General features: G+C 37.4%; 1 protein-coding gene and 1 long non-coding RNA gene across 12 annotated transcripts; both read left to right on the plus strand.

Moving 5' to 3' along the window:
* The first annotated feature begins 1620 nt into the window (after positions 1–1620).
* On the plus strand, positions 1621–7182 carry LOC135450469 (uncharacterized). The gene is made up of 4 exons (XR_010441074.1): positions 1621–1738; positions 3335–3451; positions 6604–6820; positions 6928–7182. It is a non-coding gene; the product is annotated as an uncharacterized LOC135450469 (long non-coding RNA).
* A 4349-nt stretch (positions 7183–11531) lies between these two features.
* On the plus strand, positions 11532–29257 carry LOC135450261 (dynein axonemal heavy chain 11-like). Of its 11 annotated transcripts, XR_010440993.1 has the most exons (10): positions 11620–11666; positions 12099–12223; positions 14936–15049; positions 17341–17472; positions 18353–18415; positions 20048–21063; positions 22220–22419; positions 25238–25323; positions 27422–27531; positions 27619–28592. XR_010440993.1 is itself a non-coding variant. In XM_064718272.1 (4 exons), the coding sequence occupies exons 1-4, from the start codon at positions 11622–11624 to the stop codon at positions 20060–20062; spliced, it is 255 nt and encodes an 84-aa protein (XP_064574342.1). In that variant the 5' UTR covers positions 11532–11621; the 3' UTR covers positions 20063–21320. The 11 variants fall into 11 exon arrangements, 2 of the variants coding, with proteins under 2 accessions (XP_064574342.1, XP_064574341.1); XR_010440991.1 differs by lacking the exon at positions 12099–12223 and having other exon boundaries at positions 11594–11666; positions 14864–15049; positions 27360–27531; XR_010440990.1 differs by lacking the exon at positions 12099–12223 and having other exon boundaries at positions 11594–11666; positions 14864–15049.
* Positions 29258–72089: the final 42832 nt, after the last annotated feature.

The raw sequence follows: 72089 nt of genomic DNA on the forward strand, positions 1-72089 counted from the left end.
GAAATCTGCAGCTGGATGGACTTTCTTCAAAGCTGGTTCAGGAATTTACCTTCTACTTTCACTTCTGCATTGTGTACAGGCAATCTTTGGCTTTACAGTGCCTGTTTTACTGAGCATTTGACGCCAATGTTTTACTAAGAATTTCATGTCAACTTCTACATATTTCAGGCTGGGCACTTGTCAAGAACTGCTGGTTTCTTTGTGATTATAGGTTGAATGTTTGCTTTCTTGGTTACTACTTCTCATCAGGACACCTGATACTATTTCTGCTCCCAGAGCTGCAAGAATAGCTGAGCTATGTATCAGCAATAATTTCCTTCTCTGTAAGCTCTGAGGTTGTGTCCACAGATAGCTGACAAAATTGTTTAGTGAATTACAGTGAAACAATTATGCTAGAAATTTAATGTTAATGCAAGTTTTTGTGCAAGAGTATTTTTGCCCGACTAGCAGGACCTGCAAAGTCTTTGTGTAATTTCTTCCTTTTGCAGGTTTTTCATATGTGGTGGAAAGAAATATCAATAAATAAATATATCAATAAATAAATATATCAAAATATCACGGTTTACACAGGCAAAAATAGATTAAAATTGGTTACACTGTACAATAGTGAAAAGGAACAAAGGAAAAAGTTGAACACAATATTGCATTTTTGGAGCTCTAATGGAAAGTGATACTGATGGCCATAAGGATCTGAATTGCAGTCCATCTCACTAGCAAGTGTTGTAAGTTAAATCAACAAGTTGGAGGATGTGAGTAATAACAAGTGTGCTGTTTTGTCTCTAGCTGATGACAGTGGTACTTTGAATTTTTGATGTCAGTGTGATGCATGAAATAGAAATTATAATACTTGAGAAACATTTATCCAAGCAGTCATTTCTTATTAAGTTGTTTCAGGGAGCAGACAGGAAACCTGCTGCTGACTGACAAGTTATAATTGTCATTGCCATCAGTGCAATATCTTGGGTCTTGGCATGTGACTTAGGTTTAAGGATGTCTTTTCTTTCTTGAATTTAATCTTTGTCTCTTCTGCTTTTCCACTTTTGGATGATTGTTTAGCATTATGTAGATCAGATAGATACCCTGGAAGAAATAAGTCAAGTAGATATGAGGAAGAGGGACTTGGCCAATGCGTCTGTTCTGGAACGACACTTTAACAAAGGCTGGTACTCAATGGATTGATGATGAAATTGTATGTGTGGAGCACTTTCTGCTCAGTGGACAATTTCTTAGTAGAGGGAAATTGGAATTTTATTGAAATTCTGAGGGTCCAAAATGTTCATGAGACTCACTGCATTTTTCCAGGTGATCTGAGCTAAAAAACTCACAGGAAGCATATGATTTTGATTTGGCAAACAAATATTGAAAATGTCTAAATTCACCCCTGCCTCAAAATTAAAAGGTTTTTCTGTACATAAACCTGAGGCAGGTTAAATCCCTTTACTGTAAAAATCTGCAGAGTAATCTTAACCTTGAAGGATTAGAGCACCCCTTTTGTGCAGGTGGGTCAGGTAATTAGCAGTTTAATCACTTTGCAGGAGTGCAAACTATCACTGTCCTGAGTGTCCTAATAATGGCCCTGAGCAGCTCCTCCTGGGGCTCCTCCCCACACCCAAGTGACTCCACAGAAGCTCATCCCTGTGGCCTCTCTTCCTCTGAGGTACAGGGTGTTCTGTCTTGCAGCCTCCCCTCAACCCTGTCCCTGGGGGTTCTTGGACCTGGCTCTGGACCTGTGCTCCAGGTGTGGAGGACCCCACTGTCTGTGTGCTCTTGCTTGCCCTTATCTCTGTCTCTCTTACCATCCTGGCTCTGCTTGCTGGTGGAACCCAGGATCTGTTTCACTGCTGACTCTGTCTAGGGCTGTTGATGTGCCCAGAATGAATGCCTGGCACTGCTGCCATGCTTAATGCCCTCTGGGACTGGGCCCTTGGTTGATGAGGGTGTTTCTGCTTGGAGCAGCCCTTGCTGCTCCATGATGAGCATGTGCCTGTTTGCACACCGAGGTACAGCAATGGTGCAGAGATGGTACATGTGAATTGAAGGCAATCCTCTTGAAAATTTGAACCATGCTCTTTAATGTAACTTTAATTAGAGAAGTGTTGGCTGACCAAAAATTGAGGCAGAAAAAATAGCACCATTGTAATGTTTGATTTTTTTCAGTGTTTAAAATACTGGTTCTTTATGAATCAGAGTTTTGCTACCAGCCTGATTTTTACAAGTGACTAAATGTGTTTCTGTCGTTATTTTTTCCCTACCATCACTTGCAGGAAATGTGAAGATGTACACTGCATATAAAAATGGGGACTCTTTCCCAATAATTTCTTTACTATTCATTTCTAATCTGTCATGCCTCTTAATGCAGCTGAAAAAATCAACTTCATGTGCATGGAAATATCCATTTTAATGTACAATTTATAGACAGGTATTTCATTGTGTTCCTCTTTACACATTGTCAGAGGATTGCTAGTGTTTATTAAACTTCTAGCCACTTTCTTCAAATAGTGATAGGAAACTTTTCTCAGCAATATAACTTGCAAGGAGGTAATGAGGTTCAGCTGTGTCACAGGATTGTGGAATTAAGTTGAATGAGATTCAGAGTAAACACAGATGTTTGCAAAAGCCTCATGTAACTTTCAAAACAACATCAAGGGAAAAAACCATTAATCTTTGTGTATCTCTTTGCCTTTTAATTACTGTGTCTAATTACACTGTTGTGAGTGAGTCCATGTCCATATTGAACTAGACTTGTGGCTGACCTTTCTGTCAGCAACAGGTATAGCTGGTAGAGCAGATGAGCCTTTGGGATGTCTAACAGGAATGTAAGGAATATGGCTTTATTTTTTTTGGATCAGACCGGGTTCAAGCACACCCTTGTTAAGAGCTAAGCAGGTTAAGCAAAATGACTAGACATGTTTGAGGCTTACTAATACATTCAGTTGTCACTATGTGTATTTTTCTTTCTTATGGATGGGTCAAAATAATGTATTTATCAAACTATTTTATCATGAGTTGCATCACTGAGGTATTTTGTGTGTTGCTGAGGTTGATTTCAAAATTTAATATATGTAAACATTTTCTAACTAGATAATATAGGATATTGTAAAGAATAATCTTTAATCTTTCCCATAAACTGCATTTAGCAAGTTCTTCTGTGTAGAGAGTCCATCTTTGTCACTGCATAAGAACAACAGGGAAGGAATTACACAAACTCAGCTAATATTTTTCAGAAAAAAGGAATAAGCAGGGAAAGTTGGGGAGAATGAAAATATATGTGTTTGTGTGGGGGGGATGTTGGCTCTGCAAACTGACAAACAATATCTACTTGTAATGTGGTTAGGAATTACCTGAAACATGGAAGAATCTTAAAAAGATTGACTTCACTGTAAAGCATGAAGCGGTACCTCTACAGTCCAAAGAAGTGTTGGTTATCAGAAGAAAATGTGTACTTTTGGAGGTGAGATCAGTTCTGTGCTCTGAACCAAATGATTTTTCATTTTTTGTTCTGATAACAAGCTGGAGGCAAGCTTCACTGAACTGAGAAATTGTAAACTCTTAGAAAAGGCTGTTGAAAGATAACAATTCTATGTTTCTGCGTAATGTATTCTGAATGAATCTGATAATTTAAAGCCCACTCCACCAAAATGGGAGTGATGCTTGTGTCCTCTTTATCTTCAATTATGTCTAATCTGTTTCTAATTTAAACATGATAATGCTGTTGTCAGATCAAATCTAGATTTTAAATGTTTTATTCCTTTTCATTGGCAATGTTTTAAATGTGGGCTCTTAAATGTCCGTGGGCAGTACTGGCTGAGTCTATAAAAGTTTTGGTAAATTTAAAGGAAATAAGAATGCTTAAAAGTGAAATGACTCATAGTTCATGAGATGGAAAATATTTAATGAATGGCAGCTAAGGAACGCTTAGGCAACAATCCCCAGGGATTACCTGCTTAACCTCTAAGGAATCCTAATTCAATAAGTAAGTTGTATCTTTCAGGTGAAACAGCATGGGTTTAGAAACAGATGTTTTAAAAACAAAAGTGTCCTTTAAGCTTGTTATTCAAGTAGTTTCCAGAATATAGATAAATTAAGAATAACCATGATTTTATGAACTGTTATGATATATCTGTCACTGTCAATATCTTGGAGTACCAATCAGAATTTCAGTCAGAATAAAAACTGCATCAACATGATTTATCAAGGTATATTCTCAAGTACTGACATTCTGACAACAAAAAATGTAACAAAAAGAGCTTTTCCAACTAGACATACATTTTTGAGAAAGTGAAACTAATCTGAGTACATTGCGTTTTGAATGTCCGTTCTCATGATCTCTGCATTAAGGAGTATTCACAAGTTTCAAATAAAACAGCTGATAAATTATTTAAAAGAGGAATTTTTTCTCCTCCATGATCAGGAACTAAATGAAGAATCCACCTGTATTTTTTGAAAGTTCAGTTAACGAAACATTGAAATCATTCTAAAATATATTCTGATTGCAGGCTGATTATGAAGTTTGGTCTCAAGTTAAAAGTAATTTCTTTGTTTGTGCTTTCTCCTCATCCTTAGAGTTGTCAGTAGAGTGTTGTTTGGGTATCTGGGGTTCAGTGACTGCCAAATTGATTAAAATAAGGGGAGAGATGGTGATATTTGTCGTGTGGTCCCGTTTTTTGTTTACTTGTTTTGGGGTTTTAGGGGGGTTGGGGTTGGTACAGAACAATCGTTCAGTTTTGTGTAATCTGCTAACTTGCCGAGGCTGTGCTCAATCTCACTGTCTGTGCCATTGGTAAAGATGCTAAAAACCACCAGTCCCAAGACAGAGCCCTGAGCGACACCACTCATCACCAGCCTCCACATGAATGTAGAGCCATTGACCATAACCCTCTGTGCCCACCCAGCCCATTCCTTACCCACTGAGTAGCCCACCCTTTGCTTCCATGTCCATTTCCAATTTGGATAAAAGGGTGTTCTGTGATACTGTGTTGTGGGCTTTACAGAAGGTTAGGTAGATGGCACAATTTGGTCTTCCCTCACAGAAAGCCAACATATTGGTCAGGCACAGTTTGTCATTAGTGAAGCTGTGCTGGCTGTCTCAGATCATGAACTTGTCTTGTACATGTTGTTTTATTGTAATATTCATCTTGGCTAGGCTTGCAAGAGCTGTAATAGAAACATATATGGAAGGAAACTCTTTATAAAAACAATCTTGATTTGCAGCATCATTCTTGTGATTTCTAAAAAATAATCCTAAATCCTGCTTGAAGAAGACTTTACTACCATTTGGCCTTGAAAAGCAATGCTATGAGAAAGTGTCAAATTATTCTGAATGACTTCCCATTTTCATATGGAAAACAGCAGTGCTGAAAAAGAAAAGTAAATGCCATTAGGATGCCAGTAGCTGGTAATCCAGGAGCCCGACTCCTTAGCTGTCAGATGTTTCCTCTGAATTCAGAGGGAATTGGTCATGGCCTGCCATTGCAGAACAGAGCCCTGGTCATTGTGTTATATAGTGATATGTCTAGATAAAAAAGAACTGTAATAGCTTAAATTGGGTCCAGAGTTCCCAAGAGCTGGGGTATGTCAAGGAGATGTGGCTATGCTGCTGTAACTTTTTCACGGAAAGAGTCCCCAGATTTCATAACGTTTAGCTAGAAATTTTCTGCTGAACATTAACTTATACATTCAATACAGATTTTGAATGTAGTTATTAACATTCATATAATGGACTATATCTGCAGTAAACTTACTTTAATCCCTTAGCTTATGCAAGAGTTTCATGCATTTGTGTGCCTAAGGATCCATCATGAACAAAAATAACTGAGAAAGGATGTTGCTTGTTCAAATTTGTGCATAGATAAATTTTGCAGCCTAATCTGGGTGCTTTTGAATGAAAAATTCAGGATATAAAATTATATATCAACAGTTAGAGAACAAAGGTGGTGTTTAGCTTTTTCTTTATAATAAAACAGCATAAAATTATATTAATTTGTATTATGGCTATAGTTGGTTTTTTTTGTATTGCTGCATTGTATCTGTCCTTCAGTGCTAAATATACAAACTGGTTTGCTCCTTTATTTAGCTGGAAAAAGCTCATTTGACTGGTTTGCTCAGTGGGTCTCATTCATTGCACTGTTAAGAGCAAAGTGGATACCTAAGTGTGGCACACTGAGGATAGCAATTAGCTATGTGGATAGGAATGAAAAATAATTATTATTCAAAAAGGAATAAATTTCTCAAATTTTGCCCTAATATATTGTGTAATTAAGTAGGTCCTAGAAGTTCATTTCTACAGGGCTAAATGCAGTTATTAATCTCTAATTAAACAAATGAACAACTGAAAACTCACTTGGGACCCCCAAAAGCAGAATTGTTTCAAACAAGTTTTGTAATGTTTATAATTCTCTCAACATGTCCTCCTCTTATCCCTTACTATATTTGAAATATTCTCAATTGTCTGCCACTTCTGTTGCTAGACTGGAGAGCAAGCTGTCCAGATGAGAGATTACCTGCTTTGCCTTGCTTTTATATTAATTTGCAGGCTTCATGGTTTTAGAAGTGTGTGTACAGGTATGTGTCTAAATACATATATGCTTATACATTTGTTTATAGCGGCCTAATTGACGAGTCCAGCAATTTTCTGTGAAGTGTTGACAGCGAGCAGACCTTTGTTTGCAGAGAAAAGGATGCGATCCTCGGTACATTGCAGAGGCCCGGCACTCACAGTCCCCTATTAGCTTTGTGCATTACTGACCTCCACAGGCATTTCAGGGGAAGACACAGCAGGAAGAGACGAAGGTCAGTGCAGAAAGTGCTGCTGCTTTTGCAGGCAAGTATTGTGTATTTAATCATTGTCTTACACCATTTTTGCATATAAGGCTGGGCTGTTCTTTCTGGTAAAATTATTGGTCTGTAATAATTTTTTTCTCATTTCAGTCTAAGGGTCAGTGATAAAGAGTGCTGTCACGTTCCACTGTCACACTCCATGTCACTGGCTCCACGTCACACCATCTATACTTCAAAACCCAAGTGAAGCTGTGATCACATCAGAGCTCTCTGGATGTCACTGCATCCAAATCAAGATACAATTGTGTGCATTATTCTTCCTTATTGGTTCACATCAAGTTTGTCTGTGTGTATGAAACCTAGATTTGAAGATGTGATGAAATGTGAGTAGAACCCCTTCCTGTCCCATTCCAACAGCTGGATTTAATGTTTATTTTCTGTTTGCATAGAATTTATTATTAGTTAAGCAAAGTGATGTGATAGTCATTAATGCAGGTGTGTTTATATTTTGAATACAGAAAGGCTCTTCCTTATCTACTCACACTTCTAAATGTAAAGAAGTCAATATTTCATCAGCATCCAGATGTAGACTACAGAAAATCCTTGAAGCAGAAGAGAACGTTTGAGTTTGAATAGGCATCCAGAAAATTTTTTAATGTGTAAAATTCTTTGATTATCTGAAAATGTACATTTATTGCCTAGGTAATTGAAAAAAAAATAGAGCAGGTCTAAAACCTTAGTGAATTTCCTGATACATCTTTAACAGCAAATACACTGCTTTCTAAATTTTAATATTTTTTGTATGTTAAGGATGATTTCATGGTATACCATGGCCACCAGGTATAGAATCCAGCTTACCATGGCAATTGGCCCTGGGCAGCACTTCTGTTGGGTCACAGGCTGTAGCAGGGACCAGAGGCACCTTTTTATACAGTGGAACCCTGAAGACTTGGCCTGTCTGTTGAAGGATTCCCACAAGTTTGTAAATGTATTATCGGAACTGTAGGCCATTTATACTAATACTGATTGAAAGCATGAAAATCTTGGTGGGGAAACACACAGATAAATCTTTAAAATTAAATTTTCAGGGCAGAATTGCTGGTTTTTATTGGACAAAATGAGGAAATCAACTTATTCATCTGACTCTATGCTCTGCATCTTTTATTCTAGAGAAATAAATACAATCCATGCCTGCATGGTTGCATGACCCTAGTTAAGCAAACTTTAGATGAGCTCTTAGTTGTTTATGGTACTAAAGCCACATAAGCATGCCTTATCAGCAGCAAAGTAATGCAGGCATAAGAAAAAAAAGTATAGATGGAATATTTTGTAGTAGGCTTTAAGTGACTGCAGAGTATTCAATTTTCCAGGGGCATGCTACTGTCATGTGTTGCTACAAATGTCTGGCTCGATTCCCAGGCCTGTGGCTCAGTTCTTGAATGGTCAGGATGAGGAAGCAGCACAGAGTTATGGGGATATGTTTTAAACAAAACAGGCTCTGAGTATGCCTCATGCTTAGCACATATGCAGAATGAATATTTGAGGAAGGAACTTTGAAATAATGCCTGTTTGGGTTTTTGCTCATGTTTTCTGAATCTATGAACTCTTCTCAAGTGGCCTAAGAAAATATATTAAATTATTTTTCTGTGAACTGAACGATATTACAAACTGAAGTCTTAGACTTCTGACTTAGTTTAATTTGCTTGCATAAAAAAAGCACTAGTAGTTCATTACCATAGCCCTCCTTTGGATGGAAATGCATTAGTGGTGTCTGCACGAATAAGCAATGAAGAGTAGTGAGAAGAAAAAGCCTCACACAGTACCATGTGAACCCACAGTGTCTGCCTCAATTTGTACCTTTTCAGTATCTGACAGTGAATGATAACATTATTGCAATGGTATTTACTGGCACTGCTGGAGTATGGGGGCTGTCATTTTTTTCTATTCTGAATTGTTGTGCATGGCTTTAAAAAGTGCCCAAGGCTGAAATGTGTTTCAGAGGTCGTCAAGGAGGAAACAAAGTGATTTTTTCACTACTTTTTATGAAATTCGGCAAAACAATTTGAAGCTGGAGGAGTTCCAAACCTAAATGCAGGTTATTATGGATTCAGATGGATAAGATGGTTCCTGGTGGGGATAAGTTTGTCATAGTGTCTTTCAGGAAATTATACAACTGTCTTTCGTTTTCTTCTATATTTCTTTAGCCTAAAGAAAGGAGGTTTCAAAATGGCCATTTAATAATCCCCAAGAAGAATAACCTTTGCAGCAGTCCTATTTTGTAACATAAGAACTATGAAAACCTGGCCTTGGATGGATTATAACAGAATCCTGTCTATTGACTTATATTTTATGATTAAGTCACTAATCTGGCATCCAGCTTTACTTGCATTTGTTCGGAATGACAGGAGTCCCTTTCAGTGGTCATCACAGATTTCTCTTTTCATCAGCTTTTCCTCAGAGGTAATTGCAGCTGTACACAAGCCATTCAGTCTCCAAAAGAGGACAAAATTTATTTTAATGTCCATGAGTGCACAGTTACCTCAGAGATGAAGTTATTGTTGTGGAAGAATAGGAAAAGCTCCTGCTCTGATGAAACAGAGTGCCTGACAAGATTATGAAGCAAAAGATCTTCCTTATTTTTTATTTATATATTTTTACATGAACAAAACATTGTTAATTTTTTTAAAATATAAATTCATTTGAGCTTGAACTTATTTTACAGAACCCAAATATTTTCTAAAGTTTATTTCTAATACATTCTATTGGTTTTAGTATCTTGTACCATAAAGATTTTGCCACTGCAATGGAATTGCTGTCACTGTAAAATGGGAGTATTGCAGCTAACTGGTTTTTGTTAATGAGATTTTTTGATAATCATGAGGTATTTGAAGTTTTGAATTCAATGGATCATTACTCCCAAAGCAAAAACATGTTTCTGCATGTTAGGTGGACTTTTTTTTGTTACATTCTAGTCTACTGATTTACATGTGGAAGATACTTATACTTGTGGTTACACATCATCTTCAAGTGTCTCCCAGAGCTGTCTGCATAGTGGAGTAATTTCTCAGGAATAAAGTCACTTCACACTGGTGTGGAGCACCCAGACAGTGAGTTATTTAGAGTAGCTGTAATGCAACCTTGTTTACTGAATACATATTCCAGGTGATTTTTTTCAAGAGAGAACTTTTGGGATTTTTTTCCCTATTAATATTAATTCCATTAAAAGATACAGTTTTATTTAGAGTCCTTGCTTATACTACAGCAGCTAAGTAATGTATGCTTTTCTTTCAGTTTCCCTGAATATCAAACATTTACCTAAATTGAATTTTCTTTGAGAATCTTGAGACAAATTCAGCCAATGCATTTTTTTTGTTGTAAGAGAGATATATCTGCTTATCTCTGGTTTGAAATTTAGTTTTTTCTATTTTGTTACTAGCACACCTCTCATCCATTAATGCTACTAAAATGATATTGAATAAGAAGTGAACTGATTCCTATATATGGAATTTTAATACTTTAGAAATGTGTTTTTACTTTGAAAACAAGCAAAAAACCAAACCATAAAGTTAAGGATTCCTTCCCTATAACAAACAGAATTCTAACACAAAGGATAAAAATCCTCTTAGATTACTTTTCAGCATCAGTAGGTTTTAAATGTTGAAACTCATATTGTTACATTTGTATACCATACATATTCATGAATATTCACCTGCTGATGAGTTGGAAACCATGGGCATTGCTGAGAATGTAGTAGAAGCTGTTTGTTTATTTTTTAAAATTTTATAGACAAGTATTAAAGATTGGATGAAAACCCCATGGAAACAAATAAATGATGAGCACATGGAGATGGAGCTCAGAAGATTTGCAAATGTGATCATTTCCCTAATGAACAGTGTTTCGCTACTTGAAATAATCTCTCGTGTTCTGAGTACTCTGCATTATGTAGGAGCCTGTAGCTTGTTAAATTCCCTTCATTAGAGAGTTTTTGAACTCAAAGGATTAAAAAAATTGGGGAAACGAGTATTACAGGATTGAACTCCCAAATCTCAAAGTACTTCTGAAAATATCTCTCTGAGTTTATTTTTTCTTCCATAACCAGCAAATTACCCAACTGGCTTTTACATAAGATTCAGAAGTCAAATTCCAAGATGCAGTCACTAACCTGCTTGCTTCTTTAGTGCTTCTGTCATTTTGTTCTCAAGGGTCTGCTGTGTAAGAAATGAAGACCTGTCAAAGCATTAGGACATGGGATATGCACTCTTCAGTCAAGGATTATGCATCTGAAAAGAGCTGAAGCTTAACAAATTAAAACTTCTTGTAATTCAGAAACCAGCATTTATGGGCACAAGAGTCTTTGTGTTCTACATTTGCAGAATTTTGGATAACTTTATTCCTGTAGTGTTTGTACCTTAATTCTAGAGCAAACTTTGTCAGCTGTGTAAGACATGGAGGACTTTTTCATTGTACAGCTGCACAGAGGAGCTGTGAGATAAACAGATATGTGTAGCTAAAGCAGTAGGGAAAATGGCAGTAAAAAGAGATAAGTGCACACAATGGTGAATGTAAATGAACATCCTAGGGGTGGCTTATATGAATTAAATATCCTCTGGACATGTAGGTACACAGTTTGTGGTAATTGGGAGTGGGGCTGTGGCTGAGCCTCATCCCTAATGGGCTACAGCTGTGAGAAGCAGGTGAGCAGCATTGAAAGCAATGAGCCATGGAGCACTGACCAATCACCAAAGGGAACAGAGGGCACACAGGTGCAATGCATCAACATGAGGAGTATGAAAGGTTGCGCTAAAGAACAAGAAGGGCAGATGCCTGAAGCCTTCTGAAGTGGTATGATGTTACTCTGTATGGACAGGCACCTGAAGTCTTCTGATGAGGTATGGTATTACAGTTTTTTTTTTGGTGTTGTATTGTGATACTCCTCGTATTGTGGTCATTTCAACTGTGACATGTGCTGTGGTGTATGATGCAATGTGGATGTGTAATAATCCGGAATCTGTGAGGTGTCTCTCTATTCATACCCTACTTTAAAAACTGAATTATTAAATGAACCTTCCCCCCTCCCCAATATTTTGGGGATATGAATGATCAGGAGGTGAAGGAACTGCTAACTTAGAACAAACAAGTGTAGAAGATAATAATTCTCATTCTTTCCTATCTTAAAAATTCTTGTGTGTGTTGGGGACTTTTATGAACTTAAACATACCATAGATCAGTTTGACAAGTGTTGCAAAGCAATTTGTATAGATGAAAATTTTACTTTGGTTTGGGGCAGAAGGATGAGGTCACCGAGTATTTGTACAATATAGGGTAACATCAAAGTGGAATTGAAGAATGTCTTAGTGCCTGGGGCACTTCTAAAGGCTGATGAGACAACGGCTGAGATCTCTTGGGGGAAAAACCTGAATGGTTTATCATTTGCTTTTGTTTGAATGTAAGTCTTTGAGTACCAACTATTTGAACAAAAACTGTCTGCTGAATTTTACACCAACTTTTTATAGGTTGTGGTTTCCAGGGAAAAGGCTTTCCTACTGTATATCTTGATATCTCCTAATTTTTCTAAATATAAGAAATGTATTCTCTCCTGTGGATAGGAAAGTGATACTAGCTCTACTTTACAGCTGGGAACTTGAAAGTTCTGTGATTCTTTAAATGACACCTTCAGAGCTTTTGTGAAAGCAAATCTCCTAAATCCTGGCCAGAGCTCTTAATGTTGGTATATCCTTTCTTGGAAACAAACACTCAATTTCTAATTACATGTCTGCTGTCACCAGCACAGTGAGTTAATTTCAAATCCTCTTTATAACCTTAATATCTTATTAAGACAATGTAATGTTCAAGGAACTTAGAAATTGGCAGACCAAAAACATTTTGCATAAGCGAGTTGGAAAATATTGTGATAAAAATAATATTAATCCATCTGGAGAAAAGATGTCCTCGCTGGTGAATCATTTATCAACAAAGTCACTTTGTTATGTGCATGCTTCAGATGTGCATGTAACAGAAGCAACTGTTCCTTATTTTGAAGGGTGACCGGATGTGTCTATGTGCTCAAATGGTTCAACTTGTATTTCAGCAAAACAGGAATCGTTCTGCTACACAGAGCTGTTTTGCAGACTAGAATTACAGGCTTATGATGCTTTAGAAATACCAATGAAAATTACCTTAAAACAATGGAAATACTTTTGTTTTTACAGCATCTTTTGTCTGATGTCAAACATCTATTTAGAGAGTAAGGTTGTATAGAAAGATTGCAGCATAGAAAATAGAAGAATGACTTGGCTCCATTTGGTTCCATTCATTTTGTTCTACTTTGGTTTAATTTCCTTCAATGACAACTAATATTTCTAACATGTCTACTCTAGTAGTTCTAAAAATAGTTCTAAAAAGAGCTATTACCAAAAGGATTCTATGATCCCTGGGGAAGGTGGGAGTTCCACTTCTTCTCCATGATGTCACTTCCTCTGCAGTTGTTTTACTGAAAATCATTTCTGAGGGTAACCATTTGGAGCAGGGGAACTTTTCATCCTAGGTAGTTGTGTTCTTTAGTCACTGTTTTTAGCCAAATGAAAATTATTCTAACTGTAGGTTTCTTCAACATCTATCAACAGATTGCAAAGTACTTAAGTTATTTGACAATGTTACCTTAAATTTGGTGACAATAAGAACCTGGTAGAATAAACAGTGGTTATGTGTACTCTTCAGTGCCCTGTGTTTTGCAAAGGACAGGTCAGATTACTGACTAGTGTATTTCCTTGCCTGATGTTCTGCTGAATTGAAAGAAAAGAAGCAAATAATTCTACAGACCTTAGTCTCCCTGTTCAGACCATGTTATCTGTTACATCTAATGGAGAAGCTCAGTGGATCCTGAGGTCATAGCCAATGAGGCAGCATTGAGGAGAATGCAAGGGAAAATGGCTGTCTTTGTTGTCCGTTCTGTTAGCCCAGAACCATTTGCTAATTGTACAAAGCACGGTTACTGTCTGTATTTTTTTTTTGTCTCCCCTTGAGGCTCACTGGAGTGTAATTTTATGTAAAGATGATGGAAAGATTGTTGAAGCCGAATTAGGAATCTCAGAATGTAAAGACTTATGTTTCTAACTAAAAGTATCCTTACACACTGGAAGTGAAATCATTTAGCCGATTTGAGGGGCCAGCATAACCATAGGCATCTAGGCTTAGGAGCCAGAACAAGTGTGTACTGAGGTTTAGACAGAATTGCCTGACATACAGCCTAGGCTCCCAAGAGGAGCAGGAAGTTTGGATGATGAAAAATAATTAGTGAAATTTTTCCCCTTAAAATACCCCCAAACAAACAAGTGAAAGAAACCCAAAAGACATTAACGTTTTCTGTGGGAAAATGATACTTTGGGTAAACTTCCTGTCAAGAAAATGAAATGAAACCATATATTTTCAACCAAAAATAGCAGCTGAGTCATTACTGTAGTGTGGCATAAGGCAGAGGTCCCAGTAACAAAGTACCTCCACAGTTCATGCTGTTGATTCCCTTGGGCCTATACTGGGAACTGCAGCTAGTTCTTTTTATTTCCCACTCCTCCCCAGTGGAACTTGAATTCTGCTGGGCTGTGTATCCCGTGACAAACCATGGGATAATACAACCAATAATGATTTGTAATGCAGTCACACAGCAACGTGCGGTCTGAAACATGGGCTGCCTGGAGAATGTGAGCCATGGAGGATCAGAACTTAACTTAGGACTGTGAAGATGGGTGCAGAGATTAATACTGACTCAAAAGCTGGAAATTAATATTAACTGAAAAGTTGAAAGATTGTCTTTTCAGACAACTATTTTAAAAATAATTTGTTCTGAAACAAGTTTTTTAATATAGCTATTAATTTTCATTCTGAAAAAACAGTGTCAGACTATTCTATGACATGGAGATTTCATATTTGATCTGCCCAATTTGGGGATAAAGAAGGAAAGAAAAATTAATAAAAAGACCACTGTTTTTCCTTGAGAAAAAGAAAGTTGTATTCTCTGAGAGACCCTAGTTTCCCTTTAGCACCTGCTGACCAACTTCTCTGTTCTCTTTGTCTTGCTAATGCACTCAAGTGCCTGATCTACAAGAGGAAACCAAGAAAAGTCTAACCTTGATTTCCTCCTGAACTTTGATTCCTACCTCAGCAAGTTCAGTCACTTAAAGCACTCATACTTCTGTCTGAACCCAAGGAGCAAAGTGAGCAGGGGAAGGACCGGTTGGATTTTACTTTATCCACAGAGATTTAAACATTTTCTACAGTAAGTAACTAATTTAATGTTTTCAGTAATATTCAGGTTGTCTGAGAATAATAAAGTCTTACCCATATGCAACTGCAGGTCAGTCAGCAATAGTGCCATCTTGCCTTTGCTGCTCAACTAGTGATTTTGACCTTGGTATGAATGGATCATTCACTCAAGTGATGAGAGTTAATTTAGCCTTCATAATAGCCCAGAGCTCAACCTTTTCAGAGCTGCGATTGTTTCAGTGATGCCAAATTATATGCAATCACTGAGTAATATGAACAGTGATCCACTGCTGTGTCTTTGGATGTAGGCCACCAAAATTGTTCTCTTCATACTGGTAGGAAGCAGGCTAAAAATTCATTCAGTGCTGCACGTTGTGGAGTGCATGAGCTGTGTTACTGCATAAACAGTATACTGGGAGAGAATTAAGTTTGGTGATTTTTATACCTTTTTTTTGTTCTATAGATCTTTTCTCCTTTGAGGGAACTATATGGGTTCCATTTAATGGAAATTCTTTCTCTTGGATTCACAAGCTTTTGTATCCTATTGTTAGAGCTTGGGGAGAAAGGCACAATTGAAGACAAGCATAAAAAATGAGTTATTTTCATCTGTCTCTGTAAATTCACATAAGGTGTGAAGTAGGGCTTTTTATTCAAAGGAGACTGGGTGAAAAGAGCAGAACACCAAAGGTTTTATTCATAACAAACCTGTGTTCTGAGCAGGCAGATCACAGTGTGTTTTACAGGACTGAGGTCTTTCACAGTGTAACTCGTGTAGCTCAGAACCTGGGGTTAGGATAGAGGTTGTTCTGTCCTCCCAGGTGCTGAGCTGTAGTCACCTGGCCTGCCCAGGTTCCAGGTCTGTGTGTTTTGCATTTCGCCAGGAAACAGGTTCAGCAAGAAGATCTTCAGAAGCACCATGACAAAGTCTGTGATGTTATTCACACTTACTAATGATTTTTTTTTTAATTGCTCCTTTAAGATGTTAGAGGAGGTAGTATTTGTGTTAGGTAGAATAATGGTGAATTTAGAAGGAACTCTGCAACATTTTTTTCAGAAAAAATTATTGAAGTGGCAGCAACATGTGAAAATAAACTACTAAATCAGTTAAAAGAATTTATTTGCTAGATATTTGAGACTATGCTGAGGATGTTGAAATCTTCAAGGTTATAGAAGGATGGTTGGAAATCATCTGAAAGTCTGTAATTCCAAATAGGTACGCAAACCTGTTATGCACAAAATGTATAAAAATGGTAATTTTAAACAAAGGCAGAAGTCTTATGGTATAAACCACTGAAGTTTCACAGATTGGACTTATAAAATGTAAAGGCCAAAATCTAGTGATCTCTAGAAAAAATAACGCTACTTGCTACTATATCAATCTACTAAGGATGTGTGTTTTCTTTCATCAGTGCAAACGAATGAAAAAAATCCCTGTTGCAAAGGTGGGATTCTGCATGAACCAGCTTTCCAAAATCCGTGCCTAAATATCTTTGACAGGCTCTGTCAGAAAGATTTGTCTTGCAATCATTTAAAATTATATATATGCTTACTGTTATTTCATAGCAAGTGTTATTTAGAAGGACTGTTCTGGGGTCCCCTTCCCTCCACCCTCCCCCCAAAAAAATTCCAAAAAACCTATTGTTTTTGTTCAGAAGCATCACTTTTTAAATTAAGATGTCCAGATTCCTGGGAATAAATCTAATTCATAATGACTGCCAGTGGCTTCTAGGGCCACCAAGACAGGCACTCTGGGCCACCTCCTCAGTGTCACCATTCCTATCAGGATGGGGAATTACACAGCAGCCTGATGAAGGAAGCTGTTCAGGGATCCTGCTTTTCATGTTCCTCTGGCACAAGGAAGCCATCATGACCAAGGCAATCAGCCCCCAGAGAGTTGTTGTTTCCCTCTCCTCCCCAGCCCCTGCATTTCCTGTAGTAAACATAAAGTATATTGTGACTGGTTTGGAAGCAGAGTTTTGAAGTACATGTGTGATACTTTAAACATCTCTAGTAGCTTTCTCACGTGTGCAGTTACAGAGTAGCATTCCAAGTGCAGTATCAGACTAGTATTTATCTGTTCTGAAATAGTTCTGGGAACCAGCAGAAGTGTATTTTTGTAATTCAGGAGTAAAATTAAAATTGTAAGAAAACAATACCATTATTAGTTTGCAGAAGTTATTTGCTTTGATTAAAAGCACCAATAAATGTGTCTTGGTTCTATAACTGCTCCATTTAGCACTTGACATATAATAGGTTTTTTTCCCCACAGTGTAATATCTCCATTGAAATATAATTATTTTGCAGATTGCTCAACTGAATGCCCTTATAAACATGCTGTTAAGGGAACTCACCCCTGGTGATCATCAGAACATCATGACAATATGCACAATTGATGTACATGCGAGGGATGTTGTAGCCACGGTTATAGCACAGAAGGTAATTTGTTGCAGAGCAATTACACTAATGCATTTTTAAAAGCATAAAATAAAGAATAATTTCATTTGTTGAAAAGATATTCTGGTGGCTTATGTATGGCAGTGACAGAATATTTTGATTAAATCAATTTTTGTCCCTTTATGTTTTTTGCTTTAGGTTTAGCTAATTACATTTACCAGTTAAAGAATTCACATTTAAAAATATATAGATATTTTGTCCAAATATTTTAAAATGTCCATTAAAAACGTATGCTGTAATGTGACAGCAGGTTTCTCATTAATTTGCCTCCCATTACTGATCTTTTCACAACTAATATAAATCTCACACTTATTTGAGGTAGCTAGAAAGCTTAATCTATACAAAATATAAGACAGCAATTGTTTCCAGATAGCTTTTGGGGTTTTTCTATAAACAGGTTTTATTTCCCTATCAGTTTCTAAGGTGGGGTCTGTACTGCTAACCCTTTCCATGCCTGTCTTCTGCGCTGCTGGTACCTATTTATAGTAATTTGCTAGTCCATCTCCAGACTGTGAGCACTCAGGAAGGAGGTGGTGAGAGGCACCATGCAATGTCAGCTCCCTTATGCATGGTTAGGCAGGTGAGAGAGAGCTGTTCCACCCTCCACTCCTGCCTGCAGCCAGCTGACCTCCAAAGGGGCACAGAGCCCCCAGTTTGAACAAGCAGCTTCATTCCAGAGTCAGACACCTAGAGCTTTTCTCTTTATTCACAAGGAGTAACAAAGGGGAAGAGAAAAACTGTAGGCATGAAAGGTGTGCGTAGTGCACGTGTTCACCCATCCTCTATAGCCTGTCATCCTTCTATGCATCTGTTGCATTTGAACATTTGCTCGCTGTAAAATTTACCTTTTCACAACACATAGCTGCCAAGACCAAGGATTGTGCTGCTTCTCTGCGTTCCCAAACACCCTCCTATACCCACAATTGTAAGTAGTTCATTATTTTGCTTTATTATAAATCATAATTTTGCTGCAGACCAGACACAGTATTTAGGTTTCTTGGAAATCCAGTCTTTACATAAATGGCATAAATAAATAGTTCAAGATGAAGGCCACAGTGAACTTCTGAAAGTAAAATTGTTTTACTTGAAAGAATGAAATGGAAAAAAATCACAGTAAATTATTTTAGTATGTCATGAAACCTTGTCCAGGGCAAAATAGTCTTTTAGCCTTTTTAACCGGTATTCTGTAAAACTGAGGGGGGATAAAAGAAAAGCCAAAAGCAACATGAACAACAAAAAATCCCTCAACACTCTTACAGTTGCTGAACAAAATCCATTCTACTGAGCATAATCACTTTGTTGTGGTGTGATGCATAATAGCAGTTGCATCGAAAATTTGCAGCAATTTAAAATATTCTTTTCACTGAAATTGTTTATCCACATTGCCAAAGCCTTTAAGGAAGTACTGATGTTTTTCATATTGTCAGGAGCAGCTGTTTCTATGTGCTGTGGCTGTCTAACTGCTAACTAGGCAGATGGCACACAGTAGCTGAGGTGTGTCTGTTGTGTACAGGATCAACTTTTCTGGCTTATGGGAAGCACAGCTGCCATGCTATTATGATGATGATGATCCTTATGTATTTCAGACATTGGAGGCCTTATATAGAGCTGCATGCTTTGAAGGGGTGATTAGGGTCTTTAGTACACTGAATAAGTACTTAAATAATCAAACTGACAAGCTGTGTGGAAATATGGAACCGCTATTAATGAGAATTTTGGGTAGGGATCAGGGGACTGTAAAAACCAAGTAAAAGTATTTGCCACAGACAGAAACATCTCAATATGATAGAGCATCTTAATATCGGTATAAATTCAGTATCAACTAGAGAAAAATACATTTATGAATGAATAAATGTGTTTTGCATCATTAAATCTGGTCAGTTATTCAAAGAACATGCTGTAGAAAATACTGGATGGTGAAAACTAGACAAGGCCTAAGATTTTTGTCTCAGTTGTCAGAAACTTCATCCATAGAATATTGGAAGCATCAACACTTCTTTTCCTGCGTCTAGCTTGTAGTAATTAATATATTAATAATCTACTCTTTTTTTTCTTCAGAAAAGCTACTTCCTTAACATTCTTGGGCACTGGGGTAGCATAAGAGAGCCAGAGGTGATAGTAAGATGTGTCTGGGGCTTAAGGAAGCAATGAAGTGATGACCAGATGCTGCGTTTCCTGTTGATTTAAGGCATTAGTTCATTAGACCACTAATCAAAACCATGTGCTCTGCTAACAAACCATTTCATCACCTGAGTGCTGGAGCATGCACATACTGTTTCCAGCTAACTGGGACCTAATCCAGGGCAAGGCAAAGTCTACCACCAATTGATGCCAACAGGAGAAAAGGTTGTCTGAAAATAGTTATTCTTATTATTTTTTGTGTCTTTACATAGCTCAGCTGAAAATATTTTAGCCAGAAATATTGAATAATGGTATATTTTCTGTATCTTGTTAGGGGAGTTTATGTTCCATAAAGTATCCCTCCTTGTAACAAAATTTAAAAATTAAAATAATTAGGAGCCCATGAAGTTGATGTGCATAAATGTTTGTTTTTCAGAAATCCCATTGCTAACCTTTGTTCTCTAAAGACGGATGTCAAAGTATTTTGAGAGGCATTGATTCACCATTTTAGTCCTGAGTTAAGAGCGACAGACTGGGTAATATCACCTCAATAGTGCTTATGCTGACCACTACTGTGTGTAAAGCAAAAATGTCCAACTTCAAAGCTTACAGCAAGGCTTGTTCTTGATGGCAGTGTAAACAACCTAAGAAAATCATATTCTGCAGTTGCTTCTAAAGTGCTACAACCCTAAAAGTATGAACAAATATAACACTGTGAAACATGTTTGTTTCTTCAGCTTAATGCAATGCTATCACTCTCCAAGTATAATTTTGTAAGTTTGGAAATAGTTATAAGAGCAATACCTTCCTTGCATGTGGCAACAACAGCTGATGAGAAAAGCAGGGAAGTTTGATCACTTAGATTTCACCAAATGGGAAGAGGGAGCTATCAATTATCTCTTAGTAAAGCTGTGGGATCAATCTGTTGGAGAGGTGTACAAGAAAAAAAAAGGAGGGTGACTCATGGAGTGGAAGGTGGAAAGAGAAAGCATCTTGATCAGGAAAGGACAAAAGAAATAGTCTGATTCCTCAGAAGCCAATGGAGGCAGGCCTGCAAGCAAAGTACAAGGTGAGCAGTTTACAGCAATAACCAGAAATACTGCAGGGTTAGAGGATCATGCAGAGATGGTCACAGAAGAAAGCAGAAGTACTGCAGTGCTAAGGGAAAAGGTTTTTACAAAGTCACAGATATCAGAAAGCACATGCAAGACAATCACAAAGGTGAAGAAGATGAAGATCAAGGGTGGAGAAGAGGACTAATGAGCCTGGGAGATTTAGGACAAGCAAGGAGAAACACTGGTGCCTGCTGCACAGTAGATGAAAGTAGAGAGATTGATAAATTGAAGGGATTTCTTCAAGCAGGTGAAAAATATCACTGGGTAGGAAGTGAAGAAATCTGTCTTGATTGAGACCATAAAAATCTGGTGAGGCAAAATGAAAGGAAAGGCATAGGTGAGTATTCTTCAAGAGCATTTACATATGGCAAGAAAAGAGAAGGAATTCCTACTTTATTTTTTGAGGTAGTGCTGGCATATGGTTCTTTCAGGGTAGGATGATTTTGTGGTTGGACAGTTGGGGAAGCAGCACTATGGATAGAATTATGGAAACATCAAATGAAAGATGATGTATGCATGGTGGAATTTACTCTTGGAGCATCACAATCAAAATTATACTCTTCTTATTGCCTATGTTCAGTTTTACATACCTGACTCTGGGAGACAGTTTAGGGTAAAAAAAAGCTGAACAGCCAACCAAATCAACAAAGATCTTGCAAATTCAGCTGGGGTGATTTATTGGTTTTTTTAAGGAAACCATGTATTTTGGAATGAAACCTGCTCTGTGAGTAGCTGCAGTGCTTTCTTTGGGTTCAAACTACCAGAGTGTGTCAGGCTTTGCTCAGGTAGCCTTCATGCTTCCTGCTGGGGCATATGGGCTATAAGATCAAAGGTGTCAGCTCACCCTTCCCTAGTGCTGCTTTGTGTTTCAGTAGTAGTTTCTGGTCTGGCTTTTTCTTCCCCCCATAGGTAGAACTTGCAGACATGGTAGGTACAGTAAGTCCTAGACACAAAGAATATGTATCATGCAATTTTGGCTGACATAGTATTTTTCAGTTGATCAAGGTATTTTTCTGCAGAAATCTCAGAAATGTTGACTGCACTTGTGTGCAGTCAGTGTTACTAGAGTAATTCTGAAGAAAATTTAGCCCTGAGCACTCAGATTAAAAATGTGGCACAAAGCTTGAACCAGGTCTAACCTGGTAGGATTGAACACTGCATTTCATTGAGACAGAAGAATTTTTATATAGAAAGAAGAAACTGAAAAGAATCTTCTCACTGTGTCATATTTTACTGCTTACTACTGCTACAGTGTCAGTCATAATTGTTACTCCAAATTCATAATCTAAAATAACAAACCATAGGAAAGAATAGGCTTTGACAGAAAAAAAAAATTGTTTCAAGTCATATCTCAGTACCCTTTCTCCTTTTTTGCTTTGTTTCTCAAGCTAAGCAACCAGAAAAGTGAGACAGAAGCACACAGAGTGCATGTACTGTATAAGTATGAACGCAAAGTTTTGTTTTCTCTTGATTTTATTTATTCATGCAACAAGGAACATGAAGCCAATGGCAGCAGTGTTCAGGAAATATATGATTGGGATCCTTTGATGGTGAAGTAATAAAATTAGACTGTAGCAGTGCACTTTGCATCATAAGCTTCTCTGTCAAGAAGAAATATTGCTACTCCAGTCATGAAAGAGATGTTCTCTGCTTCCAAGTTATACCACACTTTAAAATTTTGTCAAAGTAAAAGGTAAGATAACCATAACAGATACTTTCTTTCTTTACATGCATTGTTTTATGTAACAGATCTCCCTTGAGTTTACTTAGTCAGTTATAGTTTTTACCTTATAGAGTCGGTAGATTGGCCCTGCCAATACTTGAGTATCTTGTTGATCCGATGTGGTCAGCAGGAGAAAGGAAGAAAATATTTGGGCAGAATAACTCACAGACATGAATTCTTCAAGAGCTGGGCATTAACTAGCATTCCTTGATGTCCATAAATCAATTGAAGAAAGAACTTTATTCTACAGTACACTTGGTGTGAGCTGGCCAGGTGTCATTAGTATCAGAAACAAGCAGATGAATAACACATTGTGGCTTCACTGGATTTTTTCTGTCTGATAACTCCATCTCTTTTTTTTTTTTATACTGGGGAGCCCAGAACAAGAACATGGCACTGCTATCTTCATCTCACTTCATTTAGTAGTGTCTTATGCCTCTGTATAGTTCTAGTGCTATAAGATTTATTTACCATATAAATATTCACTCTAGTTTCTATCTATGACTACATGTTCTCTGCTTAAATTTGCCCTGCATTTTTATTAAATGGATGTGAGACTTCATAATTTACAAATCATAACAGTTAGTCCCTTCTGCTAAGAAAAACACGTAATAGTCCATCAAGGCAGTTGTTTAATTTTGTTCATAAATTTTTGAAATGAAAACAGTAAAAAAAGGCCAATAATCACCTTACAAAGCAGCCCTAATGTTGTCATGACTTACATCAAGACAAAACAGGGAAGCCAATTATTGTATTAAATTCAGAAGAAATGCAACTCCCTTTTTGCAGTAAGACAACAAAGAAAATCTCATCAGCAACAGTGCATATATAAGTTAAGAGTATACATTCCCAATTAATTGCATAAAGAAAAATCTGCAGACAAGGGCAGAATTGTGTATAACACTATACTTCTCTTTTTGCTAGTGATGCACTTCACATAATTCATTCTGATTTTAATTTCGATGATTTTTAAAACAAATTGTTCTCTCTAGGGAAGGGATAGTGATTTATTTTACCAGTATTTTTGGTGGTGGAATTATTTTTGTTTGTATAAAATATTGCTCTTGTGCCCTTTAGTCTCTGCTATTGTGTGCTCTCCTGTGATCAGGTCTACTTGTCTAGCATATTTCAATATGCTATATGTATAGCCATTAAGGGTCTTTTCCAACTGAAATGTTTCTATGATTCTATGCTTGTGTGGATCTCTGGGGTTAGCCTCATAAAGGCAGGCTACTTTCCAATCTCTCTAGAAAAGCCTGTTTCTAAAGTAAATAAGTCCCTTGAAAGACGCAGCAGAGCCCTCTTTAGAAAGGTGACTTCTCACTTTCCACCTCAGTGAATGTAAAAGTATCCCTTTGTCTATCATTGATCAGAAAAGATGAGATGTGCCATTGGAGTTTTTCTGCTGACAGGGTTATCCTTCTAACATGTGTACCAACAAAAGTACCTATGGTGCTTCCTAAAATCTTTGTGAATCAAATGGACTATGTTTGAAACACTCCACAGAAAAGTCTATCTTGTTGTTCTGGGCCCTCATCACTGCAGCTGGCTTTTTTTCTTTTTTATTATTGCTAGTTTGAAGTATCTATAAAGGTTTATGGCAAACTGGAGTACAGGAATGCTTTTATGAACTCAGTTGCATCTCTGTAGATTTGCTTTCTGTTGTGGTACTTTGAGTTAAGACGCTGCAGGATGGGGTTTGGCCAAAGAAAAAGTTAAATTAGCAATAAAGTGATTTTTCAAGCTTATTTTTCTGTTATCCTATGGCATAGTAACCTTTTTTTTTATTTTTTTGAGGGAGACTGCTGAATTGGAAATAGCAGGTTTCCATAGTAGTAAATCCAGGGGAAAAAAGGGAAAGAAATTAAAAGGAAAAAAAGAGTCTTCCAGAAAATATCAAAACTCTCTTTTTGGTGGAAACAAAACCCCCTCTTCTCCTCTCCCCCCTGCTTTTTTTTTAATGGATTATAGCACTGGGCCTTAAGGTACTCTCAATAAGAAACAGACAAAGGCTAGAGCTGAAGGTCAAGAAACTGGCATGAAGACAGTTTGGTAGATAGATCTGAGATAATTGAAACTTTAAGATATAATGGCACATTCCATTGCAAAACAGGCTACAGAAAACGGTAAGGGAACTAAAACGATTAAGAATTAAGGCTATATGAGACTGTGTGGCAGAGACAAATTTTTTATCTTAAAAAAAACCCTGATTACTTTCTTCCCCTAGAAGTACCTGAAATATAGGGATGAAAGATGGTATAAAATAGTACAGCATTACTGGCTTATTAGAGGTTTTTTTCTGACTATCCCAAGAGAGATTTACCACAGTTTTTCCTGTGTGTATATGCTAAACTCAGGTTTCAATACCTTTCTCATTTTATTGAATCATGAAATAATACAGGCCTCCTTTTTTGAAAACTGCTTGGTATAAAATCAGTCTTACATGCTTATCAAATTCTGAAACATTTATGGTTTTTTAGTCTCGGGCAAGAAAATATTTATTGATCTGTGAACTACTAATGGGATTTTCTTAATCTTATCTTGTTTATTGCTAACATTAACAACTTGTTTCCTATGCATTTTTAAGTCTGAAAATGTCCAAGTCCAAAGAATGCTATAAAACATTTCTATTGCTTATAGATATGTTATTAATTTGCCACTGACACTAAGCCACTCGTGTGTTGATTGATCTATGGATTAGGCACAAATTCTCATCATCAAGAACACAGTTAGAGGATGGTGCCAGTACAACTGTCTCACATGTTCATATTTCTTTTTCTTCCTGCAGAGCTTATACAATGATGATTTCAGACCTTTGTGTGAAATGGTGTTGACATCAGAACAGCTGCAAATTCAAGGAGACTCATGAGAAAGGTTATCTATCTCTGCACATTGTATTGTATCTATATGGGTGCTGGAGGAAGAAAATGAATTTTTTTTGGTAATGCTGCTGCTAGGCAAGTATACTAAAGAATTTGGGGGGCAGGGCAGTATTCATTAGAAATGGACTATAGAGTATTCTCAGCATATTCAGAAGCAAGAATGTGAGAAATACTCTTAGCATTGTACTTGAATGCCAGCAGAGAAGAGAGAAAGCAGGCAAGTCATTAGAGTACACTCCTGTATAAGCTCAGGTCTTGATTATCTCTTTCCAGTACCTTCAGAGAGTACAGGAGAGAAGGCTGCTAAAAGACCTGTCCTTTCTGAGAGAGCTTGGGTGCATAGTTATATAGATTTACCTGGCCTTTTCCAAAGGGAGAACTGGCACCTCTTCTCTAGTCCCTCTCCTTACTAGTCTTTCCGTTCTTCCCTTTTTCTTAACTCTCTGGTTTTGTAAGAGCAATACTTTTAGTCCTTCCTGGTGCAGGGAGTCAAGGATGTCTCTCAGGTGTGAGGGTACTGGGTCTTTGCCCTTGCTTCCTGGCACTGATAACATTCTGAAGTAGCTGTGGACAGTGAGAAGACTCTTCTCAGTTTCATCCTTGTGTACAAAAATTCTTCTGGTCTCAGTGAAATGCAGTGTTCAATCCTACCAGGCTATACTTGGTTCAAGCTTTGTGTCACATTTTTAATCTGAATGCTCAGGGCCAAATTCAGAACAAATCTAATCAGATGCATCTCCTTGCTAAATAAAGCTGTCTTGTTCTTTGTAAGTTTGTAAGTTTGATATGAAGCCATTGGCTTTATGACTGCATGAGGGCAAGTTTCTTATGCATGTGGCATTGCCTGATGCTCAGATGAGAACATCATGTCAGACATGTTTAATCATAACAGTGTTTATTTCTTTTACTCAGAATGTACCCTCTTCATGACAAATGTATGTAAATGCTGAGATAAAAATAGCATTTGACAAGATAGTTGGGTATGTTTCATTTTATTAACACATTAGTCAACTTATTCTGCTGAAAGTAATATGTGAATAGTAGATATGTGTAAGATTAGCATAATTTTTCCAGTCAACATTTGTTCTGTGAGGTTTTTGATTACATTATTTTAATTAAGCAATAAGTCATGACAAGTACAGGATTTTGTGGTGAGTATAGTGCTCCTAACAAGGTATTATAAGGCATGTGGCTGAAAGTCGAAGGATTTTAACCATTCAAAATGTGCATTAATAATTCCATGAGACTGAGTACAGTGCCCTTTGGTTTCTTTTATTAATTATGTATCATTGAACAAGCAAAGCATTTACTGGTTATAGTTACCAGGACCCAGACTCTGCTCTTGGACAGTGAAAAGCTCCATTTGTGTTCTAAAGCCTTCTGTGCTGCCTCTGGAATTAGTTTGCTTATGAAACCACACTGTAACTTTTAAAAGATTGATCATTCGACTATGAAGGAAGCCAAATTATCTGTCTGGAATTGCACAATATGTAGCAGGTGCCCTATGTCAGAAATAATGAAGATAAATGAAATTATAGACTCAAAGAAAGTATATATTTTCTAAACAAGGTCTGCCGGTCAGAGATTGGGAAATTGAAAATGTTTTATTTCTTTGTACCTGTCCAATGGAAACTGAAGAAGAATCCTGAACCAGAATTGGTTTGTATGTAATTTACTTAGTATCTGATTGCATGAGACTTGAGATATAAAGTAATAAAATGCTGGGGTTAACAAATGTCTGTTTATTTCAAACAGTCATTACATATTTTTTTTGTACTTCCACTCAAAGATGCAAAGTAGTTTTGATTTCTGTGGCCAGGGTCTCAAAGTAATTGAACATCTTTGTTGTATCTGTTATTCTTGAAACAAAAGGACTGAAGTAAACCTAGAGCTTATAGACCTGTGTTGGATTTTGATATTACTTTGTGGATACTTAAATAGGAAAATGCAAATAATAATTTCTGGACCTATGAGCATGAAAAACCTCACAATTTCATAAAATGTTTCCTTTTTCTTGTTGTTCACTAGTCTCACCTGTTTTTAATAACCATTTAATGAGGTAAATGAAAGATGTCTTCTCCTCCTCCCAGAATCCATCCTCTTGTAGGCATGTGATTCTATGATACAAGAATACTGTCCTCCTCCTTCTAGCAGCCTGATCTGAATAACTGAATGGAATACATCTTGAGATAGTCCTGAGGTATCTATTATTCTTTTTCCATGTAACAAATCCCCTTTTTAATGTGTATCTGTCATTAATTAAAATGTTCATATTTTTTAAATTCAGGTCTGTTCAGAGAACAAGCAAAGCGATGAAGTATATTGTTGTATTGCCTAACGGATTTGCTTATGCTGGATATAAACTGTTCTGGGAGAATTTTCCAGATATTGTGGAAGAGCAGGTTGGGCTCCAGAGCTTGGTATGAGAAAGGACCAAGCATTAGCTTGAAATTCCTTACAGTCTACAAAGGACTAAAATATTAGAATTGACTTGTTCTGGTGTTTCGTTTGTTTGGTTTTGGCTTTTTTTGAGGAGTTGCAACTCCCCTTATCTTTGAACTGTGTATCACCAGAGGTGACACGCTGTATATGACAACAGAGGAAAGTGAACCAGAATATCAATGTCTAGCCCTGTGAGAGACTGAAATCTCCTGCCTGAATATAAGTGGAACGATAAGGCAAAAGTGTTTGCTCTTGGAATCCAAATGTGTGTGCTTCAAGTGATAAAAGCCTCCAGAACTACTGCTTGAATCAATCTTTTGCCATTTGTTGACGTCTAAATCCTGTTTACAGAAAACTAGGCTTTGAACACAGTTTGTTTCCTGAATTAACCTTAGTAGTAAGTGGGAAGGTGATTCACTGTTCTTACATACCTAAAGGTAATATGAGTGTGATGAAATAGGGTTAAAAAGTGTCATGAGATTTGATAAGCATTCATACATTTTATCTGACTTGGGGCATTGAACCCATGGAAACATTGGCTTTTACACATCATTTTCTCATTCACAAAATTAAGTAATTACATCCTGGGAGAAATGCACTGGCATTGAATATACAGCATCCAGACTATGCCACTACAGGTAGCAGATTGAGTTTAACTAGCCATATGGATTGTAATTGTCTAAGTATGATTAATTCATAATGTTTCTTAATTTTATGCCTTATATTATGGTTTGTTACTATAATGTCAGTATTTTCTCCTTTTTTTTTGTTTCTTTTTAGTCTAGGTTTTGATGAGAGGCCTCAAGGGAATTTAATCTTATTATGGACACTCACTAATGATGTCCTTATATTCTGGGGTCTCATCAATAGCTTGTTCCCCTTTCTGGAAGTTTCATGGAAAAGGGTTCTGAAGTTAGAACAGATGGTGCATCAGTTCATTGCAGAACTCTGTTTTCAGTCAGAGGAAAACTTTATGCTGAAGGTGGAAATAATGGTTTTCTGCTTAGCTTATTGTAAATTCTAAATGGGGTGATTGAAGACTGTAATGATCACTGCTGTTTGATGCCTATGAGTTTCAACAGCTGGCTAATGCCTTTACTAGCCATAACAGTAAGAAAAGGCACTGTAGACCTTTGTGCTTCTTTCTTTAAGACAGAATATAGCATGTGTGTGTATATATTTGTAAATACACACAAAGCTTGCATAGGACAGTGTGTGTATATATACTTCGTATATGTAAATCACTGTCTATATTACTATCTGATTTGCACAATACTGAAATGAAATATTACATAATAACATTTCAATGCCAACACCAGGCTTTCTAGTTCTAATACCCAAATTTGATTTCTTCTTTAACAATTGGAATTATTTAAGTTGACCTCCTTGTCTACTCTTGCCTACAGATCCAAGTCATTACCCCAAAGGAAATTAGCCAAATATATCTTTGCTTCTCATGTAGGTTCCAAGAAGAAAGCATTAGAGGGACTGACAGAGATGGTCTTTGTAAAGGAGACTGAAGATCACTTTCTTCAAAGTGATGGGCCTCATTGCCTCAATATTTCCTCTTACTTGACTTTTCAGCAGGTCATTCACTAAATCACCAAAGTCACTAGTCTGTTCTGTCAATGCATTATAATTGGCTTGATGGAATATTGTTAACTGGAATTGTGATTAAAAATTAATGTTTTCATGGGGAAATTAAAAACTTATTTCTCTACTTATGTTGTTTTGGTTGGTTGTACTTCAATCTAGATAATGAAAACAGTTTAGGAAATTTCATTTTAGAAATGCAGATGGTATTGTCTTAACTTATGCAGCAACTTGGCCTGGTATTGTTGAAACAAATTGCTAAAATCTCTAACAGCATTGTACTTCTGTTGTTTTGTTGTTTTGGTTTTTTTAAACAGTCTGGCTATATTTGAAAAAAAAAGTGGACAAACTTACTGAACTCTAGGCATGTGCTGTGAATGCTTTGAATTCAATGGAACTTTAATCAACTTAACTGAGGCTTAAGATGTTATTCTGAATTTGGGCTGAAACACCTAACAAAACAAAATCAGTCTGGTCACCATTTAACATTGTTACTGGGTTTTGCCCCGATGATGTGATGTTTTGTAGTTTTTTACCACAGTTGTCTAGTCAATGAATTATTCAGGCCAGGCTTATAAATTACCTGTTGATAAAAAGAGTGGTCAAAACATTAACTTTTGAAATAACTATGTGGGAATTTAAAATTATTTTTCTGTATTTCTTCATTCTCCTCAAATTAGCAGCATATTTGTAACTAATGCTGCCTAATGTCAGCCACAAGAAGGTATGAAGATATATGCAAGTGATTTATCTACATGATCAGATGGAATAGGAGGAGGCTGATAGTAGCTTGGTGATCAAAGGACAAAGTTGTTGACAATAAAAAATCAATCATCACAGAACTGTGATTCCTCTTAGTTGCTATTTTGTTTTTCTTTTTTCTTAGAGTGTGAGTTGCAAGTTATGCATAAATTAATTGACTTAATTTCTGTATAATCAGGTTTTATATTGGACTGATACTTTTCCTTCTCTTATTTTCCTCACAGGTGTAGTGAAATTCATAACAACAGCCACATATTAAGGTTTGACAAATCAATTTCCTTTGCAGATAACCAGTAATAGTGGCATCAAATGCCCATTCTTCAGTAAAATAAAAACACTCTACCTCTTTCAACATGTTAAGCTCCCTAAACAGACTTTAATGTGATTTATATGTATTGCTGTAACGATCACCAAGAGACATAAAACATAAATCAATACATAGTAAAGCATCTGTGATTTGGTGAGTGGTCTTTCTGTTCAGCATTTTCTACAGTGCTGGTTAGTTATGCCTTTGTGCCTTCCTCAACATGACTGTTTTGTCTTACATGATGACTGCAATGACAGAGGTAATTAGCAGAGCTGCAAATGTTTCTAATTACTTTATATCAGTTTTAGACAATCTTAAGTATTTGGCAAATTGAGCTTGTCTCTCTGAGCTTCTCAATGGAATGGGAAGTAATCAAAGAAGAGTGTCTGAAGTACTGAGAGCCAGTGCTACAAATGTGAATAAAACAGCAGCCAGCACTGTTTTGAGTAGCTAGATCAGCTGATCATCCATTTGGTACGCCATTCTCAAAAGTGTATTCTCAAAATACCAGACCAAGCTGCAGAACAAGGCCATGCTAGACACCTCCTAGTGACTGATGATCCACTAACAGAGCAGATGGGGAAAGAGAATACGGCATTTTGCAGCATGGTAGGGCTTAGTAGGGGTTTTGTACTCCTTGACCTATTGACTGCTTCCCCTTCTATTTTTTTACTTTTTTACCACTGCTTCATGGCTCCAACTTCTGAAAGGCATATGAGGCCTGCTGTCCATCAGGCATACAGCTCACCCTTCTGTCTGCAATACTGTCTTGCTTATTCATGCTTCCTGTTATAGAAACACTAAGACATATTTTGTTTTGCAGGTGCTTCCTGGGGGAAAAAATGGAGGTGTGTTTAATGGTGACTTCTGTGGATTTTCATTTGGCCTAGGATGAAGGAGCTCTAAAGATCAGTTGAGATCTGAGACAAGGTTTTCTCCATAGGGTATTCATCAGGTCTGCTATGCCAGACCTTGCAGTATGATTGCAAAGCCTCTCTGGTGCATAGGTTTACTATACTGAGTCCTATTAACATGCATGGCTGTGCTATATTTTAAGGTCATAATATTTTATTGAAATTGCAGTACGGATGTCTGTCTTATGTCAGGAAGATATAAGTATTAGGGTAGTTAAGTTCTGTCTTTGTGTGCTTAAAACATCTAGATTCCTTTTTAGCTCGTGTCTTGGATAAAAAAAAGACCACTGCTGCAAAGAGCAGGGCTGGGCAAAAACTGCTTTGAAGGGACTGTATGCACTTCATGATAATGTAAGTTAGAAACATCTGAACATGTCGTATAACACTAGCCCAACCTTGTCTAGAGAAATAAAGTGATCATTTGAGGATTTCCACTTCTATATTATCAGCTCTTTCTGAAGTAGCCTAATCCAAACTTTCCCAAGAAGATAGATAATTCTTATTTGTCTTCTTATTCTTTCTCCTTCTCTGAAATATTCTAGAACAGTTGTTTGGGGTGGTAAATTCTTTATATATATCTGGTGATTTCTTACAGGGTTTTTACTGCTGCAGGGATGTTTGTAAAATAAATTCCTGTGTCAGGTTATTGTTTCTCTTTAGTTTTAAAATCTTGTGACTCTAATTTCTTACAACTAGAGGCACTGTCAACTGTGACACACTGTTTCACAGAATCACAGAATATATTGAGTTGGAAGAGGCCCACAAGGATCATCGAGTCCAGCTCCTGGCCCTGCACAGGACCATCCCCAAGAGTCACACCATATGCCCGAAATGGGGAAAGGTCAGGTAAAAGAAATAAAATTTTCAAATACAATTGGTACATTTTGCAAATACTTTTGGTTGGGTATTTTGGCTGTTGTTGGGTTTGGGTTTTGGGAGATTTTTGTAGATTAGATAAGGTGTAATGTTACCTATATTTCAATGTCTTATCTTCTAATTTATTTTTAGAGGATATATTTTCCTTCTTTGTTTCTATGCACTTTCTCTGTATTTCATATAGGCTTTGCTTTGTTTACTTTATTGTCCATGCTTTGTTTACTTTATTGTTCTACTTATTTTTTATCCTTTGTTTGTTACACCAAACCCTTTTAAACCAATACCAGCAACAGAGAAATTCTATTAGACTATATTTCAGTTCAAGTTCAATGCAAATCTTCAAAATTTTGAATTGCTTCTTTTTCTACTTAGATTTTCTGCATATGAAATTATCAGAAGTCAGGAACTTATTTCCAACTTATAGCCAGGTAAAGAGAAAAATGTAGCTATGCTCTGGCATTGTCCTTGTCATTAGAGGCTAAAGCTGCAGCATAAGAACTACAATAACTTGAAGTTAATGTCATTTTGAAGTGACATTAGCCTTAAGACTCTGAATACTGTGAATATTTGGTATTTCTTCACTCTTCAGTGGAGGAGTTGGAAGTCCCTAAGATATCTTCAAATAAAATAGGATAAATGAATGACTAACATATTACGTAGCTATGGCTAAAGGAAATCAACTTTCAAAGTTCAGCTGGAAGTTTTCAACATAGTGCAAAAAATTTGTTTTCAACAAGTGTAAAAAAACTTAAGTCTGTCACAGTCCATGACAACCCAAAATAGATTGTGCTTAGTGGAGCTATTGACCATATTCAACTGAATCAGTGAACTGTCATGGACAATAATGAGGTCAGTGAATTGTTACTATTACTTCTGTATTACCATTACTTCTGTGCAGCGTACACTTTACATCCATTTCAGAAATGCCTTTAATAATATTGGTGTAATCATTATAAGTGTAATCAAAGTAAGTGTAATCATGATCACACTGTAATACATGAATAACCACACATACAAAAATGATACATGTTATGCTATATAAGCAATTATCCAATACAGAGCAATCAAATTCATAGCTCAAAAACCATCACTTGTATGGTAGATCTCAAAATGGGAATTCTTCTCTCTCTACATGTATGTTTGGTGTTTTCTGTGAGGTGCCTGTCATTTTAACAAAAGTGACATGCAGAGTAAAGTGGAAAGGTCCTGTTTCAACCTGGGAAGAGGGTGGGGCAGACAGATGAATTGTTCCGTATTTTCTATGAAATCTTAATTGATTAGACGATCACCTTTATTCACCACAGAAAGACTTCTTTCTTTATGATGGATACAACAGCAGGAGAGCAAACTGTTGGAATTGATATACTTTGTTGCTTATCTGAAAGGAGATTTTTTGCCCTAATTTTGCACAATAGTAGAAACTTCCTTTAAATCCCATTTTCCTAACCAGCGCCTAGAATAGCTCTTGTTGTTAGATTCTAAGGACTCTATTGTGGCTTTTAAGCCAGAGCCCACAGTAGGGGTTGTGGAGGGATGCACCGCCCCCAAGAAACTCCTAGAGGGTTTGTACTTGAGGACAAATCTGATGATAGAATTTAAAAATGGAACAGACCATTGTAGATCATCCAGTCCTCCTATCTGCCAGCACAGGATTTTCCCTCCCAGATATTCTCAATGCATTGTTCAATGTAAAAGTCTCAACTCTGGGAGTTTCCAAAGCTTTGCTTGGAAAATTTTTGCCTTCTTTTTTCCCTCAGAAGTAGGAGGACACAGCAGCAGCCATGACCATGTCTTTTAATATATATCAGTGTGTACTTTGGACTGGTTTCTGCCTGCTGGCTGGTGTGAATAGGGGGCAGATGGATACGACATTTCTCTTTACTGTCTCCAGATGACTTAAAAATACCACGTGATCCCTATGCCCTAGGAGGAGATTTGGAACTGCCTTAAATCATCACCTGTCCTTTAATGAATGTCTCAGATTTTGTAAAGTGTGATCTAAAGTGTAATTGCTCAGTTCTGTAACGTGATGCAGTTAATTTGAGTTTCAGTCAGAAAATGTTGTCCTAATTTTCTGGGTGGTGATTACTCTGCCAACCAGTGAAATTGGCTTGAATGTTCCAGTGCATTTTGTTTACTGTTTAAAGGCTGAAAACTCCAGTGTATTATTTCTTTCTTGGAGAATAATAATAGTGCATTCTTCAATCTTCAGTGTTGATACACCCAGCTTCCAGGAGGATTTTGAGATATTTCAATTATCAGATATTTCACAGTGCTTTTTTTAAGGGCTGTTGGAAAGCAGACACTGAATTTTCAGAAGTTATGCAAGTCTTACATGTGGAGATGAACCTCCAATCCTGCAAAAAATATCTTGTGTTTAATGCTGTTATATGTGAGCAATACTGTCAGACTTATAAATAGCAACTCAGAGCTTGATGAATCCATGGGATAAACATATAGTGCTGAATTATCTTGGCATTTACACATCAGGCAGTGTCTATGAAGTCTCCAGTGTCTTTGGATTAATGTAATAAGTAGTGTAAATAGGACTGTTTTGTAGGGAGGTATGTGGGAAGTCAGTGTTGTACAAAATCTGCCAGTAGTGACTATAATTGTCAGAGAAAATCCTGAAGGCATCATGAAGATTAAATTTCCATTGGCGTATGTGCCATTGTTCTTTGAGAATCAGTAAAAGAAACAATATGTTTTAACCCAAGTGATTGGAGATTAATATTGAGCAAACACAATTTAAAAGGCTTTTCCACTTTCAAAAGAACGTTTTTAAGCTCAACTTGTCCGCGCATTCTTAAGTGGGGAAAAAAATTTCTCTAAAAAAATACTAGCAAAGAAAATCTTTAGAGGCAGAGAGAAGTTCACCTGTAGAAAAAGCAGAAGGGATAGAAGCAGATGAAAAGCCACTGAAAATGAGAAGTGGCCCATTTCCTTGATCTCACGATATATAAGCAGACCTGAGAAATTATCAAAATGCTTTCATTAATGCATATTTTGTAAGATATACAGAGCATAATTGTTCAGTTGATAACATTGTAGTGTTTTGCAGGGAAAAAAATTTGGTTTCAGTTGGACAGTATGAATCCTGTTCAAATGAACATTGCAACTACTTAGTAACGTGCAGGTGGCCAGGACAATGAGTTCTTGCTTTTTTTGGTGAAGTTCTGTCTGCACCAAGTAAGGAAAGTATTTCAGTAAGTCTTCCAGAGATTGAAATGAGCCATTTTTGAGCAGCATATTTATTTGCAGTATCCAGAGGTGACAGTGCCTATGTGAATACATTTGACTCAGGCAGGAGTTCATAAGTAAAATTACCAGATTAATCAAAGCATCAGGCCAGCTTGCCACAAAAGAAATGTTTAATTTTATATGCTAAGGTATTTTCCATATTAAAGCTACAGACAGACTTAAGGTAGGAAGCCAGATTTCAATATCTAAAGTTCTTTGTCAGTTTAATTAGCTGTTGTCTGGCTTTCTAATAGTTTCAGAATCTGATTTTACATATTAGAGTTTGATGGTTCTGGTGCCTAGGAGGAACTACAAAAGAGTACCTCTTCCAAAAATCAGATGAATTTTAGAGCTATTCCTAAAGGCATTTTCCATCTACATTATTGTCCTGCTTTATTTTGTGCTGCTTTCAGTTTCCAGGTAGAAAAAAATACATGGAGTGTTGTATAATTCTTGGACATAATTTCTCTTCAAAACCCCTCTTAGACTTTATGCCTTTCCACTTCTGAGTAAGTGGCAAAGACTTAATAGATGTCCTGGTCAGGGCGTAAAGATAAGGATGCATTTCCATTTCTGTGAAATGGCAGCAGACAGGATGATTCTTTACCTGTGTATTACACAGTTTGCTTATAGTTTGTTTATTCTTTGCCAAATATTATGAAGACTGCCTGTACCTAGATTTCCCAGCAGTTCCTTCACTACATTTTGCACACTTCTATTCACCCCTGCAGTGACCTCATGGGCTTTCTGCCATCTGCCATTATTCCTTTATCCTAATGTATGGTGCAGACTCATGTAATTTATGACTTTGCCTGATATTTAGTAGATAGACAGGATTATTGCCCACAGATGGCTGTGGTTCACAGCCAGAGGCATCTTCACAGAACTAGTGGGAAGAGATTTATTCATGTTACCATGTGACTTCTACTGTAAGCTAATTTTAGCTCTGGGTTTCTCTTGATAAGTTAAAATGAAACAAGAACTCTGGGTCAAATTTATTATTGCCTCAAGTGATGCAGTTTCATTGATTTCTTTTGAGTCATACCTGTATGTCAGGTGGGAAATTAGCTGTTCATTTTTCTCCATTAGTAAAATAAAATCTATGAGAGTATATTTTAACTATAATGCCTGTGTGCAGTTACAAATACTTCTGGTCTTTAAGCTGCACCTTTGGAGCAGAAACAACAGAAAGGATTTATAAAGTCCTACAGTTGTTGCCAGTAGATGACATTGTCTGCCAGCTTTACATTTTCTCTGCTTCTTTTTATGGGCCACTGGAGTCATATATTCTGTCATTCTCAGTGTGAGACTCGGAACATTTCTTTGGCAAAGTCAGGGAGACTGGCGTGTTGAAAGTGAGCCAACGCAGTCAGGTGGTTTCATTTGTACTTGATTTTGAGACTAGTTCTTGCAGCAGATAGCACATGAAAATTGTATAGTATCTTTTTTGTGTGTTTGTTTCATTGCTGATGAAATAGTTGCTGCTGAGAATTTAAGAAATCTAATTAGTAATAAATATTCTGAGTTGAATCAGTGGCTTTTCCAATATCTGCAAATTCTGTTCAGTATAGTGCAGCCTTAAATGAGTCTATGTTATAACATTGCAACTACCAGTATGCAAATTAAAGTGCCTACATATTTTCTTGCTGTAGACTGAAGCAGAAATTCCGAGCCTCCGGGTTGTAATCTATAGGGCGTTTATAAGCAGTTGGGCTTGAGGGGAATGGTGCTTGAAACAAAAGCCGTCTGGAATACACATTTAAGATTCTGCTATGGGAGAGCTAGGAACAGAAGAAGTCATAGGAAAATGCTGCATTCTCACCCTGCAAGGTGCTAAGCATCCTTTCCATTTCACTAGGAAGTCAGTGGGAATCAGGAGCACTCAGCGCTTTCAGCTTCATGTACTTCAGGAATGCCATATGCAGTTAAATATGTTAAACCAAAAGGTGACTTAAGTAAATATGCCAGCAGAGTTATTGATGACAGCATCAATATAAGTTGCCACTATTCGTCATTACTGCTTTTGTTATGACAAAGAGGACATAGGCAGTATTTTTAAAGTTTTGCTTTTCTGTGTTGAAACTAATCTGGACTGACACTTGTAAAGAGCACATCTGATCATACTTTCTGACATCTATGTTCCCTCTGTTTTGATAGAGCAACTTTTAAGCCATTGCACTCATTTCTCAAAATGGGACAGTATGGGTAAGAGTAAGAACAGAATTTCCATTCTACTCCTTACTTTGCAGCCTAGTTTTCAGACGTGCTTGTTATGGATGAGAGAACAGAAAGGTAAAGGGTGCATGTTTACATGTGGAGCATTTGCAGTTGTTTGCTTTGATAGTATGAACTCAACACTGGTTTTGTCCTTCTGTGGTCCTTAAAGTTGAGCTGGTATAGAAAAGAATGCAGTACATGTCCCACTGGAGACTATAAAGGCTGTGTAGGTGGGTCAGCACATCTGAGTTTGCTGTTTCAGGTGCAACACCTGCAGGATTTAACCCTGTGGAGAACTATCTCCCCAGCCTTTACTAAAGATATTTCTAGAAGGCACAGGCTAATTTCAGATTTGACATGTCAAGACACAGAGAAAAGTCATTGACACAGCAGGTGCATTTAAATATGACTGTCTAATTATACAGTGATCAAGTTTGCTCCCAAGAAACTAAATGTAGAGTGTCATGGCAAACATGGTATCTGCCTGTCATGCTGTTAAAAGGAAAAGCAGTATTTGGCAGTAAGGCATGTTTCATGTATGAAACCATAAAAATTATAGTGTGATAAACATCTGATCGTACCCGTTCTTAATCTGTGCTGGTTTTAGTTGGGGTGGAGTTAATTTTTGTCACAGTAGCTGGTACGTAGTTATGTTTTGGGGTTGTGCTAAACACAGAGTTGATAATATAGTGATGCTTTTGTTACTGCTGAGCAGGATTTCGATAGGGCCAAGGCCTTTTCTGCTTTTTGTACTGCCCCCGTGGAGTGAGGATGTTGGGGGTTTGTGGGAGGCTGGGAGGAGACACAGCCCAAGCAGGTGACCTCAACTGACCAATACCAAGGGATATTCCAGACCATACAGCATCATGCTCAATATATAAAGTGGGGGGAAGAAGGAATTTGGGACATTGGGAATAATGGCATTTGTCTTCCCAAGTCAGGGTTACATGTGGTGGGGCCCTGGTCTCCTGGAGGTGGCTGAACTCCTGCCTGCCCATGGGAAGCAGTGAATTAGTCCCATGTTTTGCTTTGCCTGTGTGCACAGCTTTCACTGTCCTTATTGAACTGTCTGTATCTCTACCCATGAGTTCTCTATCTTCTACCCTTCCAGCTGTCTCCCCAGTCCTGTTGTCATGTCAGTGACTATTGGGGCTTGGCTGCTGCCTGGGGTTAAACCACAAGAAGTACGTACACTTATTTCCCTTCTGCAGACTTGGGGGTTTGCAGCATGTATGCGGGTTGTTACAGAGAAATGTAACTTCTGAAACTTGAGTAGGTATTTTAAGGTTTGATTTCAAGCTTACTTACTTAGTTTTGATTTGAAAGTTGTGCAATAGAATTCTGAATCAGTTTCAAGTGACCATAATAGTAGAGAATAACAGAGCAATGTTGTTCTGCAGCTACTGCTAGTCTAATTCTGGCATGTGGAGAACTTTACTGGTGGCTAAATCTAAATAGAGCCTGGAGCCTAATTGTGTGCTGGGGGTGTGAGGCGGGTAGTTCACAAACATGATCCTGGCTTGAGGGTATCTTTCAGTGATAGAAGTGTTTTCTTGCCATTATCACATGCCCTGTGTCAAAATTCTTTGTTTGAATTGGCAATTCTGCCTTAGACAAATGCTGCTTTATCTCTACCCAGTTGTTGAAGTTTAAGGAGGCAAGCAAATGTAGAGAAATAGAAAGTGCAATAAAATACTATCTCAAATTATAATCAGACAGCAATTGTTGTTACCTGTTGAGAAAATCTAAGTAGTTAGAGTTATTGCATCTTAAATGGATTGTGTTATTTATTAATTTACTTGCACAGTGAAGTAGACGAATTCACATCCCTTACATGCAAAATGCTACAGAGTAAGATAGGCAGATTTGTTCTTTCCATCTTTTGCTCAGTATCCAGTTCAATACTCACATTTACAAATTTTTACAGTCAGCTGACTGGAGTTTTTACACCTGCTTTTGCCATTCTTTCTCCTTTACACTGACTAGATCTGTATGTAGCTAGTAGAGTTGATTCTGCAATGTTGACGTCATTCAGAATTGCAATAATTTAACTCAATAATCAATTAATGTTTTGAGATAACAGTATTCCCCAAAAAGCCATTAGAGGATGCACTAAATTTTCTTAGCACTCTCTGAAATACCCCTGCAGAGAAATAAAATGTTCCTGCAATGTACATATTCAGTCTAAGACTACCTAATTAATGACTCTAAATGCCATCTTCTCTTAGTCATGATGGAGAAAGGCTATGTGTTTTGAGCCCAAAAACATTTACTGAATGACAAAACAGATATTCAAAGCAATCCAGAACAAAGACAGTGAAAATTGTAAAACAAAGAAAATGAACATTCACAGTGAATCTTTTAATATCTGAGTTCGAGATCTGTCTTCAGTGAGATCCCTTGATGTTCTTCTATCAATCAACCAAAAATTGCAAAGCGAAGGGTGTGACTCATGTGCTTACTGGTATATTCAGCCAAAATTACAGATCTGAGCAGATCCCATAATTTCTGGCTTTCCAGCACTGTCTCTGGCTCCCAGCATCACTTCATCATCACCACCCTGCCAAGAATCTCTACATTCATCAGTCGCTAAAATGTCATATATGCAGAAACCATTCATCAGCCTCAGACTTAGCTTATATAGGCTTTTATTTAGGGCAAACATCAATCCCATCTCATTTCTGTTACCCATATCCCTTTATACATTCACTCTCTAAGATTCTGCTGCTATCTGTAACCAGTACTAAAGCCACAAATTAATTTGAGCCAAGATACTTCCTCTGGGAGAGAAAAAATTTCTCCTCTGTTTTTTTCATGTTAGTCATAATCTGAAGAGTCTGTCCTGGAAGTTCTACAGAGATGGAAATGGACTTGATATCCAAAGATGGAAATGGATGGTGGAGACTGACTCTCTGATGAACAAGAAATACAACAGATGGTTATTACGTGACCTGGTACCAGTTATGTCTTTATTCTCATGCATTTTTCTGTTTTATATTCAGCATTGTTTTCTCTCCTTGAAATATTACTAACTCCGTACTAACATCAGTTCTTAAAAATTAAGATTGTATTGCAGACTGCTACAGATCCTCCCGAATTCTGACTAAAATATTGCTGTGCCAAGATATTCAGTTTTTCAAAATAATTTTGCTAATTAATTTATTGCTTACCAAGTGTTGATTTATAGTTCACATTAGAAACACCTTTTCTAAGCATGTTGTAGCTATTTAGAAAATAACTATATATAAAAAATCTGGGTTTTTTTTGCTTATTACTATCTGATGGGACTGCATACAGCCACACTGCAGATATCTTTCTCCAAACAGTTTTCTGCAAGGCTGAATTCTTCTGGAGACCTAGGAAAACTTTGTGAAATGCTGTGTTTTCTGGAAGAGAGCAGTTCGCTGCTCTTCACAGACTGCTGATTCTGGTCATAGCCATAAAAGGCCTAATTACAGCCTTTACTGGAAACCCTGTAGTATCCTTGGCACCTGCTGCTGCTGCACAGTGAGTACTTTTCTTGTTGCACAATGGATCTGTCCTTTTCATTGCTCAACAGTCTTCCTTCTCACACCTTCAAACAAATACCATTGTTTCCTGGAGAAAGAATGTTTAAAGGGTGCTGTAGCATTCACCCTTCCAAATGGCAGAGCTGTCTCTGTGGAGCTCTGTCATGCTAGAGGGCTCATTCCAGTGTACAAGTACTTCCTCCTAACATAATCAGGAAAGGACAGCTAACACATAATTTCATGTTTTACGTTGTCAGGTGGTTCTTGGCTCCTTAGAAGCTCAGATCACTTCAAGGACAGCAGGCATTTGTTCCTGATGTTGAGCACTACACAATCTTCCTATACCATCCCCTTCTATTTTAAAGGGAAGGGGAAAGGTGAATTTTCAAAGAGAATTACTGATTATTAAATTTTCATTGAACTAAAAATATAATCTGCAGGAGTTTAAAGCAACTTGCTGGCAGTGTTTAAAAGTGGGGAAGGTAGCAGTTCTGATCAGATCCTGCCCGATCAGAAAGTTAATGGAAAATGGTAGGAAATACAATCTAGAAGGTTCTGGAACATATTGATAATTAGACCAAATCCGCCATCATTTTTAAATCAGAAATTTTTGTGCCAAGTTCCTGGTATTATACTTTGTAGTGAGTTTCAGCACAACTCACTGAGTTTTCTGAAAACTTTTTTGATCAAATGGTTCAGCTGTGAAAAAGAGAAGGCAGAAATAAAACCAAAGCTTTGTGAACAGTGTACAATGGTCTTTAGTTTCAAATTCAGGTCTGGGTCCAACTTTTGAATTCCTGAAAGTCTCTTTGAATCCAGGCTTTTTGTTTAGGGCACAAGGTAGTTCTAGCAGTTTTTTGCAGGTCTAATTAGGAGCTTAATTTCTTTATGAAAGAAGAATATCAAGTTGATTTTTTTCTTTATTTATTTTAAAAGAAAATCCTATGTCCTATGGGGCAAACCAAAGCTAAGTTTAGATGCTGTGTCTACACCAATGGACAGGTGCGATCAGACTGTTCAGACTGAACACTTCTCACAGCATAAAGGGAAAGAGAATGGACAGAGACATTATTCTGTTTTGGTGTCCAGACCTAGGAAGATTGGATATCTGGGGATCAGGGCTATGAATTTACTTACATAATTAATGGAGACTTTGTTTTTGTCTACAGTGAGCTTGCATGTAGTCCTGTTAGGAAAAATTACTAATTCTAAGACTATATCTCACAGTCTTTGGGCAAACACATGCCAACTCTGAGTTTGGGAATGTAACTTTTTTCCATTGATCCCAGAGTAAAATATCTTGCCTGACCTCAGAAAGTGTTGTAAAATTTATTACTTCTAGAAGTTCAAAAATGGCTCCTTTCTCAGTATGGGCTACATCAGTCCCAAGCACTGAGTACTGATATTGCTAATGAAAAATGGCAGCCTGGGAATGCAGTGCATTTATTTGGGATATAAGTGTAACACCAAGTCACCAACATAGCTTCCTGTAGTTTGATGAAATTTACAACATTTTTGTTCTAAATTCAGGGTGGGAGAGGTGGGAGGAAGTGTTATACCCCTGTGAAGCATGGTGCCAGATGACCTTTCTGCCCGAAATAGTATGATCTGTTACAGCATGTTATTGTACAGAGAAAGTAATTTAGTGCTACCAGTAAGTGGTACAAGAAATCATATCGTCAAAGTTTGGAGTTTTGCAATTATTACTTTTCATTTCCTTAAAAGGATTATGTTCTCCACTCTTGTGTTGGTGGGCTGAAGTGAAGTCATAAAACCAGTTACAAAATTTATATCTGGCAAGTTTTTTCCATGTGGAAAAAAAATGGGAGATAACTATACTCATGGTCTGGAAAAGCTGATAGAGGAAAGAAAGGAAAGTTACTGCCAAGTAGGCACATGCTGGTCAGATAAGAATGATCCCATACCTCAGTTATAATGCCTGCTACTACAGGCTCTTCAGACCACCCTCTTAGCTGATTTGATTTATGTGATTGAATATAGCTAGGATTGGGCTTGAAAGACAACTGAGTATCTCTAGCAACTTCTGAGTATGTCAACAGAGCCTGAGGTAGGAGGCCTAGTTTCCTCCTTCCCTGGAGGTCAGTCGTTTGCCAGAGACTTGTCTACCTGCTCCGTCCCTCTTTCCACCCCAGCCTCCTACATACACCCCTGCAAGCAGAGTGAGCTCCCAGTGGGCATCACTGGGAGCTCAAGGAGCTTGCTCCTTGCAGTGGTCTTGATGTGGAACTGCTCTTGGAGATGAAAATCCCCATTGCACACCTGGAGAGGGGAGAGGCCTCCCTGCCTTGCCAGCTCTTGCCTTGCCTGTGTTCTCTGTTCTGTTCCCTTCACCAGCCAGTCCTTTGTCCTTTCTCCAGTACAGCTATGGTGGGTGACTGTGGGGCCTTCCTGCTGCTGGCTCCCTGGAAGGGAAAAAAATTCCCTTGTTCTGTTTCTGCCATATGGAAACCAAGACTGTGGCTGGTTAGGGTGATGTGAGAAGCCTGGACAGAGATGAGACCTTGCCTCTGTATGCTCTGTTTCTGTTCCTCCCAATGGCAAATAGCTTTATGGCCTTTTTCTGAGGGGTGGGGATTTCCTTAAGCCACGGGCCAGAAAACCAATTTCAGCCTCTGAATTCTGTAAACTGTATAATAGGTGATGTGTTTCTGAGCCTGTGGTGAGGACAACTTTGTGGTCCAAGCAGGAGCGACTTGGAGGGGACAGTAAGAGGAGCACCCAGGAGCTCGTTCACGGTCAGGCAGGGCCTCCTTTGCTGGGGATGGGCATGGTGGAAGAGAGTTTTGTCATGCTGGCATAAGGCCTTCACTTCAAGGCAGTAGGCTTGTTGGGGACCAACCCAGTTTCCCTGGAGCAGGAGGGAGAAATACCTAAGAGTCTGGGAGAGGACTGTGAGCTCTGTCCAGGTATCCAGAAGACTGGGGCATGTAGAGCAACAGCGGTCAGCGCCCGGCATTTGGTCTTGGCTAGACAGTGCTTTCACGGGAGCAGCCTGAAACTTTGCCAAACTCCTCCTTCCCCACCAGTACCCTGGAAATGCAGGTGACACCTCGTGTTTTCTTCTGAAACATATTTTTCCAGCTCTACTTTTATATCCATCCAGTCCCTTGGGATCTTCTATCTGCATGTATGGTTCCCACTAATTAATAAAGGCTTCCAGTTCAGTGGGCCTTCTTTTTAGTTTCTGATGGATGAACCATTCTTGGAAGAACCTGCGTATGATGTTCTAGAGAGAATCTTGTGGGCATATTATAGGATCTGATCTTTTCACTAGTAAAGTGAAGGAAAAAAATTTGCTATCACCAGTATGCCAATTTTATTTGCATTATAGCTCCTCAGGTTTGTAATTAGGTAGATTGTGCTGAATTCAGTGAAGTTATAAAAACCTAAACATTTATTCAGTTGCTTTGATTTACCCACTTAATCATTTACTTGTTTGCAAGAATTATCTGTTCTGCATCCACCTGGAGCTTTGCTTTTATTACACTTTGTGATCTAAAATTTGGCTAAAAGAAAAACCCTCAAGGTTGACAAGGACTAGGATTGACAGAACTGTGGCTCTTTGAAATCCCTGTTGTCCATTTAAATTTTAATGTTTCTATCATTTGTTCCTCAGTGTAAATTAACAGCCATGGCAGTGTGTTGGGTTTCTTTTCTGAAGTCAAGACTTTAAATTTAATTCAATAGCCTAGATTTACAGCTATTCTATATTTCACAAGGCAGAATCAATAATGTGACTGAAGTGAAGAAGATAAAAATTTATGGTATCTTGCAATTTAATGGTTGAAAAGATGCAATTGGAGAGATCATAAATTGTGAAGGAGTTTATGCTTCATTGCTCCTGATTCAGTGCTTGCTGTTAGAACTTGATTTGTGACTATTCACAAGGTGTGATTAATGGTGTGATCGATGCTTGCTTCAGTGCAGTAAAGCAGTTGTAATGCTCTTCATTAGAATAAATAAAATAAATTGACTGAGGCTTTATAAAAACTGTGTAACATTTAAAATCTAAAATGTCAATTTTTTTTTCCTGTTACAATTTAGGTTTCTTCAGGCAGTTACCACCTACATCACATCAGTCATCGTCATTCTTTTTGGATATTATAGAAATCCATGTGGGTTTGGGTTAGCTTTATGCAAAGCTCAGTGAAGGGGAAAAAAAAAAGATTTGAGTAGGGCTGACTAGAGACTAAGATTTCTCATGGCTGTGTTTTGCCATCCTGGAAAAGTACATGTACTCTCCTTTAGCACATGCAAGTTTAAAGGAATCAAGGCAGAAAATGAATCTTTCCACATACAGCTCTACTAAAACCAATAAAAATTAATAATGTTCATTGTTTTTGAATGGGATGGATGTATGATTGGCACTCTAGCAGAGACAATGAAGATAAAGAGTCCTTTTTGAATGGTGTTTTTTTGGTTTAAGGATGTTTGTTACATAATCCAAAGCTATCACACAGTGTGCTCTACAACAGTCAGGGGAATATGAGAAAAATGCAGCAGCCATGAAGGCAGTAGAATGTAATGATGTTAATGTTGTCATTTAAAGAATTTGGCTCCAGGAGACAAACAAGAAATAGGGTGGAGGATGCCTTGTGCTATTTAAATCCCCTGCAGTATATGAATCATTTTTAAGTTTTAAAAATATAAACATGCTGTGTAAAACCTTGGGGGGAAAAAATTGTACCGAGGAACTTAGGGGAAAAAAATTCGACTGTGGCTTGAATGTAGGGTTCTTTAATTTACTTTTGTTTGCCTTATAGAGAGATAAGCCTGTAACTAGCTGGAAAAGTTTATCAATTTTCCACTGTGCTCCCTTGCTCTGATTTTCTTTGGTGTCCTTTGTCATGGTGCGTGTTGAAATTTCCGATTTGTGTTTGATTTTAAGAGGAACAATAGGTAAATCTAAAGTTACTAGACAACAAAGCACCATTTGAGCAACAGCAGTGAACTAAATATTTCCTATAATTTTTGTATCTTAAAATATGCTGTAACAACTCCAGGCATCAATGATAGTGCATTTTCTGATTGGAATTGCAAAGAGAATGAAAAACGTAAGGAAAATAAAAATTATTTTGAAACGCATAGCTTTGTCAAATTAATGCTTCTATTATTGCACACAGTATTTACAGACTAGCAGTTGTAACTTCACAAAAAAGAAATCTTAAAATAGATCATATTCTGTCTTTCAGTAGTCTGGCAGAAATTCAGATGTTAACTACAACACGTTCTGACAGTAAACACATGGTAAAATGTGTGAGACTATAATGTGAGTAGCTACGCTTTTATTTTATAGATGATTTTTTGCTCCCTCACTGTCAATTGAAAAGCCAATAATTCACATACACATGCGAGTTTCTGTGAGTCATAAAAACTGGCCTGGGTAAGAGCAGACACCATGTAGCTGGAGCCATAGACCCCAGAGCATTGTAGCTGAAAGATCCCAAGAGCCATGGCGCTGTAGTGGGCCCAGAGGTGTAGTTACGTGCTGCACTCATGGTTAGTTGACCACCTGAGTTTGCCTCTCTCCAACAGCTATGCAAAAATGTAGGCCCACAAGGAAATGTGAAGCTCTAGTAGTGCATAACAAAACAGAAGGTTGACTCAACCCAAAACCCAGTTGTGTGGCAGAAAGAATACCTGTGTCCCCACTTGTTTGGTTTGATTGTGGGGTTTTTTTCTCCCAAAATTATTATCATAATTTGGGATGAAGCAATAGCATGGAACCCTTAGAACCTGCTGTTTTACTTTATCATTAACAAATGCATCATCAGTCTTGTTTTATAGAAAAGAAGACTGAGGCATTGACCAATTTCTCCAATATCATATGCCAAATTTGCTGCAGTGTGCTTTCCAGCATCTCTTTAGACCTGTACCATATTCATAGAATCAGAATATGCTGAGTTGGAAGGCACCCATCAGAATAATCCTGTCCAACCCCTGGCCCTGCACAGGATGTCCTAAGAATCATGATGTGCTTGAGAGGGCTTGTGCATTCCTCTTTTCAATATCGGAAACCACACCCATTTATAGAGTGTCAGAAAGGATGCTATGACAGGATTTTGTTTGAGACTTTTTACTTACTTTCAACTGTTTAAAAAAAAATGCTGGTAAGTAAGGATGTTTCCAGCTATTCAGGCATTTTGCAGGTATATTCAGCCAGAAATACATGGGCAGTATATAAAGAGTAGATTTTGTTATCAGGCTGAGGGACCATGGTTTCTCTGTATTTTTTCAAATGTGACATGCTGTAAGAAAATAGCTCCGACTAGGCCAGGTACTGAAAGCAATATGACAATACTGAGGAAGCAGAATAATACAATGGAAGGGTTTGGGGAGGGCTGAGGCATTACACCATAACTGCTTGTTGTGTCTAATCTAACCTCCTCAGAAAGAGCTGCGCCCTACACTGTGTGCTGTGTATAGGCATTCTCATCTGGCTCAACCAGCACTGGGGGTTTCACCTGGCAGAGGAAGTGTTTGTGGAAGAGGAGAGGGTTTAAACTGAAATAGCTCTTCCACATTGCCCTTCTTTTATTTTCCCTCCCCACTAAATGTCTTGCTGCAGTCTAACTTAGTCCATTTCCAAGTGAATTAGACAAAAGGGTTACCCCTCAGGCAGAAGGAGATTGTTCATATAGGAAGCTACATGAACTGCTTGGAATATGAAAAGGATGGATTTACTAGTGCTGGTTCATCACACACAAAGGTAGCAGCGTAGTCCATTCTCAAGCTTTATGTGCCCATGACATACTATGTGAACAACCAGACAGTTTGTGGTTTCTAATAATTTTTCCTCCGGTTGTTGTCCAAGCAAATATATTTCCTTCTTGTTTGGGTAACATCTGCAAATGTTGGCTTCTCCCTTGAATCAAATATTCTCTTCGGCTTTCTCTTTCTTTGTAACAGCGTCAGTGGTGAAGATTTAACAGTACCATAAAAGTCTAAGTGCTTTCAGTTTCAGTTCTTGAATAATTTCAAATTACAGTCAGAAAGACTGAGGCATGGCACAATTTACCTAAAGCTATACTCTTATTTCCTTGAGCTTAATCCTGCATCCTGTCCTGTGGACCATTCAAGCATGAGGGAAATCATGCCTCTATACTCAGTGGTATCTTTCCAATTTTTGAAGATGCTGGCTCTCCTCGTAGTAGCCAGCAGATGCTGCTGCAGAACATCAATACTAAACCTACTTTTGCTATTTTTATTATCTTTTTATTTTTATTATTCTTAATGCTGAAAACATCTATTCCTGTGTAACCTTTGCAAATTTGAGGTGGGCTGATGGAGTCTATTTTTTTGTTTCATATGTGAGAGTGCTCCATCTTGCCTTTGCTTTTGCCATTTCTTTCCTAGTTATGAGTGTCTCTGTCCAGTGTCTATCAGTTTCTTATAGATCCCTGGCAGTTCATTATGGTGTTGCTCAATTTATTAGGACCAATCGTGCATTCATACTTTCTTTCATCTGAAGTGCACTTTTAAATGTTAGACTACGCACTAATCAAGTTGAACATAATAATGAGAGCACGTTCACATTGTTAAGGTAAATGATCCAATGCATTCATAGTGAAGACATATTTGAACTACAGTTTGTGCTTTTTGTCGCAATGTTGAACATTCTGGACAAGTATGAATTGTGTTGTTTTGCAGCAGCCTTGCAAATATGTGATTATTATTGCATTGCTGGCAGAACTCTGGATATTTCATTGCAGCTTTGTGATAAATTTCTAAGACCAATTAACTGGGGAAGATTTTATTGTGTAAATTTCTTCCTATAAATTAGAATATTAATACAAGAATGGCACATCCACCTGTACATGCATGCATCTTTACACTTACAGTAGTGACTGCTGCATGAGGCTGAGCTTGATACTATGCACTTCTTCTCAGGGAAGGCAGTAGCTATTTATTAGCAATTTCAGTGTTGTTAATACAGCCTGTGAAGCTGGTGAGTGGAGCTAAAAAAGTAAATTATTATTTTGGAGGTAGGAAGATGGGAGATAGTAAAGGCATAAAAACTTTCTTCATGCTTAATGGGGCACATTTTGGGATTTGGATATTTTGTATTTTTCCGTTCCTCAGAAAGGGAAAGGAACTGGTTGATGCAGTTATTAAAATACTATATGAGAACCTAAAGGCTCTTTGTGCTGTGTGAGGAATTCTGGTCCATGATTTCTACAAAGAAAAAGATGCTTTTACATTAGTAAATCGGTCTGATTGCATTCCTAGAGATCAAGCAGAATTAGGCTTCAGCTTTCTAAAAGGATCTCCAGTCTTACAGCACTAAATGCACACCCAAATGATGGTGGAACACATGCAAGGTAATCTAGCTCGCGTGGGTAGTGGCAGCAGTGACCAGTAGCAGACATCAGTGACCATAATACAGTCCCAAGGCCCCAGTGTTGTTTGGCTGCTGGAGCCAGGCTCCTCAGTAAAGGTGGAGCAGAGCTCACTCACTGTTCTTGCCATGCCTTCCTTCTGGAGAGCAGCAGAGCTCCCAGGGCAATGAAGTTCTTTGTTCTGTTTCTGCTTCATAATATGGGTTAGAACATTTTCTCCTGAGAACACTTCATTGCCTAATGTCAGTAGACTTATATATACCTTTAGGAAATATCATGCCAGGATGCAAGTGAGGTGGTTCTCATCTGTCTCATCTGCTATACCTCTTAAGGAGGTACAGCAATCCCTTTTAAGTGGTGTGGACCAGATTTTTCCACATTCTGAAGCAAAACTTCCCACAACAGCTAATTTAATGTAAGTTCCACTCCCAGAAATATATCTGTACTGGAGATCTTTCATTGCTGTTATTATGACTTTCCATGCATCAGTTAAGTGTCTCAGCATGAGGTTCAGCTGTGCTTTTAAGTCATTGTTCCCATTTTCAAAGCTGTACTTTCATTTCTGTATAAAATTCTAGACTAATCATATCTCCTCTAAAGTCACATGGGCAATTGCACATTAAAGACAAAATTTGGCCTAAGCTTTGCCAGCTTTTCACAGGCCAGGGAAAATGATGAAAGAAAAGGGCGTAAATCATGGAACAATCCGAGCCCTCTACCAAAATCTCTGAGCCAGGTTTCTCAGAGCAACTCTGTATCCTCTCCACATCTTTCACCTCAGAACGTCTGGAAAACAGGATTCTACAACTTAGGACATAGCAATATGAAAAGAAAATTTTCACTCTGAAATCATGTTTAGATAAAAATACAGTTTAGAGTGCAGTGGCCAAAATATTTACAGCAGGTTATTTATCTTTTACCATCCTTATTTTGTTACATTTTCTTAATAATTTTATTTTTTAAACTACTACAATTTACAAGGTAATATAATTGGGCTTTACCACTCATGTTCATAAAATAAAGTAAGCAGTGAAAAAAAGGCACTGTGCCCAAACTCTCAAAAAATTTGCATTTCTTGCAGTTAAACAAGTTTAACACCTTGCTGAAAGAGTCAGAAAACTAAGCTTGGATTGCAGTGAGCATAAAGAAACTCAGATATAAATGGTGTACTTTAGTAAATATTATCTTACCCAGCTGATATGAAAACATTTGTGCAGCAAATAAAAATAATTTAATTTGTGATTTTTTTTTTCAAGAGAAAGGCATAATGCATCACCTGGCTGTACTTCATTTTCCTTCTACAGATAAATCAGTGTCATGCACTGTGTGAGCCCCTGCAGCGCTGTCAATGAGCCACAAATTCACATGGTTTCTGCAGACTGACTGAGACTGAAAGGTGCTTTCAAATATTAAGCTGCCCTGCTTTAATGCGTCCGATCTCTTTGGTCAGAGAAAATCCTAATTAGAGAAGAGCTATTCCTGATGACCCTGTAACACTGTTATTGTAGGATAAGTACATTTTCTACTGCTTCTAGTTTCAAATAAGAGAACCATAAGTTTCACTGTTTCACTTAAGATGATGCTGCATAGTCTGATGCATCTCTTTGCTCAGGCATTCCGTCTGTATTCTCCTTTCTAAAATTCTGCTCAGTGCTACTGGCAGTTTTTTCACTGTTAGTAAAATTGTGGCTGTTGCTTTTAAAAAGAGAAGGCGTCTTGTCTCTCGTTTTGATTCTACTTTAATTATTGTTTCTCAGGGTTTCTCTCTCTTGCTGTTTCTTTCATTCTTTCATTTTATTTTTTCCCAATAAATATTTTTCCCCAAAAAGGTGGAGATCAAATAGTTGTTTCTGAAAAATTTTGCAGTTTACAGTCTAAGCCCATGTTTACCAATGCTGAACTTGGTAATGACCTTGTAGGTCTCTCGGCAGCACATTCTTACGTTCTGTAGAGAAGGGGGAAAGTAGGTATTCATTCTTCTCAAACATAACATGAGCTCCACCAGTTCCCCACCTTCTTTTTCTGTTCATTTGCACTTGAAGCAGCTCTCCTGCATGGCCTTGTTGCTGGACCTGACAGCTCTGCTGAAGGAGGGTGACAGTGCTGCCAGGCGTGATGAGTGCAAAGTTCTTTGGCATGGAAAATCTGTCTCTTTACTTGATGAATAGGATACACTTGTTGCTGGATGAATGCTCTGTTCTGAAAGATCCAGCTGGCTCCTGACCTGCATTTATATCACTCATGTGTTAAAAAACTACGCATTTTTAATTCTTAATAAAAATATTATTATACTGCCTGTGTAAGATTGATGAAATTCTTCTGATGCTGCTGTACTACTTCAGTTTTGCACATGAGGTGTTGTCATATTTTAGCACCTTTCACTTGCTTTAGTTTAATAATTTGATAGTTTAAAGCATCTTTCAGATACTTTCTTTTGGGTAATAGCAGATTCATCATCTGAGAGGAGAGATGATCATCTCTGATTCATCATCTGAGAGGACAGTTTTCTTCTCTAAGGTATGCAAAGAGGATCGTGGTTGAGGGTCTCTGGCAAATTGTCTTTTTGTATTTCTATGTTGTCTCATCTGCAAAGTGAGAATCTATGTTTTGTAGCTTTTAGTAGAAAAATTTTCCAATCAATTTCTTTCACTTTCAGAAGTGGACTGGTTAGTTAAACACTGGTTATTTACTTTGCTTCTATTATTTTCTGGACAAATTTGCACTGGGCATGCCCTTGCCACAATAAGTAGTTTGATTCCTCAAGGTAGTACCAGCTGAGCTGGTGTGAAACAGAGAGTCCTTAGAGTATTCAGTGAGACTTCAGAACAACACTGTGAAGGCTGGATAACTGTAGTGGCCACCTGGGTTGTCCTAGTTCTGTAATGAGCTTAGGTAGTGTTAATTCTGTAATCTCTGCATCCTTCTTCATTGTATGTTATAAGCACACTCTCTAGCACCTTAATTTTGTCATCATTTTTCTTCCTTTGACAATTAGATTAATAAAAAAAGATGCAATGTTTCATGCATTCAGGAAAAAAAGCCCCAACAATGTAGCCACTTTTAAGCCAGGCTATTTACTAATCCAGATCTATAAAGAAAAATAATTTGTAAGTGGAAGTGAGTTGCAGCTTAAGCTCAAAGGTGCTGCCATCTGTCAAAATGAAATAGTTGTGTTTTTACAGAACTCTATACCCAAGGACCTCAATGTTAAGACTATTAAACCAGATAACATCCCAGAAAGGGACCTAATAACACCATATCTGTTATAGAGATCAAGGAGATAAAACCGAGTTAAATGACTTGCCCAAGAAATAACTATCTGCTGCTGGCAAGAACAAGAAAGGAACTAATTGACCCCATCCTTCAGAATCTGTTTCAATCTTGAGACAATTCTGCTTACTTATCCACAACTATTTCACTCACAGTTTACCTTAACACATTTTATATAAACAGCCAGGAAACTGTAACGTGTCTGAATTATGTAGCATGTTTTCCAATACAAAGAGCCCATTAAACACATTCATTTTTCTGTCTGGCTCCTCCAGTTCGTAGTTTCATCTCCATGATAAGGTGTTATGAAACCCTATATTGTATTTTTCATTTGGAGATTTATAGACTGCAATTTTTTTCTTTTCCCACCAGCTTATCCACTACACAAGCTAACTTCATACCTCATTTCTGCCATTGATATGGCTATTTTCTACAATGTGAATGAAATACCTGGCGTGATAAATATTGAAGTGCATCTGCAGTTTCATTTTCACATACAATTGACACTTCTCAAAGAATAAAACCATTGCTGCAGTATTTACTAAGTGTCCCTATTTTAATTCTGATTTTCTTGAAGAGTATTTCAATAGATAAGCAATTCAAGCAATTTAACATAATTTCTCTTCATCTATGACCATGTTGTATTATTTCAACATAATCATGCAGTAATAAAATGAACTATGTTTATGACACACCATTCATATTAGAAAATGTGTGTATACCTACCACAATAATTCTAATATTGCATTTCACTACCTTTTCAGTGACAGAAGAATGCACTATTCTACAACACTGAGTTACAAATGCTGTACAATGTAATCCTGCTGAAATACCTGTTCGCATTTTAGTTTTGCAGTGTTGATAATCCTGGATTACCAAGATATTAAGATGTTTCAAGTCTGTATATTTTTGAATGCTGTTTATTTCCACTTTTTTACTTTGTTAAGTGACTCTTCATCAGATTAACTTAGTATATTAAAAACACACAAGTGCAGTGATGGATATTAGTGTGTGAACTCTCCTAACAGTTTAACATAGCATTTCTTTTTCTGGTAGTGTGGAGGTATTTCTACAACTTGTCTTTGCAAATAGGTTGTCTTCATTCTTATTGCTAAGATAGTTGACTTGCAATATTTTGTAGCTGTCTTTCTGGAGAAAGGGAAACCCCTTTATGTTGGTTAGAAAGGCTGAGGGTGGGAAATAGGCTGTTCTGTCTGCCAGGGTTATCAAACTGTCAGGGAAATACACAATGGTCCAAGCCCCTTGCAGTCACTGTGCTTCACTGCCTGTAGCTGTAACAATCCTCGTGCTTCAATGGGTCTGGTTCTTTCACGTGGCTGTGTTTTGCACCACTGCTGTAGCAGAATCAGTGAAGTCTCTTTAGAGTAGAACAAAGTATTAGAATCCCTGTAACTAATGCACAGCCTCTGAATAACTCAATAAGCTCAATCAATGATGAATGGTAACTCTTCAATAGGAATCCTGTCAATTCTGATAGAGTTTTTGACATGCTTTTTATCTATTCTTGATCAAATCTAGACATGTTTTTTAGAAGAACAAAACACTTATTTAATGCAGTATAGCTATCACTCATTGTCATAAATGTGAAAAGTTAAATGACTATTTTTCTGATATAAACTGTTAGTTTTATAACCTACATTTCAAGAGGAAGGGAGAGATAATTGCAGTTACAGGGATTTTAGCACACTTGTTATTCAGTTTTGAATTGTTGGACAGGAAATACTGTAATATACAGATTTATTTTTGCTGCCTTTATGCTAAAGACAAACTCAAAATTCATAGCTATTGTTTCTGTACATCCTTCAGCACTGCCTGTATGAGCCGGGTAAAATTAATTGCAGAGATTTCTGGACAGGATTTGCTGGAGCAAAGAATTAACCAAAAATAAGTGAAAAGGTAGTGGGCAAAGAGAATAAGCATCAATGGCAAAGAAATGGGTAACTCCCAGAATCTTCAATTCATGGCTTGACATCCTCCCTGTTATCAGTGAGAAATTATTTGAAGGCCTCACTTAACTTTATGAGGTTTAAAGAACCTTCAGCACTTGCAGAGCAAATGTGTCAGAAAAGGCAAAATGTTACAGGATGTTTTCTGGCTGGAGTTAGACTTTGAGCAACTTTGCTTGCACATCATAATGGTGAAACTTATGCTCCCACTTCTTGTACTGCACAGTTCAGCACTGTGAAAAACAGAAAAGGAGATTTCCTTTTTGGTATTGCAGTGGCATCTCTTCTTTAAATGCACTTCAAGGCAAAGCAATAAAGGGAGGAGATAAACATACAAAATGAATGTTTTTTTCCAAGATTTGAAACAATGGAAACCATAAATATACTAAAATCTGTACGTATTTTAAGTTTGGTCTGTGATAATCTCTTCTGATTATTAATCATTAGATTGATATTTCAGATGACAGAGTAACATCACATATGATTTCAGCCAATTGTATTGCTTGTCTTGATCTGCAAGAGAAGCAATTCAAGTTAATACTAAAAGAAAAAAAACCCAACAAAAACGTTTAGGCCCTGAAGCAGTTGGTATTGGAGAAGTTTGGGTCAGGTAAATTTCATGGGTTGTCTCCTGTGTCTTTACTGGTGCTTAAAGTAAAATACCTGCTTGGATACTTCTAGGCCTGAGGCATGGCTTTAACATTTACTATAACAGCATCTACTTTGTTGGCAGTGTTCTCAAAAGCACTTGGAAGAGAAAACAGAGAAATAATTATGTTCCTTTGAGCTGTTAAAGGTAATTAATTTCATTGGTGATCTTATTATTCCTGATACTAATGCCTGTTTTTCCATTTACTTTCATTCTCTAATCCAACAATGCCTTCACTGTTGAGATTAGTAAAAGTTTTAATAGCTTTCAGTTTTAACTATTTATTTAAGAAGATTATATTGTAGTGTTTGACTCCACTTTTGTTATTTGCTTTGGATGTTTAGTGCTGTAAGAACCCAAGTTTTAATCAGTCTGCAGCATTCACTGAAAAATGGAATACTTGATATTTCAGAGAAAGGAAGTCATGGGATATGTGTCTTTGCCCTGGACTGCAGAGTGGGAGAAGAAATTTTTAAAAGGCCACCATAAAAGCCATTGGAGGTAGACTGTGGGAGCTTTAGCTTGTGCACCAACTCTGAGGCATCCAGTTGCTCACCTGCTATCTGCCGGTGGAGATTTTTTATGAGGAAACTTCACTGGGAAATTTCAGCATGAAAGGAACGTGTGGAAAAACTAATACAACCTTAGAATCTTGTAAGGTTTCTATTGCCTCCCTGTTTCTACCTGTGGATATTTCCATTAAGGTCTTCATAGTCTTTGGAGAGTTCTCGCCTGATGTGGACAGAGTCACAAAGCTGTGAAGGTAACTCAAGGCCTTTTGAAAAAGGAAGACCTATGTACAAAAGGAGAATCTCCACAAAGGTACAAAGGAGATGTTTCCACATTTGCCAAAGTAAACAAGTGAAATCTACTAGAGAAATGTTCTCTGGTCATTTACAGAGGTGCTTATGCATTCTTGTATGTCCAAATAGTGACCAGCATATCTGAGGAAAAAGCTATTACCGGAGTTTAAATGCACAGACTTAGACACGTGGGCTCAGGGGGAAATGTGGATTCCTGAGAGTTCCATCTTATTTTGCTGTTTTATTTGGCACTACAAAATAGAGCTGTTAGAGACAAAAAAAGGAAAACCCGAAGAAAATTTAACTTAGATATTGGGACATTAAAAGCACAAAAAAATTGGTTAATGTTGACTTCTTCCTGCAGTTCGGGAAAAATATTTTTTAACATATAAATTCTACTTAAAGCTTTGCTTTAGAAAGCCTCCCTGATGTGCTGAAAGGTTCAAAGGAGCTCTAGGTAATAAGTAGTGCAGCCAAGACACAAAATTACTGCATGGTGAGCAAAAAAGGCAAGCAATGGATGCAGAGCCTCTAGATGGGAAATACATTTTCAGACATTACTCCTGATTTTCTATAACCATCTGTTGTCAAATCAAGCACCATATTTCCAGTCTGGTTTAGAAGGAATACATGCTTTATTTGCTTACCTGCAGTATAGTATTTTGCTGTTATTGTTTTTCTATAGTTTTGGTTATGGCAAATATTTTGGAACTGGCTGAAAGGGCAAAAAGAGATGTTGCCGTTCTTTTTTCCCCAGAAACCCAACAGTCTACTAAGGTATGCTTCTGGACTCGTTGCCTTTTTTGCTTGAAAGGGTTTGAAGCATATTATGTCCATGAACTCCAAATCACCACTGTGTGCTCTGTTAAATTTCCAAAAGGACAGGGGAGATAGGTGATAGATCAAGGAAGATGCCCTTTGTCCTTTGCAGTTAGTTCACTTTAAAATACACATAAGTGTCTGCAGGAAAAGTGGCTAAGATGGGTTAGGAGTTTAGAGTAAAAGCTTTGGGATGCTTGGATCCAAACGTTAGTATTCTGCATACAGTTGTCTAATAAATCTAGACAAGACATTATAGTCTAATGGCCTATGTTAGGTATATGCATTGAAATGAATCTTTTTTTATATATCTACTGGATTGTTAATGTGAGAAGACAAGTGTTCCTACTCTATGAATTTACATTATCTTCTTTTTTTTCATCCTAAAATAGGTGATTTACAGATTTTTCTGACCTAAAATTATACTTTTTCTACTGTCAATTGCAATCCAACAGCCAGATTTGCAGTCCTATCTATAGCAGTAAAAATTTTAATATCCCGAAGTAATTGTTTTACCGACACAAATGTTCATTCCTGGAATCCTTTGACTTCTCAGTGAAGCAAAATTCAACAGATATAATTGAATTATATATGTATCAAATATCTATCCTATATCTTTCCTTTTCCTTCAGGATTCCTTCAGATAAAAAGAACCACCTGGCTTTCTCATATATTGATAAAATTTTATTGATCTAATTTGCAGCCTAGAAAACAATGATCCAAGAAGTTAACTATCTGTCATTGTTAATCCCATGCAACATGATATGTAACAGAAGAGAGACCAGAAGATTATTCTTAAAGTGCTAAGTAAGGCTCTGGTAGAGCACTTATGTGATGGTAATAAAATGGAGCTTTCAAGGGTGCTGTGGAAAGTTAGAAGCGACAAGCTGAACTAATAAAACCATCAATCCCATAGGTAAATGAGTAAGCAGAGTGATTTTTCAGCCCAATATCAGCTTAGTAGACCAGAAGAGGAGGAATAGTGTAGAAGTATGTAGTGTCCCACATAAACCTGCATTTTGTGGGACAGGAGAGGAGATGGTTGCTGACTTATTGGCTGACCTACAGTTAGAGGAGTTAGCCCTTGCCTTGGAGGTGTCTGCTGGAATTTTTTCCTATATGGAAGATACTCCAAATCTACAAATATAATTTGGTGAGAGGAGGCCAAATTTGGACCTGTCAACTTTGACGCATCCCTTAAAATATTCCAAATGATAGTAATGGTGTGTAAGAGAGTTGTAACAAAGGAGAGATTTTCAGCTCTTTTAACAGAGAGCTATATAATCACACTTCCTTGTAGAAGCATTCAGTGTGAAGATCTGTCAATAGAAATCTCAAACTGTGAATATACAATTGCACTTTATTATCCCTTTGTTATTTTGTAACTACATAGGTATGACAGACAGAAACTGATGTTAAAAGAAATCCGCAATTGTCAGTGTGTCACATGCATGAATCCCACTGCTGGAAGTTATTCAGTAAATCAGCATCTTTGGGTAGGTACACCAAGTGCCATATTTTAACAAAATGTTTTTGCTCACAGTAACACTCAAGCTCATAATTTAAGGAGAATGAACATTCTAAGGTTTTGTTACTGTAGTGCAGAGCAGACAGATGGTGCTCTGCCTTGCAAGGAGCAAACAAGGAACTAAACAGGAACTGAACAGTACCAGATAAAAGGTGCTGAGGGGACAGAGTATGTGGGAAACCTTGAGTTAAATCCATTGCTAAGGCGTGGCAATGGGAACCAACATAAGCAAGTAAGTGCTGTATCGTAAAACAATAATCATGTGTAAGACACCCTAGGTTTCTTCAAAAGTCCTTTAACTCTCTAAGGAGTACAGTGAAAGAGTACACTGAGGTCTCCAAACCTTCACACACTAGCAAAATTATTTGTTTTCCTTTGTGTCTTAAGGATATATGGTGCTACTGTTCTTGGCAGGGCCTAGAAACCAGCCACACACAAAATAGAGATATATGGAAGTATCTGTTGAACGTGAAAGATGAAGAGACAGGAGCAAAACTCTGCCTGAAGGGTCCTTTTTTAAAAAAAAAAATTAACTTAATTTTGTGTTAAAATTGATTAGTGAGTTCTTTATTTGGAGTTTTGGGGAGGATATGTTGGCTGTGTTTTGTCTGCCAGCTCAAATGAGCTGTTAGTGACAGTTGTATAGCATTTTTTTCTTACCTTGTGCCAAACCTTGGTTGCCACTGCCTGTACCTGTGCTCAGGATCAGGGGTTTCCATTTTTAAGGTGGTTACGGTTAGAATTCCAAAGATTGGAAAAATGTGTTTGTTGGGATGTGCATGTAACAATTACCTCAACAGTCACGCTTTTCTGAAAGCTAGTATCTGTGCTGTATTTATTAAATGCATAGACTGTCAAAGGAAACAACAATTCCGTTCCCTTAATCCCATTTTTGACAGACCCATGTGAAAATCCTCTGAGAGAGCCATGCACCTGTGACTGAGCTGATGGAGCAGCAAGGCAGAGAGGGGGCCTGAGATGGACTCCCTAAACAACCAGACCTCAGTGAGTGACAGCTTGTTTGTGTCCTGAAGGATGTGCAGGATCTGGTTCGAGATCTCTCAATGGAACCGCTGCTCTGTGACAGTGACCATAATGTACTTCAATTCAGTCCCCCACAGGAGCAACAAAGGCCAAAAAACCCACCACAAGTATGCTTAACTTCAAAAAGAACAACTCTGTGAAAACAGGGAAGCCCACTGAAAAGAAGCTAAAATGGGCCATTAAAAGAATTAAATTCTTTCAGGCAGTAAGAAGATCTCTGAAGTAGGGACACAGCAGCAGAGCATGCCCCATCCTTTGGGAGAGACTTCAGAAAGAGTGAAAAGAGCCTGGCATGGCTAATCAGCAATGGAAAAGAGCTAATAGAAGTAAGAAAGATCATTTAGAAAACCAAAGCTGTGTCTAAACTAAGTAAGAAGGGCAGCATACTAAAGACTAAAAATAAAACTGTAATCAAAGTAGTCAAAAGAATTGAAGGGCTAACCAGTGTCATGAATCAAAATTTTCCCTAAACATTTTTGATCACTTTAGCACAAGCAGATGATGACCAGCACATAAAATGTCAAAAAGGTTATGCATTTTTGTACTGATATTTGCTGTGAGTCAAAGTGGGGCTAATTCCACATAGAAACTTTTTAAAAATTATTTTAAGGAGAGGAGAAGGCATCAGCATAGGTCTGAGGAAGGATTAACAGTACTAGAAGGGAGACCAATGCTATTTAAAAATACATGAGAAGTTTGGTGACAGTGTGATGTTCTTCCAGGTAGTAATAATGAGGATCAGTTGTGAAAAATTGCCAAAGTGATTGGGTAATAAAATTATGAAGATGAAATTCAGAGTAGATAAATGTAAAGTACATGTACACTGGGGAAAAAAACCTTTTTCTTCCAGAAGACGATGGGCCTGAACTGATGATTACCACTGAAAAGTGAGATGTGGGGGCTATGATAAATAGTTCCATGAAAAGGTCATCTCAGTGCTTGGCAGTAGTGAAAAAAAAATAATTCAATACCTAGAAGTTATTAGAGAACAGAGAACAAACAGAAAGCATAATTATCCCACTGTATAAAACATTGAAAATTAGGTGCAGTTCTAGGCATGTCATTGCAAAAATGAAGTTTTAGAACTGGAAGAAGTTCAGAGAAGGGCAGAAAAGATGACTTAACCAACAACTTCTGTGCAGAAGCTTGGAGGCCTGGTAGCATTGAAAGGAGGCAACAGGAGCAGCTCTATCAGAGATGTACAAAACCACAACTGCTAGCAAGAAGGTATGTGCAGACTCACTGCTGTCTCTTAGAGTGCAAGAACATGTGAAAGGAATGGGAGAGAGAAGTTTAAAACAAGAGGAACTTCATGCAATGGATAAAGGACCTTTGCAACTCCTTTCCAAAGGCTTTAATAACACAAGTTTTCATGCAATCACAGGGAGACCAGAGTTTATAACTGGAAGGATGCTACCTCATGTGTAGATAAAGCACAACCCATTCAGAAAATCTCCTGAGCTGAAAATATTCAGAAACTATGTAAGTATTAGGGGGGAAATATTGCATGTTCTTGTGTTGGCTGCTGCTGACCACCTCCTAGTCTGATTGAATCCTTTCTCTGGCCCAGTGTGGCTTCTCATGTGTGTGTGTGATCGCAGGTAATTACAGATGCATACTTTGCACATCCAGACAGTTGTAACATATCTTGCTAAATTAAATCATGTGGTTTTTTGAGATCAAAAGGAGATTATAGTCTTAATACTAAAGTAGTACCATGACACTTTATGCTTAGTGACTCACACTATTTTCCTATGAGGTAGCTGCTAATAACGAAGTTGAGCGTTGGCTGTGGGGACACTGGTAAGTGGGCAGGTTCAGATGGTGTTTCACCCATTCATTCATTGCCTGGAACAAGACGCTCAGGTTCCCTTCTTTTCACCTGCTAATTTCAGCTGAAATTCAGAGAGCTGATTAACTGAAAAAGAAGGAGTCCTTTCATCTCCAGTAGTAGACCATGTACTTGGCTACCATTTTGCACTGTTAGTCTCCTTTTATTCTTATATTTCACTGGTCATTTAGAAATATGTTTAGTATATTTTTTGCCTTAAATTGAGCTATTTCCTAAGCAGCAATTTTTATTTGTGTAGTTTTAATATCTTTTAATACCTGAAAATATATAGATTTTTTAAAAAGCATTTAAGCATTTATTCATTTATTGAAACCTCCTTTCCAGTTTCTGAGGTGTTCTCTGTATTGTATTTAAACTTCTCAACAATATTTTTTTTGTAATACATAGAATTGAGAAACACATCTCAATTAGCTTCTCATTCTGCTTTCTCTAACTGTTAAGAATCACTGTTCTGATGCAGCCTAGATGAGTATATTTTGTGATTAGGTTAATTACAAATGTTCTATGATATGATTTTATTTGAAAATGTTGACTGATACAAACTGTAATTTCTCAAAAAGTATATGAGTCTTAGAAATTTTTGTTTAGCTGTGTTTTTTAAACTTTCTGATTTTCAGGTATTATTTTTTTCTTTCACACAGGAATGAACACTCTGAAAATGAGTGATTCTGTGTTTTGCCCAGTTCTACCTGAGCCAAAGCAAGGGGAAAAAAACATCCTTGGGTAATTTTTTTGAGTTCTTTTGTTTTTAGGTGACTGTTAAAAATACCATAAAGATGTTAATAATAGAATTACAGTTTAATCCATCCAAGATAGGGGATCAATATGTCTCTCTCCTTAAGAAATTTAACAACTCTATAATCGCTTTTTGCTTGATACTCCACCAAGGTGCTATCTAACATATTTTTATTTTTTTAGAAACAACATTCATACTCTGAACTATCCCAATTTGATTAATCATACGCAGATAATTAGTCATTCTGAAAAGAAAATGGCTGCAAAGGAGCACGCTGCCCTGAAGTCAGGCACATTTGGCAGGCTTCATACTAACTTGATAGTAATTATGATCTCCATCGAGTGAGACAGGCAGTGAATAAGATATTTAACACTGTGTGCTTTGGCTGTGAAAACCTTTTCAACTTGTGCTTTCAATTTCTGGGTTTAAGTGTTATTAAAATATCTATGTGGGTATATTTTAAAAGAAATAATTATCCTTTCCTATACACACACTATTTTTTAATCTCAGGGAATTTTCTCTGTTTACTGACTGCTCCCCAGAGATGGATGCTTTAACCACCATAGAGAGCAGGACCATAAATATCCTTTGCAACACAGGAGCTGCAGTTACAGTGTAGTGAAATCTATCATCTCACTCATATGAGATCAATGTGTCTGCATCAGAAAATTACCCAGAACTTTCTACCCACAGTGACCAGATTTTGGTTTTAATTTTAGAGATTTGATGTGTATATTCCAGGTAATATCTAGGTCTTTCGAGGTAGTTATTGTGTTTATAAATTGATCTTCCTCTTCACTAAATATTATAGATTCTTGTATGATTTATGTAACACTTCTTTTTTTAACACTGTTAGTCTAACTCAGCGGACAGTTCCCCAAATATACATGTACAGGCTATGTCAATACTCAGAGTAACTGCTATGCCTGAACATCTAAATTCTGTAATACCATTTTCTCATGGTAGTCCACTGGCCACCAGGAAGAGAGTGCAAGACTCTCAGTCAATGAGGAGTTTAGCCATAAGACATCTAGACTCTCATATACAATTGCACTGGATTCGGTCAATTCCAAACTGTTTTTTAAAAATGTAATTCATTGCATAACAGCCATGATCTTATTCCTGGGTTTCTGTTGCATAAAGCTTCTAACTGTAAGTCTAGTATTTATTAAATAAATTTGCTAGATCTACTAGTAGAACTCACACGTCTTGCTTCTTGTGCTGTTTCCAGGCACTTCTTGGAGGGAAGAGTAGCAGAAATGAGAGGATAAGACCAAATTTTCAGAATGTTGGAGTAATGCCTCTAGTCCAGTGAAGAGTATGCATGTGATTGATGACTTTGCAGTGATGTGGAGGGCGAAATACTGACATGTTACAATAAAAATTTTTTGAAAGCTCACAATATTGGCACATATGACAAACTGACACATGATTAAGAAAACAGGTTTGTGTTCCTGACTACTCTGAAAATGAATGTGAACAGTTCCTGCAAATAGTTGTCCTAAATGTCTTTATTTTAAGCCTGTCTATACAGCAAACTACTGTGCCCTGAGGTGTGAACAAGTTGATTCAAGTACCCGAAACAACCTAAATGTGGCAGATCTGTGGTCCCTGCACACTTGAAAAAGCCAGGTAAATATGTCTGCAGAGATCTGACTCTCACATAACCAGGTTGTGTTTTCACTGAAGGCAGCTCAGGTGTAAGGCTGACATGGTATCACTCCACTCTGCTATAGTCTAGGAAGGAGGCCTCTAACACATGGGACAGCAAAGGACAGCATTTGGGTTGTGGGTTAAAACTACCAGCTGCTTCTTTCTTTGCCTTTTTTCCCCTCCTCCTCCTTTGTTTGTTTTGGTTTATGGGTGTTTTTTAGCCAACAAACTTAAGCACAACTGTAGGACCCCTGAGATGTCCTCTCCTCTCTCCCAGTTTTGGTTTTTTTTTCTTTTTATTAACTTATTAATTAACTTATTAAATTTAATTAATAAATTAATAAAATAATTAATTATTTTATTGTAAAAAATTAAATTATTAAATTACCAGAAACTTGTGCATAAAGCAGACTGTAGGGAGGGAAGAGCATGCAGGGTGCTGGGGAGTTCAAGGGACTCCCATTGGAGATGATGGCTTCCTTCCTCATCCTTCTCAAGTCCACCTTCAGATGTTACCCTGGTGGTTGTCTTTTCAAATATGAATGGTCCTGCCATTTCCTTCTCTTGCCTCATGCCCACAAAGTTTGGCAGAGTCTTTCTTAAAAAAGCACTCTCATCACAGTTCCTGTACTGCCTCCTGCATGCAGGCAGAAAGTGAGGAAGGAGATAAAAAAATAAGGGAAAGCAAAGAACATCTAAGAATTCTGAACATACATTTCCTCAAAAAAATTATTGAAAAAAATACCATAAGATTTGGCAACTCAGTGAGCCTAGAGTTGTTTTTTTTTTCCCAAGCTAGCTTTTTTTTTTTTGTTTAGCCTTCCTATCTGGGTTAGCTTTTAACAAATTCAGCTGTCACTTTCTATATGAGTGAGAACATTTTTAGTACCGTGGATCAAGCTGGCAACAAGTGAGCAGTAGTGTGAGACCATCAGCAGGTGTGTGGGAGACAGCAGCAATTTGGGAAGCCTGGAAGAGTGCTAGTGAGGGAAATCAATGTTCAAAAAGCATAGTACAAATCTTTCTGGTCAGAAGAGGTATTGCTGAAACAACTGTGCTGCTGAGAGCATAATTTGTTTTTCTATTCTTCAACAGTTTCTGATCTTTGTATGCTATCTCTAGGATTTAAAGAGAGTTTCCTTTTTTCAATGCATCTGGAAATATTAATCTTTGGATTGAGGTAGGAATTTTACCCATAGTTCCTGAGGGCCACTTATTTAACATCTGTTTAGATGTAAGGAGGAGAGCGGTTTTTTGAATCTCATGTTGCCTCTGGATCAAAAAGTCACTGCAAAAAGGAGCATTTTAACAAGAAATACTCCAATCATGGAACATTTCCAAATAAAATTTCCCAATAATTATGTCTGCTAGACATAAAAACAGATAAATTATATTGAATCAACTTGTACATAAATATGAAAGCAGTAGGGGAGGTATGGTTACATGAGTCACCTACACACCAAATAATTATTAACATGCTTGTTGATTTTAGTCTTAAGTGTCAGGGTGATTCCCTGCTGTAAAAGCCCCAGTGAATGCATTTGTATTAGCACTTTGCAGCAGAGAGACTCTAATCTGCCAATTCCTAAAAATGAATGCAACGTTCTTGAGGAAACCATGCTGGAAGTGGCACTCTGGGTAAAATTCTGAAGGGAAGAGGAACATTTTCACTGTCTTTAAGAACACCAACATTTGTTGACTGATAACAACTAATGGCAGACTGGAGAGTTGGAGTATCAAAGAGGTAGTTAATGAAGGGTATACTAAAGGGTTGAGTTGAAAAAACCATTAGAATCAATGGGAAGTGTTTTAGCCTCAGGTCTGATGTGCTTTTCATAATGCTGGTGTAGTCCTGTGGTATTCAGTGTGTCAGGATAATCTACACTGGGAGTGAAGTTAGGAATAATACAGACCAAAAGAGGCAATCCAGAAAAAAATTTTTCAAACAGAATCTGGGACTCCAGGAGGATACAGTCAGGCTATCCTAAAATAAAAGAGGTGCACCAGAGTTAAGTAGAAGGGAATTATAATAAAGATGAAAGTCCTAGAAGGAAGGGGTAATGGGAAAGATCATCTGTTCCCAAGGCAAAGAAATAACCTAATTATCTACAACAGGACATTAATTGTCCATTAAACATAGGTGCTGTGGAAAGTAAATATTCAGCTTTTGGTGACTCAAGAATGCATATCACTGACTGAAACATTTGTTTCTAATGAGGGATTGATAATGTCATCTATAAGGAGAAAAGTTGTTTGAATGAAAATGTTTTTGCAAGGAACACTTCCACCACCTCAGTGATATATAGCTTCTTATTTCCTTGGTCCTTCTATGGCTCCATGAAATCATTCTGTATTTCCTTAGTTAAACATATGGAGGAAAAATATGAAACATTTTAACAAAATTTTCATCCATGCTACAGAAGGTACCTTCAGATGAGATTCTCTCTTTGAGGTAAGACGTGTATCTGCTCTGTTTAATGACATATTGTACTCTAAGTACTACTAAGAAGAAAGGGATGTTATTAATACTGCAACTATAACTTTTACAGATAAATTATTTATTGTAGAGTGGTTTTTTTACTCTGCTCCTGGTCTGAATGAACATAATTTTGATATAATTGAAGAGAGGATAAAACCAAAATCACTAGAGTCAGAAGAAGAATGCTGTCTTCTGTTTTACTTGAAGAAGTATAGTTATTGAAGTTCCTTCTTTGTAATGAGATTTTATTTTTTTTTTTCTGTTCAGTTGCTACCACCTTATGGTTGCCTGCCATGGTAAAGACTAGGGGAACATTCATAATCAATGAAGGATACACAGAAATAGAGTGTACTCTAACAAGAGCAGAGTAAAATGATACCAAAAAGTGCCTGGAAAAAATAGTCCCATAATTTTGGGGTGAACTAGTTTTCCTCCAGAAAAAGAGCTAAAATTTAAAGCTATGAACAAAATCTGCATAGCATTTGATACCCTGTTCAGCTGGCTACAGAGAGAAGACACAGTCCAGGAGATCTAGCAGCCAGAACTTCTAGAAAAGGCATGCTGCCAGAGTCTGACAGAAAATGAATTAAAATGCTGTCTGCTGGTTCTATAGTTAACAGGATTGTTCCCAGACTTCATAAGTGCATACACAAAAAGAGACAATTGTGATAAAGGGTTAATATGCTGGGTGAATATTGTTTATATCTCTATATTGTTAGCACCAGGGTGTTGATGAGCACATATTTATCCATAAGCCACTAATTTACTGCCACTTTGCCCATGGTGTTGGAGAACCTCATTACTTCCCAGTATCTGATTGGGAGAAGCTGACCAGAATTTTAACAGAATCATGAGAGCACTACAATGAGCTTCATGCTGCAATGAACCTGTTGTCTAAGGCTGCCACACAGCACATGTAAGTTTCTTTACTTTTGATACATATTACATGTGCTCTAGCAGAGTTTATCACTGATGTGCAAATTCATTTAAAGGTGACCTGCAGGAATATTAAAAACAACCTCCAAGGCTTAGGTATATATGCTGAATACCCCAGGCATTTATCTCAGTTTTAATATGGACTGCAACCATTTTTACTTGTAATGCTTCCAAGAAGTCTTCACTCACTGTAAGTTGTGGGTTCCTTCTCAGCATGACCCACTGGCCTGCTACTGGTCATGTCAAATGTTCTGTAGAACCCTGAGGGAGGCTGGTTTGAGCCATCCAGGTATATTAAAATTCATTATTACAATGGTACAGGGCTTTAAACATTCTCAATTTTATGTGGATACGAAATGAATGACACTAAAAAACCCAAAATGCAACAACAAGAAAAGCTCTGCATGTTAGAAACATACACAGAGCTTTAGAAAAGACATTTATTTATTGCTGTTAAACTAGCCCCATATTTTGCAAAGGGATCATGTGGGGCATCAGCTGTCATCTGCTAAATGTATTCCAAGGGGTCATCTCATAGGAGCAGTTGCTATTATGCAGTTAGAATTCAGAGGGTTTTGAAAAGAAAATTAAAAGGGTAGTTGGGTAAAGAGAATGGGCTTTAAATGTAAATTTGCTAAAACTTCTTTTGGAAGAATTTCTGTGGCATACGTTCCATGTTTCTAAATCTGACAAGTACTCAAGTACTCTGACAAGTACTCTATAAAGTGGTTTGACTTTCCATTCCCATATAGATTTTATTTTTGTGCTGAGATGCTAAATTCTGCACCAGTTCAGTGTAATTATTTTAATGATTTATTAATTTTTTTCCACAAAATTTGTTAGACAGTCATTATGTCATTTAATTTAGGATTGTTCATACAAGCAAGGATTTCCATGTCCATTTCGCAGAACAAAATACTCATTGCTTTTGCTGGGTGCTCACTTATTGCATTCCATATAGTTTTAACAGTAAAATGGCTATGGTTAGATTTGTTTTGTATTTGTTGGATCACCCTCTGCTTCTCATACAAATTTAAATTGGTATCAGCTTTGAATTGCTGGCACACTCACACACTCAAAATCTGCACCTCTCCCATTTCATAGCAAGGTAAAATTAGAAATTATTTCTGTTCACATTGGCTCCTTTCTTTCATCTCCTCAAGCCTAAAATAAGTTTAGTATAAATTTAAATAAAGTGTCTTATTAAAAAGATCTTGGTGCATCCAAAAATTACCCATTTATAGTAGTCTCAGGAAAGTCATTGGATTTATCTCAGTGCTAAATGATGAAGAACCCCCAAGAAACACATACAGGCTTTATCCACTGGGACCCAAAGCAGAAAGTAAATTAGCTCTTTATCTTGTTTGGATTTTTGTTAATCAAGAAAAATGCAGTTAATTACTGTGACAGGAAGCAGTGCATGTAGAAACTACACTGAGCCTGGAGCCAGATGTCATGCAGTCTAAGATAGCCTAAGTTTGTTGTGCTGCCTCTCTGTGAGCAGAAGAGAACCTCCTCAATCACAGCTAGAACTTGTTACTTTATTCAAATAGGAATTTCAGTAACTCACATAAGGGAAACTTATTTTTTTCATGGCCATAAATGTTTGTTTGTTGGATTTTGATTTCAGTTTTTTGAACATGGCCTTGTGGGGTTTGGGATTGTTCTGAAATCTGGATGAACTTAACATCTCTGTGATCTTTCAACCTCTCAATTTGTTTGCAACTGGCTAGTGAAAATTGCCAACTTTGATTCAACAGACAAGCATGATGTATTACTGAATGAGAATGGAAACAAAGCAAAATAGTTTCTTTAAAAAAACCCTACATTTAGAGAAGGGGAATTAATACAAAATGCAGAGCAGGACTCAGTCAAAACTGCTCATTTTGTTCCCCCTGGCTACTCTGGGAATCACAGTTCAGATCAGGATCAGTTGGATCAACTTGGATCAGCTTATGAAGATTTTACTACTATATTCTTGTCCATTGCTTTTGATAGTTCAAATATCTTAAGAATGCCTGCTATCAAGCAAAAATAAATACTCTTAGTCCTATTCTTATAATTATGAGCTGAATTCTTGAGATTTCTTGTGGCAATGCTTTCTTAATTGGAGTTGAAAGTAGTATCAAGCAAAATCTATACTGTTTGAGTATATTTCCACTGAGTCTTTCACAGATCACTGGAATTTTATCAAGCCTCTAGACTTTAAGGAGAAGGTCAGGGTATGGATTTGGGATTGCTGTGATGTTTGTTATGTTGCAACAGTTCATAAAGCATTGCTGACTCCCAAATGCCAGCAAGGAGAGAGTATTTGCTTTCCACAAGGAATGACCCTAGTCAGATTGTGTGTCAGCAGTGGGAATAAAGCAGATTTTAAGGTTTCTTTCTGTGTTAGTGGTTGGGCTTGATGGTCTTTTCCAGCCTTTGTGACTCTATGATTCTTCTTCCCATCATTGCAGAGCCTTCAAATTTTGACCCTGGAACGCTGCTCTGTGGATTGTCTGATTTCATGCATAGGCTGTTCTTGTGAGTACATTCCATCAGTAAGCAATGTCAGAAGGCCAATGAAGAAGGCTGGTCGCCATATGTGTGTATGATTTCTCATCTGCTGTTTTCTTTTTTGTTTTTCTCAGCCTTTGTAAGGAATGCTAATTTAACTTCCATGTTTATGTTGTTTGGGCACCTATCCCAAATTCAGACCATCATTCAGCAACCTATTACACCAGTTCCCAACAGAGTGCAAGGATCCATGACAAATGATGTTCAGCCCAGGCAGGGGGTGAAGGTTGTGGGGTGAGAGAAGCACTGTGAGAGGCAGAAGATCCCAGTTCTTAGCTCTGTAAGACTCAGTACAAGCTGGGAAGCCACCACCTCACAGACAGCTGATAGGGTATCAGACGAGTGGCTAGGTGAAACCTAAATGCCTGTTCCTGGCTCCTACTGTGTTCCTACTATCACAGTTTATCTGTAATTTAGGAAAGAAACATATAATCTTACCAATTGCCTTGTAGAAGTTGTCAGCTCCTTGTTTACACAGTTCATGAAATAGATAGTGTTTCAAGGTTACTTGTGACTAGCTGTTGTTCTGAGGTGGCAGGAAATGTGGCTTCTAATTAGCTCATGTTCATCAAAGTCAAATTCTTCAAATCCTTGGGACCTGCATTACAGAGAAATTGCCTCCAAGTACGACGTAGTAAGAAGAAACTAGCATTATTTAAACTATTGGAAATTCAGAGAAAATAATGTGACATTTACCCCATTTTGACTGACAAAGTAAAAATATTGCAATATTTCTCAAAATATATGTTCAGCAAAACTATAGTCATATTAATGTCTAAATTGTTATTTTTACATTAATAGAAAGGCTTCAAAGATGGATCTCTTACTGGGAATACGCCTAGAGTTATAGAAAAAAAGTAACTATTTTATATTTACAATGCACAATAAAATGTAGTCAATGATGAAAGAATGCTATGAAATGGATTACAGAATATCAGAAATCAAATCTGCAGAGAAAAGATTTTCTGCTTTTCTCATCAGCAAAATTTTGTAATTACAAAGTTTGCTCCTAAGTGTCTGATGGGTGGTAGTCTCTTTCACAGCACCAGGCTGAAGGCAATGTTTATTGAAGACCGATCTTAGTATATTTGTCTATTTTTTACTTTAATTTTAAGAACAGGTACACTCATGGTTGACTTTATTGAATCTCTTATGACTACTTTGATATGTAACCATGAAACAAATTTTGGCTCAAAACCCCAGACTAATAGCAACCAAAATGTCTTGTGTTGGTTTTGAAGAGTTTTTAAAAGACATAAGCTATGCTTCCAAGGATTCTGGACTCTTTGCTCTAAAGCTGGTAATCACTCAACTTCTTGGCATGATATTATTTTGAAATTTTCAAAATTTTTGGTTATCCTAAAAGTAGTTCCTCTGCCTCTTCTTTGGGAAAGCTTGAAACTGTATCACTTTGGCTCATAAGTAAAATTCTGCTTTTTCAAGTGTAGAATTTCTCATTAAGTTGCAACTCTGATTTTTCCAGCCTGCTTTAAACCTGCTCTAAATGCAAGATAATGCAAAGCTGATGGTTTATATGGAGTTTCCAGAAGTGGCTTTAATACGACAACCATGACAGGATAACATTTCATGTGGAAACTCATGCTTAGAGGACCAAATTGGATGATTGTGGCTAAAACTATTAGAGAAGGGCTTAAGTCCTCAATGACAACAAACAAGTGGCAAAGGTAACATAAAATCTTGTCCAACAGCACTAATTTCCTTACTTGCCTTCTGTTTCCAAAATAGGGGTTTAGTGTAAAAAAAAAGTGTTAATGTTATTTATCAGTTCTAACTTGGGATCGGGAAAAGCAGCTGGGAATTTCGTATGAAAGGTCCATATTTTTGCCTTTCCCATGTACAGTGCTATTGGATATGGATGGACATAACTTCCATGATTCCTACATTCTCAAGTTAAAAAATGTAGCATCATCCCCAGTTGCAGATATACACAGTACAGAGGCACCCAGTTAAACTGCTCACTTACAAGGGGACCCTGTCCTGGCTCCTACTTAATTCAGACCGTGAAATCACAGCTTTATTGGCTGGCAGTCCTGCACAGTGCAGGTACTCTCCCAGCATTCTTCAAGCCTGCTCGGATCACTAGCTCTGAGTTTAAAGCTCAAGAATAAAGGTGCTTCTTTATTTGATAATTTCATAAGGCAGGCGCTGTAAGTATTGCATTTTCTTGTGGAAACAAAACCGCAGCTTTGACTTGTTTACCCCATTGTATGGAAAGTCATTTA

This window comes from Zonotrichia leucophrys, chromosome 7 (assembly GCF_028769735.1).
Source record: "Zonotrichia leucophrys gambelii isolate GWCS_2022_RI chromosome 7, RI_Zleu_2.0, whole genome shotgun sequence".
NCBI lineage: Eukaryota > Metazoa > Chordata > Aves > Passeriformes > Passerellidae > Zonotrichia > Zonotrichia leucophrys.

Excerpts from the sequence above, each read along its gene's own strand:
- LOC135450261 (XM_064718271.1), top strand. The coding sequence starts at position 11,622 with ATGATGTTACTCTGTATGGACAGGCACCTGAAGTCTTCTGATGAG. Across the intron at positions 17,473-18,352 it reads CCACGGTTATAGCACAGAAG|CTGCCAAGACCAAGGATTGT; the intron begins GTAATTTGTTGC and ends CACAACACATAG. Across the intron at positions 18,416-19,548 it reads ACCCTCCTATACCCACAATT|AAAAGCTACTTCCTTAACAT; the intron begins GTAAGTAGTTCA and ends TTTTTTCTTCAG.